This window comes from Thermobia domestica, chromosome 10 (genome assembly GCF_964235325.1).
Source record: "Thermobia domestica chromosome 10, izTheDome1.hap1.1, whole genome shotgun sequence".
Classification (NCBI taxonomy): Eukaryota; Metazoa; Arthropoda; class Insecta; order Zygentoma; family Lepismatidae; genus Thermobia; species Thermobia domestica.
In genome coordinates, this window is record NC_137463.1 from 38312233 (window position 1) to 38384321 (window position 72089).

Consider the following 72089-nt stretch of genomic DNA (forward strand, 5'->3'; position numbering starts at 1 on the left):
TTTCAAACCAGTTCCGGAGACTTTGTTCGGAAACTTGAGCTCTTCCGGTAGTTACGGACTCTGCAGTTCGCAGGCTGAGAATCGGATGTTGTTGTAGGATAAGCTGTAAAAGAAACTGGGTTTATTAGTTAACTACTTAAATGACAAACGATATGAATCAAAACTTATCTTTGCACGTGTAACAAAACTTATTACTACACGATAATTTGGCCCACTTCCTGGTTGTAACTATACAACTAAAGTCCTAGCTAGTGGGACGAAATACCTATAGTAAAATTTTTTACTTGTGGAAGGATGCGTTTTAATTCATACTGTTTTTAATAACATGAGCAGAGTTAATTTTCAAAATTTTATCAGATATTAACTCAATCACACGCAGAGAGGGCTTGTAAAGTATTTTATAATGTTACGGTCAAGCTAACAATGAATTGAAACAAACTTTCGTCCCTCAAAAATTGAAAAAATGGCGAGGTAATAGGAACATTTTTGAAATGGAAATTAAGACAGTTGTCCAGACGCAAATTGTGCACCTAAGAAAGTTACATCAAGTGGTACGAAATATACTGTAATATTTTGTTTACACATGAAACTGTTAGTTTTAATCCATACTGTTTACTAATAAAGTGAGCAGCATTAAGTTTGGAAATTTCATCAGATTTGCAATTAGTTAATCAAGAATAGAAATAAAACCTGGCATTACTTACTTTGTACCATTTTTCACCAGGTCTCCCCTCTGCAAAAGGTGACTTCCGGCCATCTGATTTAATTATTTTCTGCACGGTATCCAGGTGATCGTGCTTTTTCCTTGGAAATCCTTTCTTTGCAAGATCTACCAACCATTTAACAACAATGTCCTCTTCTTGTGGTGAGAGTACAGTTTTTGGTCCCATTTTTCTTTGTTCAGGCACTTTTCCACTAACTTTATCTGATAACGTCATTCGAGGAACACCAAAAATTGCAGCAGCCTTCTTGATACTCATAGACTTTGACCGTACTTCAAAAATGGCTTTGTGCATCGCATCTTCAGAATATTGTAAAATCTTCCGTCTTTTGGTATTTTCGTTCATAGTTACAACACCTGAAAATATAGAAAAAAGAATATTAATATCGTAGGTAAGAAAAAGTCAGGTTCTAAAACATTTCACCACCTGCCAATAGCTCATAGTGTAAATAAGCGAGGTAAGATCTTTAAATAAAACGGGAGTTAAATTCAAAATTCTCGTACTAATGAAAACATGGCAAAATGAAAGTTAATTTGCTTTTCTTAAAATATTGTCTCGTTATAAGACAATTCTAAATTTATACATTTGAAAATCAGTTACAGATATGAAACTTCTATAGTTTAGTCACCCCGGAGAGGAAAGAAGGCAAAATTATCCAAAAGAAATAAATTAGTCCTAATTACTCTGTAGTCGTCACCCAGTCAACCAGTGTTCGTCACCCCTATGACGCCCTTTGGAAGGATACAAGATATTGGCCCCAAAATTTTGTAGCTGATACCTTTCACCCAAACAAAAAATTTAAAATGATTTTGAAGCTTCTACTAATATGTTCGTTAAAAAACCCAGTCTTCGGCATATCTGACGAGATAAGGAAGATCACAAATTTTCTTAAACCTAAAGTCGTCACCCCACTGTTCTTTGTTCAAATATGAATTTCAAAGACAAATGCATGGTAAACATTTAAAAGAGACTTAGGTTGATAAAAATAAATAATTATCTTACCTTTTAGAGCTTCAACTGCGCCGTCCTCTGCTGTTTTTCAACCGGCAGCAACAAGTTTTTAATTTTCCAAAAGCTGCAATTAGCACGCAAAACAACAGCCTTTGCACTTCAACTGAAAACAGAAAACAAAAGACGCCCGACTCGGTGTTAACGCAAAGCGGGCTAAAAACTAAAGCCATAGACGTTAGAGATTAGCCAGCTTGTATTCGTATAACAATGACTTACGCCATCTTATGAACGAATTAATTTGGCCATGACGACCATTGGGGGTATGACGAGAATAGGCGCATTCACCCTAGGTGAATATCACATTTCAAATCGGATTATTGGGGGGACAGTCCCGAATTCCAAGATTCGTGTGGACATGTCCCCCTCATCCCTCGGAATTTGCGCCAGTGGTAATACATACAAGTAATTAAGTTTTCCAGATACACATGATACCATATATGTTTTTGTATTCCTTATAAATATCTCTAAAATCGCTTGTGCTTTCTTTGGTACAAAATTATTGGTATAGATTTATGCATACTGATGCTTGTGAAAATTGAAATACTCAGAAACAATGAGGATAATGTTTTCAAATCCCCAGATGTTGTATCATGATATCACGTACAAGCGATTGCAATGTCAAAAAAGCAAATTCGTGGGTCAGCGGCGCTTTAAGTTCAGTACTTCGAGTAATAGAGGCAGCTTATGAGACCAGAAGAGGATGAAAAGGTTGTCAATAATTTCCCTATTCAAATTAAATTTAAGTTATACTCTACTATCAGTAGGCTTGATTGAGAGTCTTTACCGGAGCATCACTAAGCTATGTCGATGTTATTGGAAAACCGACGATTGATTTCATACGATACCGTACGCTGCTTGCCTAGCCGGTACAGATGCTTAACATTTAACCTATCGAACACAACGGAATATAATCTGTTGACAAATGATTTTTTATGGTCTCCTAGCAGACAGGATCAATATTAAGTAGATTCAATGGAAGTACCCTGATAGATGGTTCCTCTTGTACAGCCTTGTTCAAAAATCTTGACCACTTACCTCTCTTTGAGTAACCCTGAACTTTAGTCCACATTTGCAATTAAATCAAACAAATTTCGATTTTCTTTGATCAATTAGGATCTGAATTGAGAGATAAACTATTGCCTAAATATAACATTTTAAAACAAGTCGGTGGGCAGAATTTTTTCCACAATACTTCCATATTCATCATCTATTTGATTCGATGCTAGACTTTTGATGGCCTGTTTGCAGATTTGCAAGTCATGCTGAATCTGACGAATAAATGTGTTGCGCCGTTCAGTAAATGTGACACTTTCTAAATATTCATGTAAGGAATAAGTGGTAGAAATTTCATCCCATTCATTTTTCTGTTTCTCACTATTCAAATATTTACAAATAGCAACGTATTTTAAAGCAACTGTCTGTCTAGTCACACAGCTTTATAGATATTCATGTACTCATTTGCTTGATGAGATTGAAAAATCCTGAGAATGTTTCTTGCTATTTACTCTATGATTGATCCTTTTAATTGATTACATTTACTTTCGCTATGAACACATGGATTGTATGTTGAAGAATGCTACCTGAAAAGTTTTGGTGACTTTGACGAATATGCGGATTTTTACAATCATTTTTCTTTTAACACTAAAAGTACCGGCGATTGTATATACCGAGAAGTACCAAACAGTCAAAATGACTGATTCTGTTTTTCGGGGGGAAGGGATTTTTTCTCATAAATTTTATTTTTTGCTGTTGCATAATATGTTTGATCGTTCACACACATAAACACACACACACACACACACACACACAAATACACACACACACACACACACACACACACATATATATATATATATATATATATATATATATATATATACATAGTATGGTATGGGGCCTCCTTTTGCGTCCAAAACCAGCTTGGATCCGACGTGGAATGGACTTATGAAGCTCCTGAATCGTGGTGTTTCGAATTTTGTACCATTCTTCCTCCAAAACATGCTCCAGTTCCTTAAGGGATGCTGTTGGAGGGTAATGAGACCAAACACGCCTTTCTAACTCAGAGCACAACGGCTCAATGTTCAGATCTGGTGATTGTGGGACCCAAGGGAAGTACGATAGCTCCTGCTCATGCTCCTCAAACCATGATTTCACCGTTTTTGCAGCGTGACAGGATGCCAAATGATCTTGGTAGATGCCATCACCATCAGGCAACAATATTTGGGACATGGGTGGAACTTGCTCCCCCAAAATGGCCTCATACGCCTTAGCATTCATCATTCCATGCAGGGCTATGATGGGACCTGCAGAAAACCTCGATATCACTGCCCACACTGTAACAGAACCACCCTCATGCTTTACAGTTGGGAGCAGACAGTCTGTATCATATGCCTGAGACGGTGTTCTCCATACGTAAACACGACCGTTTGTAGGAAACAAGGTCAAGATCCATTCATCACGTGTTTCCACCGCTCATGAGTCAAACCCTTGTGGTCCTTGCACCAATGGATACGCCTCTTCGCATTTACTGCTGTGACCAGGGGTTTGGCGATAGCAGCCCTGTCATAAATTTTCATTTTATGAAGTTTCCGTCGCACTGTTTTCGATGAAACCGGGTTCTGTAGGCCAGAATTGAGTTCAGACGTAATTTTCATTGCAGTGGCCTTCTTTTTAGCTGCTACAATCCGTTTAATACCCTCCGGTCCCTACCATCCCGACCATCCGATTTCATTACCACTTGCACTACGTCTACATCGTATTTGCAGTTCCTATAAAATGTAATTGTTTCAGGCTCCTTTTTGGAGGAGATGTTATAGACACGGACTTACGCATACTACTAAGAATACTCTTATACTGTTTGCATCTTTAAGCAGTCAAGGTGCTTCCAGACTCATCACGATATATATGAGTATGGTATAAGTCTTTTCTTTCTAGTTGAGATTCTCCTTGGGAAGCTCCTTCCTATTTTGCTTGAGAGTACCGACTAAATTCACACCATTGATTTTCAGGGTTTCTTCTAGATTTCTTGTCGTGAAAAAAGAATCACGAGTGATATTTAGGCCTTTGTTCTTGGAAGGATCAACATAGGTTTTACAACATGCTCATCTAACTGCGTTCCTACAGGACGCTCCAAGTGTTTACCTAAATAGAGAAATCCGTTGAGTACGTATTCAGACTTTACATCAACCAGCATCCAGAAATTTTTCCAAATTTGTCTAGTTTGTTTGGGCATATATTGAATAAATTTACAACTCACTTTCGTAGAGTATAATTGTTCATCTGCTAGAACATTCTTAATGGCATTATTCCACCTCTTGGAGTTTTCAATAAATGGGTTCCATATATCTGAGACCAAAGCAAATTGGTCACTTTGAAGTCGCGTTGACTTCGTTGACCTCAACAAATCGTAAATATCTTGTTTTCATAAAATCTCTTTCTAGACATAGTTATTCTGTAGAATGCTGGTCATTGATTCTTTTCCATACCTCCTTGATGGGAATTTCAGAAGCTGTAGTGCAGCCATGGAAAATAAGACCTAAGAAGGCTTCAAGTTCAAAAAGAGTTACTTGTTAAATAGACATCTTTATTTGCCTATGAGCTTCGGAAATTGTACATTTTAATATGTGTCGAAGCATTTTCTCATCAGAGACGAAAAGCACTAATATATTCATCTTCAACAATGCGAAGCTTGGCATATGTTGTTGGATCCGGTACATCTCAAATAACATTCTGCTTGAATGCACGACCTATGTTCCTCAGTCCTGCTTCAACTCTTGTCCAGTTAGGTCCTTCTAGAGATACAAAAACATCTAATTCTTATAGGCATTATCCACGCTTATGTCTTCTTGACCCACGCTTTGAGAGAATTCGGAAACTTCATGCCCTGATACTATAATGTTTACACCAAGATTCCAATCTTATTTCGATGATTTGTTATCATCTTATGTACCAGACCCACCATCAGGCAAATCTTGCAAAATTTTAAAAAGGTCTTCTGGTTTCATTACAAATCAATGTAACACTACCAGTTCCTGAGAGAAAACAAGACTCATATGTCGTATATCTGCCTTTTTAATTTTCATGTTTTATAGAAGTAGATGAGACCATTTGCACTATTGAGCAAGGAATTCAAAGCATTGTAAATATTAGCAGTGGTGATGTTATAACCCTAAAATAAGATAGTACTATCCATGGGCCGTAATTGACATGAGACAAGCTTCAATGCGCGGTCATACTGGAAGCAGTCAAAATGACTGCCTGGTATTTCTAGGTATAACTGACACTAGCGCCACACATAAAATTAATTAAATTGCGAAAGAGTTAAATACAAAAACCTTATTTAAAAATATTAAAAGTGAAGAAAGAAGAAAATCATATTTGAAATAATCCGAACGTTATCGCAAAACATTTTAAGTAAGCAGTCAAAATGATTGCTTGCTACTTCTAGTATTACTAAAATTAATATTCAAACCTTCATATATTTAAAATATAAATTTCTTTCTTCCAGATGCCCAAGCCGTAGCTTCTGGAACTGCTGTTGCAGCAGGCAAGAAGTAAACGTTTTCAACCACAAACTCCACTTCATCCAGTCAGCTGTTACAAAATTATGTTCCTATTAGAATTATGAGAATAAAGCACTAATATTTTCTATTACTTTGGAGTGTAGATGTTATTTATATTTCACAATAGTCTTTGTTCATAGTATTAATTTGATATTCAAGTAAAGCAATGAAGTGTTTCAGATACAATGTGATATTCGTAGATCATCATTTAACATGCAGATGTTTTTATGTACCGTAAAACAGGGCTTCTTTGACAGGTTTTGTACTATTTTAGGTGTGTACAGGGGGGGACTAGCTGCAACCAGTCAATGCTACTATTCTCATTATAACAATAGGTATCTAGGTTATTACACCCACTACTGAACTGAAGTTTCTGCAAGTAAGTTTCGGCGGAAAAATAAAATAATTACCTGTCTATGTAGCCCCCGGGGTGAGGCTACTTTGACACCTTATGTATTTGCTGCGTCAGGATAAAGTTACCAGATGTATGGGGTTACTTTAACATGGAATTAACTTAAATCCAGTGTAAAACTGTGTTGGTCATACGTAATATAGTTGTGCTATATCCTTTTTGACCAGAAAATATTGATTTTTATGACGTCATTACACCAACATACAAGTTTTTGTTAAAGCTTTACTTTTAACATAACTTTACATGTAACAACGGAATAAAAACCTTAATCGTGAACATCACAATCATAACAAGCATATTGTGGATTTGTGGATCCAGTATTGCAAAACCCACACATCTATTTATCGCACCTGACACACTGAATCCACTCATATCCACTTTTGTTGTTTCGAAAGTCACACATACAGATTACACAGGTGTTTTCGTCATACCCTTTTATTTTCTTCTCTTTCTTTCCTTGGTGGGCTTTCTTTTCGAGCTATGATAACTGTCCGGTTTCTAGTTCCTCTATCAGGAGTTTCTCGACTACCACTTTTTCCGTCACCAAAGGCTGTCCGAGATCTCCCACTTCCAGCCTCATATCTGGTCCCAGTTTCCGGTTCTTCTTCCCGTGGGAGCAACCGCTTTCCAGGAGAAACCAAGATCTTCTTTCTTCTCTTCCCTCTACTTGTCCTCGCTGTGGTGCTTGGCCCCGCTCTGGAAACGTGAAGAAACTGCGGGAGACTTGCGTGTATATTTTACCTGACTTGTATGCTATCGGGCTCTTTATGTCAATTTAAGAAGGGAGCTTCAACGTTGAGGGGAACCAGACCTCAGCGCGGAATCCTTACTTCAGGTACTCGTCTAGGGTGGGAAACAGGAAATCCATAAGTCGGGACAGTAGACCAGGGAACTGTTCCATGCGAACCGATCCGCTTCGTCGAGTCCCCTTCTCAGTACAGCTCTCCACTTCTTTAGTGGCCCATACACGCTCACTCCAGCGGTTGAAGTAGGGGTGTCGAGATGCAACGACGCTCACAGAAAAGAAGAATCACTCATACGTGAAAGTAGCCCCACTCTATGTCAAAGTAACCCCCTGTATCAAAGTACCGCTATACGGTACCCTTGTTGAAGCAAACCTGACCACTCCTCACTTCGATAAATAGAGTATTCATTCACATTTAAAGAAGAATTTGCACCATTCAAATGTCTACTTTTTTGTTTAGATCATTGGTTCAATTTTTTAACAAATAAATGCAGTAACTATAAGTAGGTAAGGTTTATGAAGAAAATGTGAATCAGAAGGACCCCTTGAACATCTCTTACGTTTTGTTCAGTAGTTTAGAGTCTTTTAAATTATGAATACAGTGGTTCACTTCTAAACAACACTCTTCTATACGCTAGGATCGCCACTTAGACATTCTTGAAACTTTTTAATTAATTTGTTTGTGTGTGACAAAAATATGTTATTGCTTTCTCGCAAATCAGATTACCATCCTTCGATGGTAGGCATATTTAAACTGCATAGAAACATCTCCCTGAAACTTCATAATGCGGTTCCTTATACTAAGAAACATCAATAATTTCCAATAGATGTCCATCAAAAATGCCTTCTGGCGTAAATGCCTTCTATAGGCTGGCGAGAAAGAAAAGAAAATAATGATGTTCATTTCTGCTTTGATTCTGTGTGACTAGCTCAAGAAGTTCTATCCATGAATCAGAACTCTTAGGTATATCGTCTTCGAATAAATATGAGTATAAAGAAAATTGTGGTATTGAAACGTTTTTTCTAGTTTAAAACCTATTCAAACTTTCTCTTGCCTATGTACGATTTATTTTTAACTTAGTTCCCTGCAGTTTGACATACATCTCTATAAATTATTCAGTTTTTACATCCCATTTTCTACATTCTGGTGTATCCTTTTTCAATATCAGATAGTGCGCACCAGTCGAGACGGATTTATTTGCTCTGGGAACAGCAGCCCAATAAATCAATGGCTCTCTGCAATCTGCTATAAATTCCTTCGTTAGCTGGTGCAATACATGGCGGTTAAAGATCAATCCTGACGATTCACAAACACTGTTCATTCTTACGTCTGGCAACATACCCCCCCCCCCCGACCTTAGAAAATTAAAACAATGACTAGGTCATTCGTTTAGACTACGTTTGTACCATTTTACTTATAAGGTTACTTAAGAGGTCAACTGAGGGACTATCTTGGCGCCAAGATAACCCCCCTGTATCATAGCACAAAAAATTGAAATACACCATTTGAAAGCAAATCGTTTGTACCGTGAGAAAAAAGGAAGGACATTTGGGGTGGGGCTATCTTGGTGCCAAAGTAGCCCCCCGTGTCACAGCATAAAAAATTGAAATACACCATTTGAAAGCAAATCGTTTGTATCAAAGAACGTTTTGTTTGTACCCTGATAGTTTTCGAAAAGAGGGTATGACATTCGGGGGTCTATTTTATACGCAAGATAGGCCACGTAATGTGTACTTTTTCCATGCCCATAAATTTGGATATGCACAACTAGAATTCTAACTACACATAAATTCAAATAAATAAACTCATAATACTTATTGATGGGCATGGAAAAAGTACACATTACGTGGCCTCTCTTGCGTACACGACAGCCCCCCAAATGTCGTCCTCTCTTTCTCGAAAACTATCAGGGTACAAACTAAACTTTTTTCGAACAAACGATTTGCTTTCGAATGGTGTATTTCAATTTTTTATGCTGTGATACGGGGGATTATCTTTGTGCCAAGATAGGCCCCCCAATTGATCTCTGAAGTAACCCTCTAAGAAAAAGGTACAAACGAAAATATTTTCCGTACAAACGGTACAAACGTAGTACAAACGAATGACCTAGTCATTGTTTCAATTTTCTGAAGTCTTGCCATACGTTTCATTCTTCCGCCCAGGAAAAGGAGTAAAGTTCAAAAAAATCCAGATCACATCAACATAACAGCAAGGCTGGCCTTTGATACTGCGGGCCTCGATTGTGAACTTTTTGCGGGGTCCTAGGTTTACCACTAACTTGCACCAATGTTTGTAGAACCAATATATCTATATCTATATCTATATCTATATCTATATCTATCTATCTATCTATCTATATATATATATATATATATATATATATATATATATATATATATATATATATATACAGGGTGTTAATGAACTATACCAACAAACTGTAGGAAATGATTCCTCACATCATAATAAGAGAAAAATTCATATCGACCTATGGCGAAAAGTGCCTAGTTTCAGAGCTAGGGCTGTCCAAAATCGCGAAAAAGCCAAATTTAAAGAGGCTCTAGATCGAATTCCAGAAGCTGTGGATGGTGGTCCTTATTAGTATAGAGGAAGTCACACATACACACTTCAAAAGTGTATATTTCATCCGTTTTCAATAGGTGATCAGAGTATTCCACACAGATTGTAATTCTCAGACATGCTCTCAATAGAGTTTTCAGATAAACCCTGATTTGAAGGAGGGTCTAAAGTAGGCAGGAGATAATGCTTAACAATAATGGACACCTAAAGCTCCGAAAGCATGTCAGAAGTGTTATGAACCGGCAGCTCCATGTATTTTTGTGTTCGGAATAATGTGTGCTGCGATGGTTTTCGTCATGGTATATTTCGTTTTCTTCACTAATAAACGTGAAAGAAAACATGGCAGCATGTGTTTTCCCGAGTACGAGAGACCGTGCTGCTGACAATCTTTAACACTTGCAACATCCCGCCAAATGATTCTGTGTTTATTGCTGTCAAGGTTTATTGTTTGCCTATCTTGGACAAAATAAAATCGGTAAATGATAAAATCAGAGCATATCTCAAAATTCGGTTGATGGCATGTCTGAGAATTTCATTCTGCAGAGAATGCTCTGTACACTCTGTATAGCCATTGAATATGAAGGAAATATGCATTTTTGGATTGCATATGCTTGACTTCCTTTACTCTGATAAGGAACACCATCCACAGTTTCTGGAATTCGAAATAGGGCCTACTGAAATTTGAATTTTTCGCAATTTTGGACAGCCTTAACTCTGAAATTATACACTTTTATGAAGGATAGAAAAATTCTCAAAATGATTTTTAAAAAATGACTGAACTGACTCCTTCAATTTACGAGAAAATCTGGGGGGTTCTACTAAACAATCTAAGGCGGATGAAATAACTCTAGTATTCTCCATTATAGCTATTTTCTAATGTCACAATTCCTAGTCACACTAATAAATATTTTACACTACCGTATATATATATATATATATATATATATATATATATATATCCAACACTAGAATATAAATGGCACTTCTTATATACTAACAGAAAGAAAAACAAAATATGACAACTTGGCAAAATCTTCTCTTCTTACCCACAAATAAATCAATAAATATAAAACAATGAAACAAAAGTTACTGTAACTGAGCAAATGCACAAATGTAGCGAAGGTGGGCGGGTGGGCTAAATGTAACTCTACTCAATTTCTCTCAGAAAAAAAAACTATAAATTACACTTTACTCGTTATTCAAAATGCATCATCATTATATTCAACTCAATAGGAGTTATCTTTTAAAATGCCTGAATTATCTATCGAAACTATGAGCTCTGCTTTTCTTTATAACATGCCCACAAATTACCTACATTTGTATTTTAAAAGTAAAAGAGATTTGCTTGTTCGTTCGTTATTTAGTGATCTTCCTTATTAAAAGATTGGATACAGTTTTTAAAAAGAAATCGTATTTTTAAAAACCTGAGTCCAATATTTCATTGCAAGTATTTTCTATTGTAAAACTAGAATTAAAAATAAGCATAATGATTTACCACGGGGGAAAACCAGTGATAGAGCTTTCTTCTCTGTGAGAAGGAGATCAATAATCACAGAAAAAAATACTACGGTAATTTATATTTATGAATAATAATAATGCTATCTGTGAGTGTGCCGCTAGAATTCAAGTTAAACCCGTAGTGTGCCGCAAATTGCAAAAGGTTGGGAAACCCTGACTTACATATGTAAAGAATGTTTGTACTTATGTTCACTGGCGCAAATCCCGGGGGACGAGGGGGACATGTTTCCCCAATCTTGGACCTAGAGGGACTGTCCCCCCAATAATCTGACAAAAAGTGCTTTTTGGGATAAGTGTCATGATTTGTGTCCGACTGCCACAAACGAATGTAAGATGAAATTGATTTCTTTTGGCTTTTCCATTTTTAAAAAGGAATCGTATTCTGTAGTATTTCAAACTCAAGTTCGTGCTATAGTACGTTTAGTAGTCTCATCAATATGTATTAATTCCACTTCCACTACTTTGGCACAAATTGCAATAAATGCCAGAGGAGGATATGCCTCTCTCCTCATGCTGGAAAGTTGTCTCAGCTGTAGGTATGGGCACAAATTCCGGGGAAATGTGGAAACATGTCCCCCCAACATTGGAACAGGAGGCTCTCCTAATAATCCGATTTGAAAAGTGCTTTTTGAAGATAAGTGTGATGATTTGTGTCCGACTGCTACAAAGGAAAATGAGATGAAATCTGTTTCTCTTGGTTTTTCCATTTTTAATGAAAATGAACTGCGATTGTGCGTGCGACTTTGCGTGACGTAACCTGATACGAAATATTATCTCCTCCTCTCCCCTGGGCCCTAGCACACGAAGAATATATAGACTATCCAATGTCAGTAGAACCCATCTTTTCAGTAAATGCGCATTTAATCTAATCGGAATGAAATAACTACACAAAATTTCGCAGATATCAGACGGGAAAGTTCCAAAACTTTTAGAACAAAGAAACGCGACTTTTTGAAAGCTAAAATTAAGGAACTTGAAGATAATAGTAAAAATAAAAACATCCGGGACATGTATAAGGGGATCAGCGAATTTAAGAACGGCTATCAACTTCGCGCTTATATATTAAAGAAATCTGATGGTACAGTTCACACTGATACGGATAGTGTCTTAAATAGATGGAAAGATTTCTTTGACGATTTGCTTAACACGCAACCAAAAACTAGTGTGCGTGGAGAAAAGGAGATACACACCGCAGAACCGTATATTCCAGAACCCAACCGAATAGAAGTAGACACCGCTATAAAGAAATTAAAGAAACACAAATCTCCGGGTGTAGATGAAATTCCGGCTGAGTTAATTTTAGCTGGAGGCAAAAAATTGTGGAACAAGATACACAAACTCATTCTCCTTATCTAGAACAAGGGAGAATTGCCACAAGAGTGGAAAGAATCAATCATTGTTCCAATTCACAAGAATAGCGACAAAACTGACTGTAATAATTATCGAGGCATTTCTCTTCTGTCAACAACCTATAACAAGGAGATGCGTTGTCGCCATTATTATTTAACTTTGATCTGGAATACGCTATAAGAAAAATCAAAGATAGCAACCAGGGCCTAGAGTTGAACGGTATTCACTAGGTTATGGCATATGCTGATGATGTAAATTTAATAGGAAATGATAGGAGAACAATAGAAAGAAATGCAGAGATCTTATTAAACCCTTGCAGCGACATAGGTTTAGAAGTAAGTGCAGAGAAAACTAAATACATGGAAGTGCGTCGGGAACGTAATACGGCAAATTATGGATGCGTCAAAATAATAAATAATACTTTTGATAAAGTGGATACTTTCAAATACCTAGGATCAATATTAACAGAGGAAAATCATATTCACGAAGAAATTAAATGTCGACTAAAAGCAGGGAAGTCGTGTTACTATTTGGTTCAAAATCTCTGTCTATCGAAAAATCTGAAGCTTAAAATATATAAAACGATAATTATGCCTATTGTTCTGTATGATTACGAAACGTGGTTGCTTACTCTGAGGGAAGAACTTAGACTGAAAGTATTTGAGAACAAGATCCTGAGACGAATATTCGGACCCAAGAAGGAAGGGAATGGAGAACGGCGGAAACTTCATAACGAGGAACTACATAATTTATACGGTTTTCCCAATATCGTTAGGGTCGTCAAGTCTAGGAACCTTAGGTGAGCAGGTCATGTAGCTAGAATGGAAGAAAGTAGAAACGCTTGCAAAGTCTTGACTGGAAGACCAATCGGAAACCGACAATTAGAAAGACCTAGCCGGAGATGGGAGGACAATATTAAGATGGATCTCGCAGAGAATGGAATACAAAGTAGAAACCGGATGCAATTAGCTAAGGATAGAATCAGTGGAGAGCTTTTGTGAACGCGGCATTGAACCTCCGGGTTCCATAGGCCATAGAATTAGTTGGTTAGTTAGAATTAGTATTATCAGCCTAGGTATCTACTCATACTTCGTAAGCTAACTAACTTTATGGCCTATGGAACCCGGAGGTTCACTGCCGCGTTCACACAAGCTCTCCAATGACTTCTGTCTTTAGCCCAATTGGATCCAGTTTCTACTTTGTATTCTAATTTTGCGAGAGGCATCTTAATATTGTCTTCCCATCTGCGCCTAGGTCTAACTAATTGTCGTTTTCCGATTGGTCTTTCCGCTAACACTGTGAAAGCGTTCCTACTTTCTTCCATTCTGGCTAAATAACCTGCCCACCTAAGCCTCCTAGACTTGACGCCCCTAACAATGTTTGGTAACCCGTATAATTTATGTAGTTCCTCGTAATGAAGTTTCCGCCATTCCCCATTCCCGTTCCTCTTGGGTTCGAATATTCGTTTGAGCATCTTCTTCTGAAATACTTTCAGTCTATGTTCTTCCCTCAGAGTAAGCTACCATGTTTCAAAACCATACAGAACAACAGGTATGATTATCGTTTTATATATTTTAATCTTCTTCGACAGAATTAGCGACGACAAGAGATTTTGAACTGAATAATAACACGAATTCCTTGCTTTTAGTCGACATTTAATTTCTTCGTGAATATGATTTTCGTCTGTTAATATTGATCCTAGATATTTGAAAGTATCCATTTTGTCAAAAGTATTATTTAATATTTTAACGCATTCATAATTTGCCGTATTACGGTCCCGACGCACTTCCATGTGTTTAGTTTTCTCTGCACTTACTTCTAAAACCATTATCCCGGCAAAAGTTTAATAAGACCTGTGCATTTCTTTTTATAGTTCTCATATCATCCCCTATTAAATTTACATCATCAGCGTACGCATAACCTGGTGAACACCGTTCAGCTCTAGGCCCTGGTTGCTATCTTTGATTTTCCTTATAGCGCATTCCAGGACAAAGTTGAATAATAAAGGCGACAATGCATCTCCTTGTTTGAGACCATTCTCGACGTGAAAGCTCTTGGCCAAAAATTTTCCTACCCGGACATAGTTTCGGATTCATTTAAACATGCCTTAATTGATCTAATTAGCATTTTCGGCATTCCAAATTCTGTAAGAACGTTGTATAATGTTTCTCTCCTAACCGAGTCGTAAGACTTTCTAAAATAAATAGTTCATGTACCGTGCTACGTTATTCCCACTTGTTTTCGAGTACTTGCCGAATGGTAAATAGTTGGTCGCTAGTTGACAGACTTCGTCTAATTCCACACTGATAATCTCCAATAATTTCATCTGCGTATGGGGTCAAACTTGCTAATACAATGTTTGAAAATATTTTATAGGATGTTGACAAAAGAGAGATGCCTCAATTATTACTACAGACAGTTTTGTCGCCTTTCTTTTGGATTGGAACAATGATTGATTCTTTCCACTCTTGTTGCAATTCTTCCTTGTTGTAGATAAGGAGAATGAGTTTATGTTTTTTGTTCCACAATTATTCGCCTCCAGCTAAAATTAACTCATCCGGAATTTCGTTTATACCCGGAGAGATTTCTACTTCTATTCGGTTGGGTTCTGGAATATACGGTTCTGCGGTGTGTATCTCCTTTTCTCCACGCACACTAGTTTTTGGTTGCGGGTTAAGCAAATCGTCAAAGAAATCTTTCCATCTATTTAAGATGCTATCCGTATCAGTGTGAACTGTACCATCAGATTTCTTTAATATATAAGCGCGAAGTTGATAGCCTTTCTTAAATTCGTTGATCCTTTTATACATGTCCCGAATGTGTTTATTTTTACTATTATCTTCAAGTTCCTTAATTTTAGCTTTCAAAAACTTGCGTTTCTTTGTTCTAAAAGTTTTGGAAGTTTCCCGCCTGTTGTCTACGTAATTTTGTGTAGATATTTCATTCGGAGTTTGTAGGCAACGTAATTTTGCCTGTTTCGTCTTCTCTGCTAGTTCGAACCATGGTTTGTTCCTACGTATTTCCGCGTGTCCTAATTTTTCTTTTGAGAGGGGATGCTTGGTAAGCAAAGAAAATAATTCAATTGCTGGAAAATTTTTCTCCATAATCTTAGGGTTACATCTATTAACTAAAGCGTATATGACATGCGTCAGATTTCTGTAAAGATTCCTGTAATATTATTGAGATTATCATCATTTTGCTCAAAGAGTATTGTTGCGCCATACATAATTGATATTCTTTCTTCATAGTTTTGGGGAAGTCATTATTTATATTATTACAAAACAATTTTAACGTGGATGTTTTTGGATGCCTAATTAAAAACATACCAATTATAAGTATGCATGTATTCAGATTTCAGGATGTGTTCACGGCAGTGATTTGTAATACTGATATGCACTACTACTTCATCTACATCGCCTAATATATAATATACTCTACAACAGTTGATCAGATTCATCTACCGTAATATGAGTTTCATCTCCCTTCTCTAGAATAAGCCTCCAATCTGCCCACCTCCCAATGTTAAAGACAACCAATGGCGTATTTAGGATTTTGTTTCGAGGGGCTATGCTCAACACAAAGAAGGAAGTGGGCAATTGCTCACCTGAGTTTGACAATTAAATATATTTTAATTTATGTATAAATAGAAGTTACAATGCCAAGAATTGCAGACCGATAAATCCTATATGACATAATACAAAAATTTAGGAATGAATCTAACCCTTTATTCTATTCATATAAGAAAAAGGAAACATCCTCTTGGCCTTCCTAATTTACCGGGCTAATTATTCTCCCGTTTTGGTTTTCTTTAATTCAAACATTCCCTTCTTTTAAAAATAATTCCCCTCGTTTACCTTTATTTTGAATATTCTCGCGCAAATAGCAGCTTCAATGTGTCTCTTCACTCTTCTCACTTTCATACCTTCATTCTCACTGTCGCACAGTGGGGCCAAACCATGCAATTCTTAGCAAAAACTCGAAGAATGAAGTCCAAGACTGACTCGATATAGTTTGTTATAATGAAACCTTAATAGTGTACACACAAAATAGTGTGCAGGAAAAGAAGTGACAGCAGTTTACAATGAACTCATGGAATGTGTAAATTTGGTTATCCGCCGAAGTGTTTAGTGACAGAAGATAGGAAATTGACTTTGAATGCGACTATTCCTACATTGCTTGTAGATATTCAGTGGCTGATAAACATAGTGACACGACCGACTTGTATGTATCGTATTGTATATTTAAAATGTTCATGTGATGTGTAGTCAATAATCATATGTGAAATGATGCTAATATCATTATCATATCCGTATGATAATCCCCTACTTAATATTTGGAAAATGCTGTGGTGCTGAAAGTTTATAAACTGTGGTCAAACGATATAATGGCATTTTAGTTGAAAATATGGCATAATATGTCTGTGATTTTTTAATATGTCGTAACAGAAACATTGTTTTTACTGTATGCAAAGAGACAACCTGCACATATTTGTACTTTTGGGAAATACAGCGCATGAAAATGTTTGAGGAAAACCGCATTCTGGTTGCAATGCTGCTTTTGAATTGAGCTGGGATAAATATGGAAGCAAGTGTTAGGTTATTAGGCGCATGATCCCATGCACGCAGTGACAAAGTTGAATATAGGTCGATTCTGGGAGTTTTGCCCCCAAGACCAATCTTGTTTCCTACATGTAGTCATACTTCTCTGGCATTCACCAATAGAACTGAACTCTAGTGAAACATATTTGATTAATGGTGGCGACATTTTGTAACGTCAATGCTAAACAATCTATGGACTATAAGGTAGAACCATGTTAAAAATGGTGTTGATCAATTCAGTATTGTTTTTTGTGATGCCTGCTCGGAAGTGACTTTGGAATTAATTGTAATGAGCCTCCGCTCGCTCCAGCTCACAGTGTTGCAATCAAGCTTTGAAATGAGCTCACGTAATGCACGATGCAATATATGAAACAACCTGAACAGGTTACTGGTGCTTGTACATCATAATATGTTTAATATATCTGATAATATTTTCATATCGAGAATTTCATATGAAATAATTTTTACGTATTGAGGCGTCCTTGCATCTTCATTGTCATAACGAATCCTCCAGAACTTTGAAATAATTTTGAGAAGCAAGAACTTTCTTCAATTTTATTACTATTCAGTTGTAAAATGAATAAGTACACTTTTTTCCTTTCATACATAAGAATGTAAGCCAATCTTAAATTGCCAAATCAAAACATATTGCCCACGTGTTTGTTTATGCCAATCATATAATCTGGTACAGGTGCGAAAATAAACAATACTTCCTTTTTGATGTAAAACTCTATGTTTTCGATGAAACAATGTCGAAATAACATTATTGTAGCCACTGCATACACCGAACTAATTAATTGTCTTTCAATTTTCTGGTTCATATTACGAATTCTTATTTTTGCCAAGAATTCAGTGCTTTGGCCCCACTGTGCTTCGTGATTAACCCGATTGGTTAGAAAAGCGTTTTGAACTAACGAGGAAGGTCCATAAACCGTGAGAGTTGAATTTTGACGAAAATTAGTGACAAGATTCAGTTCGAGTTGCTAAGTACCGTAGTAATAGTCACTCGATGCGCAAATGCTTCGTTGAGCTGCTACACCGACGCCATCTTGAAATCCAATAGGCAATTTCCAAAAATACCCTTTTGACACAAAATGAAAAAGCTTTTGATAGATCTGACTTCAGTATTGTAAACCAAGGTAAAGCATCTATATGTGGGAGTACTTCCAGTGATCGTCATGATCGCCATCTTGTAAGGCGCCATATTGAATCGCCGTCAAATATGATAAATGGCAAGGGGATCATGTGGGGTATCAAATAGCACTGCAATTTACTCCTAAATCCATTTCCGCAACCAAGGTTTACATATCTGTTTTCACTTCAGAGTTAAGAGCTCTCTCGCTCACAGGAACATATAAAAACTGTGCAAGTAAAATTTGTGTTATGAAACGCAGTCGTGAGAGCACTTGCAGGATTGTAACCAATACAGTAGTAGACACTTGATCTACAATAGCCACTATACCAATCATATCTTGAGACTAGTAAGAGAAATCGTTAATTAAATTGAAATTCCTGTAGTGAAAAATGGAATAGCACTTTAACAAATTATACCTATTTCAAAGTGTGCTATATATATACATGAATCTATGTGTGTTGCGATTATGCATATTATACGCTGTAAGATAAGTTAGGTGCAACGGCACATATGACTTTACAAGAATATGTCTTGGTTATTAGAAAATTAATAGAAAAAATATTAGAAAAATAATATAAACTGATTCACATAAGCAAATATTAACCTACTAAACTTTTGCTCTTCAGTTGCTCAATAGTATGGGGCCTAAGCTATAGCTTGTTTAGCTTATACGTAAATCCGGTACTGCTGCCGAACATTTGTAAATGAACCAACTGTTGCTCCTGTGACGTACCCACATTTCTGCCATGCATATGCAAGCATGTCCTTTAGGACTGGTGCACAAAATTGATGATACACAACAGAATGCATTTTCATTATGAAACTTCTGCCATATAACTTGTACACTGAACAAGTGAACACTTGCTACAATTAGTTATTTATCACAGTTTTGATATGAAAACTAGTCTTGCCCTTCTTATAAGCAACTGTTTTATCCTTAAAGGTGGAAAGTTGCAGATATTTAATTATTTAATACTGAACGAAAAAGCAAGAAGGAGGCTTGTTTTATGGATTGCAACTTGGTAATGAATCTTGTAATAATCTTTATACCCATCTATTCTTAGCAGGTGTGTATGCATTCTCTTATCATTAATAACAGAACAGACACAAAAGAAGTGAATTCTAAGTTTCCAGGTGTATCTTCTAAGAATAGGTTGTGAACTGATAATTTAAATCCCCTTAATTGTTCAATGGGTCAGCAATAAATCGATTGTATTTAGATAAACTGGCAATAACTTCGTAATATGCACGGTAAATTATAGGTTGTCAAGTATGAGTATTGGAAAAGAACGTAATATTCTGCAACAATGATGATCTTTGCTTAGGGTTTCAAGATTGGAGAAGAAAACTTAACACATTAAAGCGGATCACGTAAAATTGCCTCAAATATATTTTTGGTTTGATTCAGTCCAACGTCCCACACTTATGCCTGCTATGCTAAAGGAGATGTGAACCTACTGATTATAGTGGAATCCGAAACATTTTGGTCGTTCAACTAATACTCACCAGTTTATATCATTTTTCTAATATATATCCGAACAATCCCTTTGGTATTCTCTGCTCGTCAGTTCTATTAGGAACGTGTTTCATCGACCAGCAGTCTATTCCATCGCACTTTGAAATAGGTATAACTTGTAGCATGATGCTATTCCATTTTTCACTACAAGAATTTCAATTTAATTAACGATTTCTCTTACTAGTCTCAAGCTATGATTGGTATAGTGGCTATTGTAATGCATTAACTACTACATTAATTAAAACCCTGCAAGTGCTCTAACGACCGTGTTTCATAACACAAGTCTAACTTACATAGTTTTTAAATGTTCCTGTAGGTAAGAGAGCTCTTAACTCTGAAGTGAAAACAGATATGTAAACGTTGGTTGTGGAAATGAGTTTATGAGTAAATTCCAGTGCTGTTTGATATACCCCACACGACCCCCTTACCATTTATCATGTTTGGCGGCGATTCAATATGGCGCCTTTCAAAATGGCGATCATGCTCTGGAAGTACTCCCACATATAGTTGCTTTACCTTAGTTTACAATACTAAAGTCAGATCTATCAAAAGCTTTTTTCATTTTTGTGCCAAAAGGGTATTTTTGGACATTGCCTATTGGATTTCAAGATGGCGTCGGTGTAGCAGCTCAACGAAGCATTTGCGCATCGAGTGACTATTACTACATTACTTAGCAACTCGAACTGAATCTTGTCACTAATTTTCGTCAAAATTCAACTCGCGCGGGTTATGGACCTTTCTCGTTAGTTCAAAACGCTTTTCTACCCAATCGGGTTAATCACGACGCACAGTGGGGCCAAAGCACTGAATTCTTGGCAAAAATAAGAATTCGTAATATGAACCAGAAAATTGAAAGAAAATCAATTAGTTCTGTGTATGTAGTGCTACAATAATGTTATTTCGACATTGTTTCATCGAAAACATAGAGTTTCACATCAAAAAGAAAGTATTCTTTTTATTCGCACGGTTTATGGACCTTCCTCGTAAGCAAACTCATCACTGTCAAAACGCCAAACACGACTTTGCTCGTTTGTGAGTTTGAAAATGCTTCGGCGTACACTGTAAGTCATTACTCGACACCTTGTATACCACATGTCATTAAGAAATCATCTATAATAACTCTTTAAGTAATAAGTAAAAACTTGTTGTGACACATTTAAACTCTTGAATTGCGAGCGAAGCGACCAAGAAAATATTTAAGAAATCTACGTATTTCATTGATAACCGACAGCAATATTTATCTAATAGGGCGCCAATACTTTCTGGAAGCGACTAGTCTTTAACTCATGTTCAACAATACTTTTTCTTTCTCATTGCTCGTTCGGCACCCCCTTCCTATCAGCGACCGGGGCGCGCGCCCAGCTGGCCCCCTTTTAGCTACGGCTCTGGGTGTATACCAATCTACAGGAGACTAAATTAAAAATAAATAGTACATAAGAAAGAGAAAGTTTGAATAGGTTTTGAATTTTAAAAAATATTTCAATACCACAATTTTCTCTATACTCATATTTATTCTAATAGAGTTCTGTCTCATGGATAGAACTTCTTGAACTAGCACACAGAATCAAAGCAGAAGTGAATATAACTTTTTTTTTATCATTTTCGCCAGCCTATAGCTCTAAAAGAAGGCACTTTCGATGGACATCTATTGGAAATGATTGATGTTTCTTAGTATAAGGAACCGCATTATGAAGTATCAGGGAGATGTTTCTATGCAGTTTGCATATGCCTACCATTGAATGATGGTAATCTCATTTGCGAGAAAGCAATAACATATTTGTCACACACAAAGAAATTAATTGAAAAGTTCCAATAATGTCTAAGTGGCGATCCTGGTGTATAGAAGAGTGTTGTTTAGTACTGAACCACTGTATTCATAATTTAAAAGATTCTAAACTACTGAACAAAACGTAAGAGATGTTCAATGGGTCCTTCTGATTTACATTTTCTTCATAAACCTTACCTACTTATAGGTACTGTATTTATTTAAAAAAGAAACGAACCAATGATCTAAAATACTAACAGTAGACATTTGAATGGTGCAAGTTCTTCTTTGAATGTGATTGAATAATCTATTTTTAGAAGTGAGGAGTGGTCAGGTTTGCTTCAACAATGCTACCGTAGAGTGGGGCTATTTTAACATTGGGGGTTACTTTCACATAGAGTGGGGCTACTTTGACATATGAGTGATTCTTCGTTTCTGTGAGCGTCGTTGCATCTCGACACACCTGCTTCAACCACTGGACGTGAGCGTGTATGGGTCGCTAAAGAAGTGGAGAGCCGTACTGAGTTCATGGCAGAAAAAGACTCGACGAAGCTGGTCGGTTCGCATGGAACAGTTCCCTGGTCTACTGTCCCGATTCATAGATTTCCTGTTTCCCACCCTAGACGAGAACCTGAAGTAAGGATTCCGCGCTACAGGTCTGGTTCCCCTCAACGTTGAAGCTCACTTCTCAAAGTTACCTAAAGAGCCCGATAGCACACAAGTCAAGTAAAATATAGACGCAAGTCTCCTGAAGTTTCTTTACATTTCCAGAGCGGGGCCAAGTACCAGATCTAGGACGAGTAGAGGGAAGCGAGGAAAAAATATCTTGGTTTCTCCTGGAAAGCGGTTGCTCCCACGGGAAGAAGAACCGGAAACTGGGACCAGATATGAGGGTGAAGTGGGAGACCTCGGAGAGCCCTTGGTGATAGAGAAAGTGGTAGTCGAGAAACCCCTGATAGAAGAACTAGAAATCGGACTACTATCATAGCTCCAAAAGAAACCCTACCAAGGAAAGAAAGCGAAGAAAATAAAAGGGTATGTCAAAAACACGTGTGTCATTTGTATGTGTGACTTTCGAAACTACAAAGGCGGAAAAGAGTGGATTATGTGTGTCAGGTGCGATGAGTAGGTGTGTGGGTTTTGCAATACTGGATCCACAAATCCACAATATGCTTGTTATGATTATCATGTGGGGGACTAAGGTTTTTATTCCCTTGTTACATGTAAAGGTATGTTAAAAGTAAAGCTTTAAGAAAAACTTGTATAATGGTGTAATGATGTAAAAAATACTCAATATTTCCTGGTAAAAAATTATACAGCATAGCTATATTACGCATGACCAACACGGTTTTACACTGGGTTTATGTTAATTCCGTGTTAAAGTAACCCCATACGTCGGGTAACTTTGACCTGAGGCAGCAAATGCATAAAGTGTCAAAGTAGCCCCACCCCAGGGGTTACTTAGACAGGTAATTCTTTAATTTTTCCCTCCGAAACTTACTTACAGAAACTTAAGTTCAGTAGTGGATGTGATAACTTAGACACCTATTGTTATGATGAGAATAGTAGCATTGACTGGTTGCAGCCAGTGCCCCTGTACACAACTACACACATAGTACAAAACCTGTCAAAGAAGCTCTTTTCTAAAACATCTACACGTTAAATGATGATTTACGAATATCACGTTGTATCTGAAACACTTCATTGCTTTACTAGAATATTAAACTAATAGGGTTGTAAAATATAAATAAAATCTACACTCCAATATAATAGAAAATATTAGTGCTTTATTTCCATAATTCTAATAGAAACATAATTTTGTATCAGCTGACTGGATGAAGTGCAGTTTGTGGTTGGAAACGTTTACTTCTTGCCTGCAACAGCAGTTCCAGAAGCTACGGCGGCTTGGGCATCTGGAAGAAAGAAATTTATATTTTAAATATATGAAGGTTTGAATATTACTTTTAGTAATACTAGAAGTAGCAAGCAATCATTTTGACTGCTTACTTAAAATGTTTTGCGATAACGTTCGGATTATTTCAAATACGATTTTCCTCTTTCATGACTTTTAAAATTTTTAAATAAGGTTTTCGAATGTAACTGTTTCGCAATTTAATTAATTTTGTGTGTGGCGCTACTGTCAGTTTTACCTAGAAGTACCAGGTAGTAATTAGGCTGCTTCCAGTTTTAGCGCGTATTGAAGCTTGTCTCATGTCAATTACGGCTCATGTATAGTACTATTTTATTTTAGGGTTATTAAATCGCCACTGCTAATATTTACAATGCTTTGAATTTCATACTCAATAGTGCAAATAGTCTCATGTACTTCTATAACACATGAAAATTAGAAACGCATATATACGCTATATGAGTATCAGATTTTTTTTTAGGAACTGGTAGTGTTGCATTGATTTGTAATGAAACCAGAAGACCTTCTTAGAATTTTGCAAGATTTCGCTAATGGTGAGTATGGTACATAAGGTGATAACGAATCATCGAAATAAGATTGGAATCCTGGTGTAAACACCATAGTATCAGGGCAAGAAGTTTCCGAATTCTCGCAAAGCATGGGTCAAGAAAGCATAAGTGTGGAAAATGTCTATAAGAGTTAGATGTTTTTGTATCTCTAGAAAGAACTAACTGGACAAGAGTTGAAACAGGACAGAGGGACATAGGTCTTGCATTCAAGCAGTGTGTTATTCGATAAATACCGGTTCCAAGAATATATGACGAGACCCGCGTTGTTGAAGATGAATATATTAGTGCTTCTCTTCTCTGATGAGAAAATGCTTCGATACATACAAAAATATACAATTTCCGAAGCTCATAGGCAAATGAAGATGTTTATTTAACAAGTAACTCTTTCTGAACTTGAAGATTTCTTAAGTCTTATTTACCGTGCGCCTTACTAGAGCTTCTGAAATCTCAATCAATTAGCTATGCAGCAAAAATCAAGGACCAGCATTCTACAGAAAAACAATGTCTAGGAAGAGTTTTTAAGAAAACAAAAGATATTTACGATTTGATGAGAAGTCAACGAGGTTAATGCGACTTCAAAGTGATAAATTTTCTTTGGCCTCAGATATATGGAACCCATTTATTAAAAACTCCAAGAGGTACTATAATGCCAATAAGAATGTTCTAGTAAATGAACAATTATACCCCATGAAAGCGAGATTAAATTTATTCAATATATCCCAATAAGCCAGACAAATTAGGAATTAAATTCTGGATGTTGGCTGATGTAAAATCTGAATACGTACTCAATGGATTTCCCTATTTAGGTAGAGACTTGGAGCGTCCTGTAGGAATGCAGTTAGATGAGCATGTTGTAAAAACGTCTGTTGATCCGTCCAACAACAAAGGCCTAAATATCACTTGAGATTTTTTTCCACGAAAAGAAATTTAGAAGAAACCCTGAAAATCAATTGTGTGAATTTAGTCGATACTCCCAAGCAAAATAGGAAGGAGCTTCCCAAGGAGAATCTCAACTAGAATAAAAGGAGTTATATCGTACTCATATATATCGTGATGAGTCTGGAAACGCCTTGACTGTATACAAATGCAAACGGTATAAGAGTATTCTTAATAGTATGCGTAAGTTCGTGACTATAACATCTACTCCAAAAAGGAGCCTGAAACAATTACATTTTATAAGAACTCCAAATATGAAGTACATGTAGAGCAAATGGTAATGAAACATACTGTCAGATGCAGTTGCAGAAGATGACCAATGTATGTCTTCTACAGGTATACGGACAAAATCTCGCGGCCGAAACATCGCCACCCAAAATCTCGCCGGCCAAAACCTCGCGGGACAAAATCTCGCCGGGCCAAAACCTCGCGTGGCCAAAACCTCGCCGCCCAAAACCTCGCGGGACAAAATCTCGCCGGGCTAAAACCTCGCGTGGCCAAAACCTCGCCGCCCAAAATCTCGCGGGACAAAATCTCGCCGGGCCAAAACCTCGCGTGGCCAAAACCTCGCCGCCCAAAACCTCGCGGGACAAAATCTCGCCGGGCCAAAACCTCGCCGCCCAAAATCTCGCCGTGCCAAAACCTCGCCGCGAATGAAACTTTTCTTTAAAATTTACCCAATGTGTTTCCTAATATGCAATTCCACATTACAAATAATAATAATAATAATAATAATAATAATAATAATAATAATAAGATACAAAACATCGTGTGCGTGGGCTTTCTCGGGTTATTCCCGTTTCCTCCCACTTTCTTTATTCGATCATTTCCTTCATCCTGGTCATCTACGTCTCCTTTAACCTATAGGACATAATCAAGGGACGTCGTAAAAACTCATATTATTTCATATTTTCATAAATATTATTAGATTTTTGTTAAAATTTTAAATTTTTGGATGTTCCAAAATTCACTAAACTAACCTCGTTAGTTGTCATTACTTTCCTTATGCAGACTTTCTTTCCCTATAACCAGTTTAAAAACATCCTGTCGCCCTACCTTCACATTGAAATCCTCTAATACAGAAATAGAATTTTCATATGGTATCACGGGACTTGGTCAAATACCCGTGATACTTCTTCTGAAACAGCGTCTTTTATACCGTCATCCTTATCATCTATTGGAACATTTACATTTTGGTCAGGCGAGATTTTGGGTATGGCGATATTTTGGGGCGCGAGGTTTTGGCCCGGCGAGATTTTGTCCCGCGAGGTTTTGGGCGGCGAGGTTTTGGCCACGCGAGGTTTCGGCCTGGCGAGATTTTGGGCCGCGAGGTTTTGGGAGGCGAGGTTTTGGCCAGGCGAGGTTTTGGTCCGCGAGGTTGTCGCCGCGAGGTTCTGGCCGCGAGGTTTTGTACCCAAACCTCTTCTACAATGTATATTGTAATTAGAGAAATAAACATAGCGTTTACATTATTTTAAAAATAATTATATAAAAATAGGTAATTGCACACTTCACACACACACACACACACAAGATATATATATATATGTATGTGTGTTTGTATGTGTCTGTTTATGTGAGCGAACGATTAAATATGTTTTGCAACAGCAAAAAATAAAATTTATAAGACCCCTCCCCCCCAAAAAAACAGAATCAGTCATTTTGACTGTTTGGTACTTCTCGGTATACACATTAGCCGGTACTTCTAGTGTTAAAATAGAAATGATTGTAAATATCCACATATTCGTCGAAGTCACCGGAATTTTTCAGGTAGCACTTCTTCAACATACAATATATTACACCCATGTGTTCATGGTGAAAGTAAATGTAATCAATGAAAAGAGTCAGTAATATAGTAAATACCATGAAATGTTCCCAGAAATTTCAATCTCATCAAGTAAATGAGTACATGAATATCAATAAAGCTGTGTGACTAGACGAACAGTTGCTTTAAAATACGTTGCTATTTGTAAATATTTGAATAGAAAGAAACAGCAATATGAATGGAATGAAATTTCTACCACTTATTTCTTGCATGAATATTTAGAAAGTGTTACATTTACTGAACGGCGCAACATATTTATCCGTCAAATTTAGTATGACTTGCAAATCTGCAAATAGGCCATCTAAAGTCGTACCATCAAATCAAACAGATGATGAATATGAGAGTATTGTTGGAAAAAATCCTGCCCACCCACTTGTTTTAAAAGGCCCATTTTGGCAATAATTTCTTTCAATAAAGATCCTAATTGGTCAAAGAAAATCGAAATTTGTTTGATTTAATTGCAAATGTGGATTAGAGTTCAGGATTACTTAAAGTGAGGTGAGTGGCCAAGATTTTTGAACAAGGTTGTACAAAAGGAACCATCTATCACGGTACTTCCATTGAATCCACTTAATATTGATCCTGTCTGTTAGGAGACCATGATAAATCATTTGTCAACAAAAACAGAATTCCATTGTGTTTGATAGGTTAAATGTTAAACATCTGTACGGACCAGGCAAGCAGCACTACAAGTCGTTCCTAAAAAAAGGTTTGCGTAATCCTATCAATCGTATCATCACTGTGTTGGAACTGAGAGAGATTTAGATCGGATGAATATGGAGTGACGTGTGGAAGTGACTGTTGATGTAATGAAGCCATACTTACATTATAATAATCTTAGAATCCTATTTATTAACTATTCCTTTATTCTCGCTTTTAATTTTAAGGTGCCATTGAAGTTTGCAACTTACAGAGGAAACTGGCCACCTTAGCCCTACTCAACTGGCTTAGTGGAACTACGTAGTTACGCCAGAGTAAATGGGCTAGAAGCTGCCTTTGGATACAACATTTAAGACATAAATTGGAGAGCAGCAATTCTTAATGATAGTTGTGTGAATATTTATAGCGAAACAAACACGAAACTGTTTTCAAACAATAAATTCCTCGTCAGTATTCTCATTTAACATTATAATTTAAAATAAATTACATAGATGTTTCTTTGCATTTGCTCTTAGTTTATAACATGGTTATATTCTCGTTTAAAAATCATAGATGAAAAGAGTTATTATAGCAAACAAATAAATGACTTCCAAATTACAGTTTATACCTACATATCCAAAATTGCTAAATGTAACCCAAAATTGCTAAATGTAACTAATTATTTGACACCAGTTACGAACAACTAATATTGATTTTAATAAATAAAATTAGAATCTTGTGGAATACTTACTAGCTACAGCGCTGATCTGAAAAAAAAATTACAAATAAATCATTAAATTATTTTTCATTCAGAAGTAAGTAGACAAACTAATATAAATACAAATACAAATATATTTCATATATATATTTTTAAAATCAAAAAATAGCAATAACTTTCTAAGAAAGTGCATTAAAATGGGAACTATTGGTAGCATTTATTGAGCATCGTTTAAACCTCTATTGTGTGATCTGCTTGTGACAAAAGAAAAATATATATATTGAAAATTGTCAATTGGAATAATCTGAAGGTCAAACTTGGGATTTCTGGATTACCATTCAATGCACGGAATTATTTCCTAATGACTTGAATAGTAGATATTCCAACATCCGTTCAAAAGGTTTTAATTTTAAGGTAAGAAGACAAAGGTCAAAATGAAATTTCATAAAATTAGAAACTTCAAAAGGAGTTAAAAAGGTAGTATTGAAACTAGATTGGATATGAGTAGTTTAAATCTTTTCATGTACTTTCTACTAATTGGGATAGATTTTCATCCATAATTAACATAAGCCATTAGATTGGAATATCAAAGGGGTACTTAAGAAATACATTTTCTTACCTCAATATATTTGGAAAATTAATACTCTCTTTTTTATAATATAAAATAAATTTTCGTGTTCTACGGGTAGGATAGAAATTGATAAAATTCTACCTTAAAGTTTTTTTCTTTTAAATTTAGAAAACCTCAAATCGTACATTGATAGAGAAAGCAATTCTAAAATTATTAAATTTTTAAGATTCAATATTTGAAATTAGATTAGTTGTGTTCATCTATTTAGACTATTCCTCATAAAATAATTTGAAATTACGCTTATGTGTACTGAAAATAAAATGTAATAATTTTTTGGACTTCTTTCTTTTTCAATACTAGTAGACCATTATCAATGTTCTTTCAATGTTGATTCCTATTTTCACTATGATCAGAAATTTTCGTCTGATCTAGTCGTCAGTTTTGAAAACCAGGTTCCACAATAATGCAAATTAAGTTTGATATAAGCTATATACTGCACGTTTCTGCCTTAAATTATAGTTTATGGTGTAATTTAAATATTTAAATAGAATTACATTTAATTTAATCTATTTCAGGTTTAAAATAATTTGGAAACTTCGAGCTGTATGAAAAATTTATTATCATTACTTTTTAATCCAAGCAAGTACATGAAAATCAGATTTACTGAGAGATATAAATTGGAAGTATCTAAAAAAAAGTGTTAGTTTCGACTTGTATATCAAATTGTCATGGCAACCTGGACTTTTGGAACTATGGTCTAGAGTTTTACCTAATCCAGAACCAAAAGTAGGAGAGCTTAAGTTTATGTATTTGATTTTGGTGAGCTCTTTAAAAGAAACTTCAATTTGAGGACTGGAGTTTCCTACAGCTGGTGAAAGGTACTGCGTATAATATATGGTGACATAATTACTACAGCGTATTAACCCTGGTCTGAGGTTTTACCTAACCCCTAAAATAATTTTGTCTAACTTAATCTTTTAACCCATTAACGCCGAAATTATTTTTTGTTTTTATTTTCGGTGAAATTTGTAATTTTGAGTTATTTAGGTGTAAAGACCATTTACGAGAAATTTTGAGTTCGTGACGTAAGCGGTGTTGTTGGGTGCCCCGTGATCATATGAACACGCTAGGCGTTTAAGTACTTTCGTATATCATGATTAAGTGGATGCCGTGTTAAATTATTAACACATATGGAAAAGAAAAGAGACATTTATTGTCTTAGAAATTGTTACACTTTAGAAGACAAAAATAAACACAGTATTTGGACTATGGAATTGTCAGGTTATGGAGCCCAATATCTATGGGACTTTATGGAAATTGAAAAAAATGGTAGGCGCACAAACCCATGCTACATTTGAAACATTTTGTAGGTACTGTGTTCGAACACAGTGTACTTGCACAACGTTTACGCTTAGACCGAACAACTAAGTGGTTTCTCCCATAAAGACAAACGCCATCCCTTACATGGTGTTGTTGACTGCTGGACTCAGAAATATCTGGAAGCCCTGCATCTAATAGAATGGCATTATAATTTTGCAAATAAGTTTCTACATTATGACTTGCAAATTCTAAGTGTGAGATGCCTATTCTGGCTTTCCTCAACATTAACCATGCGATTCCTGCGATACATCAATCATCCAAGAGAGAGGACTTGATTCTAATTCTATAATATGAGATACCCTGGTCCATTTGATCAGTAAGTTTCATGTGCTTGCTAATATTCTCCGAATTCATACGAACGAGTACTTTCTATTTTCATTTTGGAAATTTTGCTCATTAAAAACAGGTTGAACTCCGTTACACGTAATGCAGTTGTAACGACAGAGTTGTTACATCATCTTCACCAAGTCGAGTATTATCTGTAAAAACAACTTCAGCATGACTGGTAAGTTGGCGCCCTGTAATTTTGTCCATTTCCATCCCCCTTTACCGAATCTTCATCCGAAAAGACGTTAGGTCTCGGAGGTTCAGCATGTCTTGCATGTCATGCACGTCATCCGATTTTAAAATATCAAGAATTTGTTCAAGTGAAAGACCTGTGCATCTAACGGGAAAACCATACAATTACCAGTAACAGGAGTTGCAAAATAATAATAATAATAATAATAATAATAATAATAATAATAATAATAATAATAATAATAAAGTAAAAAGAATAGAGTAAGTCAACTGAAAGCATGTACAAACTGTTCTAAACTGATATACCTGCAAAATTGTACTGTATTATTGACACCTATACGTACGTACGTAAGAGAGAAGAAGCTACTTAAACGCCTTGCGTGTTCATATGATCACACAGATGGAAAACGTCAATGGCCATGACCCAAATATTTTCAGATGAGTGAAATGTAATCTGTAACAACTTTTGACATCTCTAAAACATAAGCCAGCCGAAAATAACTTGAAAGAATAAGATATAAGATTGTTTTATAATACTTACTGCGAGGACGATACCATTTTTCTTGTATTTCTGGCGCGTTGCGGGTATCTGTACCTCTATGTTACATTCACGCCACAATGTGGAATTTGTTTTGCTTGTATATCGTTAACAGAACCTTCTCCTAGTAGTCAACACACAAAGCGTAAAGAAATCACGGAAAGTATGTTATACAAGGCTTATTTTCATAAATACTAACTGCTGTGATCATATGATTACGCACGGCGTTAATGGGTTAATTACCGCAGTAGTAATAATAGGTAATAGCAACTGAATGCTCTTTGACTGTCATATTCCCTGCGAATTTTCCTTATTCTTTTGTACTTTGAAGTATATCATTTCTTTCCTGCACTGCTGATACATGAGACGTCGGCCCACAGTTTAAGATATAATCCGTACTACCATAATATACTCAACTTTATTGCTCTTGTACTCAGAATCGAACTCGAGACACCAAACTACATACACTGGAAGTAGCTTCTGACGATATGTTTTACCTGCTGAGGTAATGACATACTTTAAAATAGGTCACGATGGACATGTGGAATGACTATCACGTAGCTTAAGATCCTAATTTTATCCTATGGGATCACTTAAAGATAGAATTTTATGAAGAAATATTAGGATTTTGGGAAATATGCGAAGTAACTAGGTAAACTCCCTACACCTATGTACTTTATAGGTAATGCAAGATGACACAAACTGTTTGGAAAAAATAATAAAATCTTCACATTGTATTTTTGTAATGAAAAGGTTAACAAAATACTTTGATTAACGAACCTCATGTTGTCACTCAAAGAAATCGACTAAAAGTCAGTTGCAAGAGAAGTCCAAAAGACAGAGAATCCAGGTTTATTGGGATTGTTTTTATAATGCTTTCATATTTTATTGGAAACTCTCATTTGCCAGAAAGGTGTAAGTGTAAGTAATTACAAAGTGGATTACCAAAGCCTTGGAGAGATTTTGGGATAGATAGAGCTAATTGTAGAAACATTGTCGATGTCTAAAATAAATAGAATATAAAGTTATGTATTCATACTAAACATTCTACTGATTCATATCTTATTCGAAGTACAGTTCTCTATTTAAAGCCCAAATAGTAAGGTTTCCTACATACAATTACTAGAATATAATCATTTGAAGAGAGTGGTTAGCTAGGATTTCTGAAGAACCTTGGACTTCGTACAGCAACAAATTTGCACCTATTTAGGCATTTATACGTTCAAATACTGTCTTCAACAATCTACTTAAACTATCTAATGTGGTACGCACTTTAAAATAAACAGTTTTAACATATTCTATGTTTAAACACCAGAAAAACAACAAATACGTACGGAGCAAACGACCATCATGACGGCAAGTAGGAAGTACTTCATGTTGGTGATTTTAGGTGTTAGCGGTAGCTGTAAGTAGTCAGAACAGAAGTGCAAGAGTGACGAACTCTCGTAGAGTGTGGCTTATATACTAATTGACTAAAACCATTAAGAAGTTGCGATTTTTCTTATTCATTCGCTCATAACTCGGTGTGTAAAAGATACGAAAGAAACAGTTTGCTATTCTACTTCTTTTAATGGGTAATAACTCTTAAAGTTTACGGTATACTTAAAAAAATACTGCACTGTTTTTATTAGTCATAGTAGCAATATGAGTTAATGTATATTGTTTGCTTCTAATTAAACATCTGTCTTGAAAGAAAATGGTTTTCCTCTAAGATTAATCATGATATATGGAGATCATTTTAATCTTTATTGTAAAGGAATTATAGCCTTGAAATCCAATACCTTTTAACTTAAAAACGCAAACCATTCATTGTGTATAGAATTCTCCGTAGTTGAAGGAATGAAAAAAATATTTAAATGAACAATGCTTAAAACTTGTATATGTATGATATTAGATCCGTGAACTTTCCAACATTCAAAAACCTTATCGTGATGGATATAAAATTCCCACATCGCCACAGCCAGCATACTTGCATTTCATCAGATGAAAAAAAAATCAAATTGATAATGTTTTAATAGATAGAAGAAGACAGTCTAGCCTAATATATGTTCGGTCGTTCGGGAAAGCTGACTGTGACACGGATCACTAACTGGCAGCAGCAATAGTAAGAGAGCGATTATCATTGAATAAAGTAAATCTTTAATATCTGAAAACGGAGATGTGTTTAATTTAGGGAAATTAGAGTAGAACCAGAGGACAGGAGAACAATGAATTGAAGTTTTGAATCGTTTCTCGGTTATAAAAGGTTTGGAATTCACCAGGGTTGAGGAACTTAGGTTAAAATTGGAGATAACATTAACATTTTAGAAAAGAGATATTGAGGCACGTGGTAATACAACCTTCAATTAGGAATTAGCTAAACTATGATAGGAGAGGAAACAGGTAAAAGTGCGTTGATTACAAAATTCGAATGATATAACTACTGAAACTTTTGCAGGCATCGGGCAGAGAACTTCCAAAATTTTAAGAATATACAAGAGTAATTTTCGGAAAACGAACATTAATGAACTTGAAGATAATAGTAAAAGTAAACACATTTGGTACATGTATGAAAGCATCAATGACTTTATGAAAGGGTTTCCACCTCGCGCTGCTATATTAAAGAATGCCGACAGAACAATTCTCACTGATAAAAATAGCATCTTGAATAGATCGAAACATTTCTTTCACGATTTGCTTAGCACGAAGCCAAAAGTTAATGTTCGTAAGAATTGGAAATACACGCAGCAGAACCTTATACTCGAGAGTCTAACCAAACAGAAATAGAAATTGCTTTAAAGAAATATTAAAAACTCAAATCCCTGGGCATAGATGAAATTCTAAGTGAATTTCCTTTAGCTGAAATGGAAAAGTTGTGGAACTAGATACACAAACTCGTTCTCTTGATCTTGAACAAGGGGGAATTGCCACAATACTAGAAGGAATCAGTCATTGTTCCGGTTCACAAAAGACGACAACACTGAGTGTAATAGTTATCGAGGCATCTCCCTTCTGTCAATATCCTATGAAAACCTCCCAAATATTATAGTAGTAAGATTGACTCCATAGTCACTCAGATGAAGTTATTGGAAATTATCAGTGCGTATTTAGGCGAAATCGATCAAGTATCGGCAAGATATGCGTCACGACAAATGCTTGAAAAGAAATAGAAAGACAATGCCCTAGTACCTCAATTTTTTTTATTGATTTTAGAAAGGGCCTCAACTCGATTAAAAGGAACGTATAATGTGACATTCATACAGAATTTAGAATACCGAAAACGTTAGTTAGATTAATTAAAACAGTTTAAATGAAATTAAAAGTAAAATGTGAGTAATAAAATACTTGCTCACGAGCTTTTACTTCGAGAATGTCCAGAAACAAGGAGACTCGTTTTCATCGTTATTGTACAATTTTCTTCCGGAGTACGCTGTAGTGAAGAAAGCTTAGAGCTGAATGAGTTTATGAGGTTATAGTTTATGCTGATGCTTGAGATATAGCATGAAACGACTTCTGGCTCTCCCCGAAATTAAAACTGTGCATAAAGGAAAACGTTTGGACAGCATTCCGGACACTGAGAGGGTCACTACAGAGCAGCTGAACGCTCTTTCAAAAGATGCTTTCCAGAAATGCTTCCATTCGGGGATTCAACTACGAGGTGTGCCCAGAAAGTATGTTTCCCTCGAAGGGTAAACAATTAATTTTTTTTGTCAGACTCTGCAAATGTTTACTATGAGGCGTGCCCAGAAAGTATGTTTCCCTTGGAGGGTAAACAATTATTTTTTTTGTAAGACTCTGCAAATGTTTACTACAAGGTGTGCCCAGAAAGTATGCTTCCCTTGGAGGGTAAACAATAGAGACACACTGACCTAGTTGCTACAGATACAGCACAGGTGACACTACTTTTCAACGTATTCAGCACTGACATTCAGGTATTTTATACATCATGTGATGAATGTTTGTATTCCGACATCTTAAAAATCAGCCACCTGTAAGTGGAACCAATGAATAAATCCGTCTGCAATTGTTCATTATTATCAAAATTCTTACCGGATAGGAATTTCTTGTGATTTCAAGTTAGTATGACTTAGATGCTATACAATAAGTGAATTAGTGACGGGTGAACTTGTTTCAATGTATTAAATAAAAGTTAAGAGATTTTTCTAAATTAAAATTTAGATCAATATTTTAACTTGTACGAGTATTTACTATATCAAGGGAAGTTTCAAAATGAATATTTTTTCCTTAAACAAACAGACCAGTATTAATGTTCAACAACATGCAGCTAATATAGAAAGTATTATAATAGGAAACAAGAACAACTCATTAATTTGAACAAACTTCATTTTCATGTTTTTCACCTGTTTTCTCAGTTATCGCGGGTGATTGGTGAATATTTGATAGAGGACGAACACTGAACAATTTCCTTTGTCAGCAGTGCTTGTGCACTATACCACGCTACTTTCTATGAGAGTCTAGTGATTTGTTTATTTTTGTGGAAAATCCGAGTATACAGGGTGTTTGAACAATGAAATTAATGAATTAACAGGCTTCAGGACACTCTCTCCTCTTTCGCTTTTCACGTATATGAGTGTGAAATAGTATGACATTTATTGCTTATATCTAGCGTTTATTAATTTTTGCTATAAATGGACTCCGAGGAATCACCAGAAAAAGCTATAAAATTATCTTAGGATCTAGAAACACAACTAAATTACAAAATGATAATCACAATGTGTTCAGAAATTCTACACTTTTGAATGGCTACATCATCTGGTATATTCCCATTTGATCCGCAACAAGTTCGGAAACATGAATTTCTTTTTACGAATGAACATAGTCCGCCAGCAGCTGGAAACAATTTCTCTCCTGTGTCATTAGACTCATCCCCAAACACGTCTCAATCACCTTCAGAGTCCTCAATTAACAGTTCCTATCTTTTCCTGTGGTTACTTCTCCCAAATCCACATCCCAAAGGTTCCGCGTTGCTAAAAGATTAAGTAACACGAATTACAGTTTGTTTCAGACTGTCTCCTCAAACACTATCGAAGGTATGGATGAAAACAACTGTGGATTTTGTGGGAAGAATTATTATGCACCATCATCAAACAAATACGGTTCCTGGGTGTCCTTACTGTGTGTAAGACCTGGTTTCACGAACGATGTGTGGAAGATAATAAGGAACTATATTTTATCTGTGGATAATGCACCTGAATTACGACTAGTGTTTACGGTCAGTGTAACTGGCAGACGTTATTAACGCAAAAATAATAATAATTAATTGACTCAATAAATAAATGCTAGTCTCAGTACACACATATTATACATTTTACTCATATCTAATTGTTACTAGCAAAAAATAGTAGTACAATGTAGTTCTAATGAAAACAAATGTGATTACTATTGTGAACACATGTGTATTTGGATACATGGCAAAGTATCTTATTTTGAACAATGGGACATTTTATTTTAAAAGAAGATTACAGTGAAAAGAATAACTATTCATTTTAAGTTAAATCACCTTTCGACTTTTTTTTCCAAGTTCATTTGCCTTTGCTGTCTGTCATTTACTTCTTACGTTTGTAATTTCTCAATTAATAAAATAACAGATTGCTTCTCCGTCCGCATTCCTATCATCACCTTACCTTGGTTAATCTACAAGCACGCACTTTTTCATCGAAACGCAAATCAGAGTGAATAATCCAGGACATGAACCCGGAAGGAACGCCATACAAAATCGATTGAGAGACTTTTGGAAGGGACAGTCGACATGAAGCTAAAGACGAGTTAGAATGTAGACCGCGAGCTTCATTTAGAAATTTACGGTTAATAGCCTTGCTCTGTCTTATAGAGCACCTTTGTTTCGGCTAACGCCTTTTTTTTAGAAGAAGTTTCGACTCTAACTAAAATTCCGGTCTTCGTAAAGTTGGTTTCTCAGTCCGGGTTTCGCCGACCCTTAACCTTGGTTACTTGGATGACCAGCCAGCCAAACAGAGACATGAACAGACGTCGGCCCGCTGGAGGAATCGTCGAGAAGGCAACCATCAAACCCGCAAGTAAGTGCAAGTAGGTTAACCCATCTTGAAAGTTACTCCCTTCTTACCCCCTTTCATCCCCTTTAACATCACAGTCTGTTTCTTTTGTACATGTTAGATTGTATTTAAATGCAACCCAGGTTGGATCCCGTACCTCGTATTTTGTTAGGTTCAACGTATACAAAATCCTGGGCGCAACTAGTCGGTTCTGACATCCCCAAATACGTTATTTACAAATGTATTATCTGAGCTCTCAGACCGACAAGGGGCGACTGCACACTATGTTCAAGAATTAACCGCTATAGTGGTAGTTACAGCACTGTGCATTTAGCTTTCAATTTTAACAGTAATCATTATAGAAATTGTTAAGTTAGTGAATTGTATGTATTTATCATGTATTTATATTCTGTACTTATCATGTTAGAATGTTACTGTAGCAAGATAGTAAGCTAAAATATACCTATCATTATACAGGGTGGTCGTGCATCAATGACGGAAAATTCGGGAGATGAAGTTAGAGGTAAAAACAAGCAAAAAATGTCATATGAACATTGGGTGAATGCGCTAGAGGAGGCTAGAGGCGTTTGAAATGTCACCTTCCGAGCCGGCAATTTGCAATATCACAAGAACGGAGAGAAATACGAATGTCGGGTCAAAAGATATCAAAGGAAACCCCATCCGAAGAATCCAATTATGCATAACTGATGGCGAAGCAGTGGCGGCGCTAGAGGGGGCACAAAGAAAGTGAATGAAACATGGAGAAGAGTGAACAATTTACACTGAAAAATTGTAGGAGGGGATGTTACATGGAACATGCAGCAACAAATGTTAATGAACAAAGTCAACAATGGCTACGCTGTAAGGACACTATGAGAGGCGTAATGTAGGAATACAGTATCTATGTAACGGAGAGAAATAGAAATGTCGTGTAAGAAGATATCAAAGGAAACATTATCCGAAGAATTCAATTATGCGCACATACTGCGGAACATTGGCGGCGCATGGGAGCTACAAAAAGACTGTTAAACACTCTTAGTGATGATACGTGCAGATCGTATAAAACACGAACGGAAGTTGAGGCCCAGTGTACTGTAAAAACAAGAGGTATTGTACTTACCGTGGTCAACATATTACTGTCTTAAAGCAGGTGTTCAATATGTCATCCTTGTTCTTCCAGACAGACAGTTACACGATGGCGGAAGAATTCTCTGAGTTTCGGCAATAACGCTGGCGCTTGCCGTAGTGTGGCAAATGCAGCTCATACACGCTAGCGAAGATCTTCAATGCAATGCATGAGCCGTGTATACACGAGACTCTTCACGTAACCCCACAAAAAAGTCTAGGGTATTCAGATCGGGTGAACGTGGGGGCCATGCTCCTTTGCTTCCACGATCTATCTACCTGCGTGGAAATGTTTCGTTCAGATATGCACGAATAGTGTGACATGAATGGGAAGGGACCCCATCATGCATAAACTACATACACTGTCACTGCATAAACTACATGCAGTGGCACGTCTTTAAATAGAATAGGTAGGCCCTAGGTCAGAAACTTGAGATACGATATTGCTTGCGTTCAATCGCTGTGGTAAGAAGTGTTGTTTCACAACCTTGTCATCCATAATACAAGCCAATGCATGCAATTGGGAAAGCTGATGATATTTCGTCTGTACAATTGCATGTGGGTTGTTGGGTGTCCATCGATGGTCATGGTGGACATTTGTGATGCCATTCCGTATGAATGCCTCATCCGAGATCAACATCTGTGCTAGAAATTTTCTCCTAATGTCATTCACTTTCTTTGTGCCCCTTGAGCCGCCACTGCTTCGCCATAACTTATGCATAATTGGATTCTTCGGATGGATATTCCTTTGAAATCTTCTTACCCGACATTCCTATTTCTTTCTGTTATACAGATACTGTATTCCTACATTCCGCCTCCCATAGTGTGCCCACAGTGTAGCGATTGTTGCCTTTGTTCATTAACATTTGTTGCTGCATGTTCCATGTAACATCCCCTCCTATAATTTTTCAGTGTAAAATGTTAACTTTTCTCCATCTTTCATTCACTTTCTTTGTTCCCTCCTCTAGCGCCGCCACTGTTTCGCCATCACTTATGTATAAGTGGATTCTTCGGATGGAGTTTCCTTTGATATCTTTTGACCCGACATTCGTATTTCTCTCCGTTCTTGCTATATTGCAAATTACCGCATCGGAAGGTGACAATTTCAAACGACCCTAGCGTCCAAACGAAGTCGCATTCACCCAATGTTCATATGACATTTTTTGCTTGTTTTTACCTTTAGATTCATCTCACGAATTTTCCGTCATTGATACACCACCACCCTGTATATCTTCGTTCAAAGTTTAGTGTCCGGTATCGCGAACCTCGTGTCCGGATTCACCACTCCAAATTTGAAAATAAAAAGTTTCGTCAACTTTCAGAAAATTATTTTTTATTTTTTAACACGTCATTTCAGGAAAACTATTTCAGTTGTACATGCATACCAACATATCATTAAATAATATGACAAAGTATTGGATATTTTCGTTTAGCAGGTAGTAGTAAAACAAAGAAACATCAGAACTGTCCGGATTCACCCAAACTTACCCTATATATTATATGCTACTTGTTTTTTTTTCTTTATTTCAATATTTTGTTAATTCAAGTTTTATATTTTCTTATATTGGTTTGTTGTTATTATTAATTTGGGATTGGTGGCCATGGTAAGAATCTGTCTCGTACCACATTGGCTTCGGTGAAGAAATTAGAAGGGAGTGGCAGTGTCTTGGATGTGAAACATGGAGCCCCAAGAACAGTGCGAACTCTTGGAACATGGAGAGACCAACATTAAAGTTTGGTCTAAAAGTGTTGTACTTCTGGCAAAGATTTAGTTTCGTAATACTACAAACTGAGGTAACACGATGCGATGTGCGGCCAATGCTTCATTGCGACTGACTATATAACATGGCGTTCTTTACTCGTTCGGTTCCCACCTTACCGACTAATGTAAATTCTTATGACTGCACGAAATTCAAGTTTGAAATGTTCCAACTGGCTTGGCGTCACCCTGTATATTTATATATATTAATTTTAAAAAAGCTTTTAAGTTCAGATTCGCATAGATTTGTTACAGATTCGTTTATTATTTATAACATTAGTTAACATTCAAATACAACTTTTGTAATTTAAGATTTTGAGCATCTCATTTGGGTATTTCAGACAACATTATTCCCGAAGTCTCCACAAAATTTAACTATATCATTATTTTAGTTGTTGTTAAACATATTTTGCATCGTTAACCCATTTTTTGTTGACGTTGCATATATGCAACACTTAATTTGGATTGCCTTTTTTTTTTTTACTCAATTTTAATATATCTTTTAAAAATGATGTATTGTTGCTTCAAGTTCATCCTTGTATACCGATGATTTTTTTTTTCGTTTCTCTAATATATGAATCTATAGTAAAATTCAGCCATTTTCCCAAGTGGATAAAATTACGGCGAAGAATGGGTTAATAATGGACGTTACGTATAGAAATCTCAGAAATAAAATCTTTCATATTACATGAATAGTTATACAGTGTTTAGTACCGGGTGTGAGATTGACAACGCATTTGTAAATAAACTATTTATATTTCTCTTTACACTTAATAAAAGCGAGATTTAGCTAGTACCACTCTTCCGTTTACACTTTATTAATAATATGTGTGGGTATATTGGGATTCAACCTACATCCAATGCCCATGACAAACCTACAGGTGGTATTTAACGTCGCTGATAGTTGCTCACAGGTTTTCTTCAAAGTATATATGCAGTGTTACCAGGTTACAAACGGTATAAGTGTTGCATTACTCTTGAACGTAAATCTCAACCCAATATTATGTATAATTGGGTGTTTGAAATACTGTCCTCGAACAGTTTTATGTCTGGAAAAGAAGAAAAAATATAAGATATTAGATTGAGAATGGTAACATTGAATTTATTGCTACATATACTGTATATATAAATATAAAGTATGAATAGAGACTCTTCCAAGTTAAACCATCCTGGACAATTGTGACTGAATGAGAACCCTAATGGCGATCATATCCCTTTTATAAAGAATTAACATAATATAATGAATAATAGTAGTCTATTTGAAATTTGTCGCCTATCCTGTGGTTTTCAGAGGAAGGAGGAGGCTATTCTTGAATCATGTCAAGTCGTGATGATGCTTTCAACCCAAAGCAAACTATTGTAGAGCATACAGAGGACACGGGCTACAGCCGCAACACAGGTTTTGTTGATAAACAAATAAAATACAAACTTCAAGCTGCGAGTGAGCCGTCGTGTTCTAATGCTTCATAAATAAGATGTATTACAAGTATATCTTGCAACTTAGATTTCTTAACTACATCTAACTTTAAATACTTCAATTTCTTATAGCAAACTAAGTTTTCTTAATATTGTAACTAATGGAAGTTGGTTGATAGTTTTGTTCATATATATAGAATAGGAAAATTTTGACCAGTTAACTTCGAGACCATTTCCAGAGCACAATTAATTATGTACTAATTTTATACTTGTTTCTAGTTTGCTTTCCTTGTTAATTATCTGTAATTTTAAAAAACAAGCAAAATCAACATATATATTAGATCTATTTTGTAGGGAGTTGAGTATTCTTTTTTGTTACAGAGGCTAGCCCGCCCCAAACGGTTACACCCTTTATATGGGAAGTTGTGTAAGAGGAACATGGAACAATGGGTATAAGCTCTAGGTCTATGAGTAGTAACCTTTATTATTATTCATATTAAAGAAACGAACAAAAATCCTAAAAAAAATAGATAAAGAAATCCATGGTTATGTTTATATACAAAACAGACATTATAGCATTATGCTATAATCATAAGTTTGGGTAGGGAGGGATAGTAGGCCATGTATGATAATTTACAAGATGCATTTAAGACATAGCCTTGAACGTATAGCCATTGGACAGTTATAGGAGAAGGGACAAATATATTAACAGTAAGTGATTAACGAAGGACATTATAGAGTTAATGCTGTAATCATAAAATGACGGGAAACAGAAAAGGGGGTGAGGTGGAGTGGACATCACAACACATGGCGAGAGCAAATAATATTATCTTCCAGTCCTGGGGTAGCACAGGACCATAATGTAGACAGTGGGTACTCTCTAAAAACAAATGAACTACTATGCAGCATAAGATGGTAATATGAGCGGTGAAGAGGAATCTGATTTTTAATCAGCAACAGCATGAATGTCGGGATTATCAGGGGATAAAGAGTAATGATATAATGAAAATAGAAGAGAAAATGGAGTGTGATGAAGGGGATAAGAAAAGGTGCAGTCTCGATCAAAGTTCATGGTATCTAATAGAGAGGCGTGACGTTCATCGAACTGATTACTAATATACTTGCTTCTGAGTGATTCAAGATGGCATAAGATATGTGAAAAAGGCAGACTTTCATAAAGTTCGTGCGTAGCTTGGATTGTTTAATACGAAATGCAATACGTAATGCTAGTGTTCAAGGACTTTTAGCTTTCCGTAATAAAAGGGAGATGCATTGACATTGATCTAAGCCACAAACCCGTAAGTTAATAATGGTCACCAAAAAACTTTATAGGTACTAAGGATGATTGATGATTCGAGTCCCCAAATTGTGTCAGTTAGCCGCCGTAAAAGATTCTGCCTGTTATAGGTTTTGGTAGCAAAAATCTTCAAATGGGGCACCACGCGAGGTGTTTGACAATGGTAAGGTCAAGATATTTTACATAATTTGTTGGTTTGAGGAGTGTGTCATGAATTGTTAAGCATGACCACCTTTAAGCCAATTCGACCGAATGCTCCCAATCGGGCCCGGCGCCTAAGGGGACCCCGCGAATGTGCCGTTTACTCTACTCTCCAGTGACGTTTTAACATCATACTTGGTCCTAGAGCAAACAAGTGTGTTGTGGTCCCTATGACTAAATTTTGCTCCTGATACACGTAATTAGTACATTCCATTCTGCTCGCGAGGCCCCCAGCCAAGTGGCTATGGTACCCTTAAGATGGGTCTGCTACTGTCGGTTATCAAGTACACACAATAACATATTGCAACACAGGTACACCCATGGACTCCACAAGGGAGCACATGGCATCTTCCTAACAAGTAAGTCAATAGTTTGTATTAAGTTTCCGGGAATAAGTAAATATTTTCTGAATATAATACCGCAGTAGTTTATTTATTTTTATTTACGTTTACAAGTTCTGTTGTAAAAATAGATATTATGTCCAGGGAGTACACTGCACACACCCAAATCCCCTAACACTCCCTAAAATTTCCTTACACGTACACTTCTGTTCGTAAAAATATAGTTTTTTTTTTGTTTGTTTGTGTGAAAGCGAATATCATTATTCTAAGTGGATCCCTCTTTTATTTTAAACATCCCACTAAATAAAATTTCCTGGCACTCTTGCTGATTATGTCGAATGTCGATATGTCCTCCGTGGTTTTGCTTGGTTGCAAAATGATGAGTCTGGCGTTCAGTGAACTTGGATATGTCAAGCTAGGTGGAAAGGAACGCGGAAAGCCAAGAAGGAAACTAGTCGTGTTTATTAACAATTTCAAAAGCAAGAATTATCAAATACATGATTAAACAAGCCATCTGGAAACGTACAACATTAATAAAAAGTTTAGTTTCGCTGAATTTCAAAGAGTTCATAGTTGTGTAGAATATAATTTAATTTGGCAAAGTAGGCTAAGATAAAAGTTTAGTTATGTCACTATAACTACACAGATACTTGACGCACCCTCCTCGAAATGCACCAAAATTTCAAATTTCCGTAGTAGAATAAAAGAAAAAAATTGAAGAAATTCCCAAAGAAATGTTTGTAGAAGGTAAAGAATTCTTTATATACTATATTGTTTGTTTTGAATCAAGCTACCATTTCAAACTGGTGAGTGTGTATTTCAAAGGCAGTCCATGTCACTGGGTAATATTGAGCGTGTGACGAGGGCGTCTCTGGGAAGATGGAAAATAAGAAAAAGTAAAATAAAAATTAGTACTTGCATAATAGTACTTGCATTAGTGAGTGACATGTGTTTTAAAGTGTTAGTGTGGAGTTCCGTTAGTGCTCAGGGATGGGAAATGAAAGGTAGGAATAATAAGAAATTCAATTATCACTAATACAAATTATTATAATCTTAGATATGGCCTATAATAAAATAAAGAAATCATAATCCTCATAAATGTAGTAAAATCTAATGTAGACATATATATATATATATATATATATATATATATATATATATATATATATATATATATATATATGTGTGTGTGTGTGTGTGTGTGTTCCTCTAAGGCAGAAAATAACTTCAATATCAAACGTGACTAATACGCGAGAAGAGAAAACGTAATACTATCTAGCTAACCAAAGATAGTAAAGTTAGACAGCACAAGTAGGATACTGATTTCAGTTTGAGAAAAGTGAGCTTTAACTTATTTATTTTTAAAACATCCGTTGACTGGAAAAGAATTCTAAAATATGATTATAGCCCCATATACTGGCTGTAATCAAACTATATGAAATCAGCGCGATTGAACTATTCACCACATGTAACATACAACTCGAACTAAAATATAAACTCTTCTTATCTTCATCTTCTTTCTTAAGTTTTTTCCTCTTCGGGGCATCGAATCCTAGACATTAATCATGACATCAAATCCTGGAAATCTAAAATGATGGAGCATGCTTCTTGCAGTCTTGACACCAATTTTTTTTTTTTTTTGCATCTTTTTGACGTAACCATGGAAACATCTATTCATATACATGAAGTTAATTTTCTTTATTCTTCACATACGAGCATTTCAAAAGAATAAAAGTAAGAAACTTTTGTAGTCATACGTTGTCCAAGCAAAAGGAATATTACAAGTCTCGAAGATACCAACGTGTTCCAAATTTGTTAACACGGCTAGCTGATCGTAAATAACCTGATAATTCGAAATTTTCTTTTCAACTGTTTGAAGTACTTCAAGTTTCAAGGTATTCCAAGTTTTCGAAGTGTTCCACCGGTGGATTTGGATGCACAATTCAAGACCAAGATAAACTAACTTCTAATCGTGTCCAGTGCTAAAAGAAAGTTGATCATCCATCTACAAGGTGTTCCTATCCACAATCCAATCTTCAACAAAAGTAATCCACATAGATATTACGTGCGGACAGACGGACTAAAAGGTTCGTCATCAATAGAAAAGTATATTGGGAGTAATTGCTGATAAATGTCCGATTTTCTCAAATCATAAACACAAAATTAGACATGGTCTGCGATATCTACTTCGGAAATTTAAACGCTCCAGTCGAAATATTAGGTAGTACAATTGTATTAAGATCATTTTCGAAAATTATCTTAAAACAATTTTTATACGTTTCTCGTAAAATCTTTTTGTTCGAATCCCGTGGTCCACATGCCATAATTGCAAAATGAGCTGGTAAACGATGACCATTGGCAATTTTCGCTTCTCCTCGCTTCAATGATGATATACTCAAACATTCTTCTAAAAATTCAGTTTCAGCTGCGTCTTGAATAGCTTTATCTGCGCCACCTAACGGATGAACGTTTCATTCGTCGGATTTACCAAGGCATCTGCTTTTATATCCACTATATTACCTATATAAATACTAATGTTCTAATTGATGGCTTATTACAAGCAAATTTCGGTTTTTCTGTTCTGAAATACTTCCCTATAGTTGCCCACGTAGGTAAATTTTCGGCAATTACAACATCTTTAATATGAAGAAAAGAGATGGAATCTTCTTCTATACATTGTTTCCTGGGGTTGAAAATCTCTTCAGTTAGGGTCCTTGATGGACTTCGCGTCTTGTCTTCTTCTTTTTCATCGTATGGTCTTCCGTGCAGACGTTGATGGACATCTCTTCATCAGAATCTTCAAGGTGGTTTTAATTCTCATAAAACTTTTTCAATCTCTGAACTGCTATGCTGTCTATGTTATAGGATCCTCGGTCTTATACTTAACATAATAGGAATTTGGATTTTCCACTCGTTCAATTATGCCTGGACCAATGAACTTTCCGCCGAATGCTTTTGCGTGACCTTTCTTCCTTGTAGTATCCAATATCCAAACTTTTTCTTCTTTAAAAGTAGGTTCGTATGCCTCTTGTCAAAAAAATTTGTCGCCGTTTTATGACGTTTGTAAAGATTTTCTTCCGCTCTATCCCTAATCTCTTGTAATTGCTGTAAACGAATGATATTATTTTCGTATTGACACGAGATATTTAAAATTGCCTGATGAAGTAACCTAGGTTTAAAGCCAAAAAGACATTCGAATGGTGAAATTTGAGAAGATAAATTCTTGGTGATGTTAAGGGGATCTTATACCTTTTACCGCTGGTTTCTCAGTCCCCATAACATAACCTTTAAATTTTACTTCATGAATATCTAACGAAATATGGTACGTAACAACTTAAAATCTTTCATATGCATAGAGAAAATCACTAGAACTTAAATAGTTGTTTCAATTTCACGCTTAATGATGTAGATCGCGAGTAATGAACATTTTTGGTAACATTGTAGTGGACTATATATTACATAGTGGTTGAATTTATCTGCTCCAGTTTGGTCTTCAGGAACAGATGTGCTGCTAACAGGCAGGGATTTCCCTCCTCCTCTCAAGTCCTTTTCCAATGGGTGGGGTAGAACGCCCCGGGGTGCCATCCTCATCGTATTTGTTTCCTTCGTTTCTGCAGAAAAGATAGATTTTCTTGTAAACGCCAGAAAGAAAGAACATGACAATTTTGAACTCTTTGTTTCTTACGATTTCTTGCTTCTGCATTAGTTAGTTCCAACTTTATAATAACACTGCCTCAACTGTAAAAAATATACTGTAGGTAGTAGGATCAACAGTTCGATAAGATCATGGCTAAAATGTAGCGTTCTTTGCAGCACTAAGTTTGTATGAGACATTTACATGAATACAAAATACATAATTCCCTCTAGTGACTATGGTTTGAAATTCGTAGCGGGTAGTTATTTCCACTTCCTGGCAACATTATTCAAATTTTCAAGAAGTGATGCAAAAATCAACTTTACTTCAAGATCCATTCAACAGAAACGATGGACTGAAATTCATGAACCAAATTGCCTGTGAATAAACATACGTAAGTAACATTTAAAAAATACAGCAGCTCTTCCCGTTGGTATAGTACCTAGCTCGATCATTTTGGAGCACGGATCTCGGGTTCGCTACCTGGTGGAAGAGCCTTGAAATTTCAATACGTTACTAAGGATACGGATCTCACTGAATGCTCTCTTATAACACTGGTGCAGAAAGGGAAGCTGAACTCTAAACCCACGAAGCCAACCAAGCTAATAAAGGACGGACGCAGTAATGTCACCATAATTTATAATGTTTCAGACTATGGTCATAAATAAAAGTAGAACTAGGGCTTCGAACATTTCTAGTTCTTGTTACTCGAAAGTAAGTGTAATATATACACATGGAAATAACTTTGGGAAGTGAGTTCTCACACGTAAACGTGAAAAAGCCTATAGACCAATCTTGGTGCACAAATTCGTTATTTCGGAGATATAATCTGCAGAAAGGTAGTCGTAATGGTGCAAAAAAAGCAGTAGCTCAAGAGCGAAAAGATTTATAAGTGATTATATTCTAGTGGATATAGAAATTGTGTCAGTTTCCAGGATCCTCCAGGAAAGGGGTCGCATTTTCTTGGACCTCTAAATATAAGAGTAGTTTCCTGAAGGGTTAAAATTAGGGGGGGGAGATTTTTTTCAGAAACGTCTCCAACAGATTTTGTTTATGTTTCGTACGTCAATATTTTATTTACAACCCTATACTGTGTTATATTTTTAGGGGAAAAAAACAATTAGTATTTCAGTATTGGGCTGAGTCCTTTTCTGACGATTAAAAAAGACCCAGGCCATTCTGTTTGTGACCTGACAGTATAGTGTAACTCATTTGTAATACAAACAATCCAGGAGGTGGTTTACTGTTGGAAATAATTTTCGACTTTCTAAAAATCATGACCCAGACAACTTTGTTGAATAAATATTTTATTAATAACCGCAAACCGGTCCAACTCGAGGGCAAAGATCAACTAGCTCTTTGCGCAAGACTTTCATTACAAAAATGTGTAAGCGCTTACAGAATTTTATTTAAGTTTGTGTACCCTAATTGGTTGTCATACAATAGCATAATGGAAGGTTTTATACTTCCAGCTTTATCCTTACTTAGCTCTATTCTCATCTATCTTAGGCTTTTATCTATTTCTTAACTGTAACTTAATGAACCAAATAATCTCTCAGATGTTTACAATTTCTTATCGATTATTACAAATCCAAAGTATATTTAACTTCATGCAAATAATTTTATATATTAGTTTCCATAACTCACAATCTCTTGTTCAGGACGAGCTACTCGGTTTTGCTTAGTCATTCCTGAACAGTACTCAATGGGCAGACTAGTAAGTAATTTGTGTTCTACTTTCAACTAGTTTACGTATGACACCAAGTCTGACTTATTTTATGGTTTAAAAAATACCCAGAACAAGATTACCCAGAAAGTAAAGAAAATGGCTTAAAAACAAGTAGCAGTGCCACGTGTACACCACGCAAAGGAGTTTGGTTTCTGTGGTACGATATTTTCACAATTAATATTGAAACTGGAAATTGTAGTAAATTTTTACCATTTCCGGTTTTAGTAAAGAGACTAGACTAGAGACGAAATAGATTCTTCTGACGTCTAATTGATTGCAGAAAACCACAATCTATTACAGTTTTTATTCTGTAGCTTTCACCGTTAAAACCGGAAGAGTTTGATTTCCATCTCTTTTGGTTTGAATAGAAGCTTAAGACTGGAGATAGTAGTTATTTATAGAACGCTGAATAGAAAGTAAAACGCTCCTCGCTTTTAACCTTTCCTATTTTATGAAGATCACTACTGAAACCGGAAGTGGTTAATTTCTACGACTTCACGTTTCAATTGAAGATCAAAAGAGGAGATGAAACGTAGACTTGAGACGCTTGAGAGCTACTCGATTGGAGGAAACCACTTTCATCTATTTTTTACCGCTTTTGCTCTACGTAGATAAATATTTATTGAAACCAGAAATTATACTTAATTTGAATCATTTTTGGTTTTAGTAGAGAGTTATTAATAGAGATCAAATGTGTTCTTACGAAGCACTAAAAAGGATCTAGCTACATATTACCGTTTTCTATTTATGGTGATCAATATTCAAGCTGAAAATGGTTTATTTATACCACTTCCGGTTTGAGTACATGGTTTTAATAACAAACTCAATTTCTAACTCGACTCTACATTTTGACTAAATTTGGTGATGATCCAGGAAGTGGTTCTTTATTTTCTTTTTGTCACACACACGGACAGACATGCATACACTGTATGGTAAATATATAAAGGAGTTTCGGTAAACCAAATTGGTAGGAAAACTTGTTTTTTGCCTTCCTGCATACAATTAATTCGTTCTAACCGCAAAAACATTATACTGTACTTTTCTGTGTTGAATAATATAAAACAAAAAGAAACCTATCCATCTAGACAACAAAACAAATAGGTAAATAAGAAACATTTAGACTTTCTTTTGTTATATAGTACTATAGTTGCAGAGGTGAAAGCCGTTTGGAAAATCCGTAAACTTGAAGCAACTAACGATGTAGAAAAGCAATCGGAAACATATGTTCGATACTGAGGTTTCAAAGATCATTACCTTTGTTCTATAGTTGCCGTCGTAAAGTTGTAGGAACTCAGTACGGAAGTAAGGGTGGGGGTGGGAAGGGAGACTGCTTAAGGCATAAATGATTATGAAAATGGAGGTGGTGGACAATGAGTTTCGCTTATTAAATTGCCACAATGCATCCCTTCCCAGCATGTGCTCTTTAAAGAATGCCACCCGTAGTAGTTTATAAGGTTTGAAATTGATTCCGTCACTACGGAAGCAATTATTACAATTAATCTAAGTAATTAAGTTTACAATTGAGATAAACATCTCCTTTGTATTGCTCTTTGGCATTCGTATAGAAAATTGCAAGTTTTTAGGTGCAGTATTTTGTAAGATATTTATGAATTAAATTTTACATGTTACCTTATGGAGATTCTGAAGCTTGTGATGATGGATCGACGTCCCCTTAAGCGAAAAGACTATGGTTTGAATAAATCAATCCATTCTCCTAAATCTTTGTCACATAAAGCTGATTTTAATTGTTATTCCATGTTCCTAATACTAATTTCAAAAAACACCATTAATATAATGCCCACGTACATTCACAAAACGCATTTTAGCCCCAATCATAGCACATAATTCTTTAAATAGTCCACTAGTGAATGCACTGCCTTTGTCTAAAACAATTCCATAGAAAATACCAAGCTTTAAAATGAATTTATGATAAAGAAATGAAGCCAAAGTACTCGCTGTAACGTCAGGAAGGAAATCTGCAATTATGTATCTAGTACAACTGTCTACTAAAACCACTAGATTCTTTTGATTTAACATATTATTGAGAGAATAATTCCCCTAAATCAATGTGTAAGCGGTAGAAGGGCGGAACTGAGGGATAAGTAAGCAATGTACCATACGGAGGACCAATTTTCAACTTTGAAATTTGACAGGTTGTGCACTCGCGACATTTCTGATAGATACACTTCTTCATTTTGGGAAAATACATTGTTTTTACTAACATATCATATGTTTTAGAATAACTAGAATGAACTGATCTTAATACAGATGTGTGACAGGCATTAAAAACTTTATAACGCAAAGAAGTAGGAACTGCAACTAAAAATTTTGTATCTTGAGATGTTTCCTATATAAAATACCATCCTTAATAGTAACATATAATGCTTGGCGTTCTATTTTAGGATTCGTATCTTCTTTCTGTTCCAACCAAGAAAAATATCTTTAAAAAACGGATCTTTACGCTTCTCTGTTGCCAGACTTGCTTCATCTAAAATTGAAAACGAATTTACTATGTCCTGAGTAAACAAGATTTTTGGACCTTCTTGATTCTTTTTCTTATCTTCCACATCTCTACGGGGTTAGAAAAATGTGAAATAGCATCTGCCTCTATGTTGGCTGGCGCCACTAATATGTGAAATAGTAAAATTATACGATTCAATTTCACTCAACCATCTGAAAATTTTTCTTACATTCTTTGTTTGCTTCAAATACAATAGACTGACAATTCATCTTCAAATAAAAATGACGTCCCAAGAGAAAATATCTAAATGAACATAAAGTATACAGCAATGCTAGTAATTCAAGCTGATATAGGTGTAATTTTCTCTCACTAGGAAACGTCGCACAACTACAATAACTAATGGGTACTAGATTTGTGTCGTCAGGTGAATTTTGGGGTTGCTTAATTACTCCAAAAAGCAAGACCTTTGAAGCATCAAAATAGAGGTAAAAAGGATAATCAGGCTTATATCCCATTAAACAATGAGCTGAAATGATGGCTTGCTTAATATTATTGAATGTTTTTTTCTTGTGGTTCTTTCCAGCAAAAAGGAGCATCCTTTTCAACAAACAAAGTAACGCTTTTGCCAATTGACTGAAATTAGGCAAATACGAAAGGACAAAAGAAGCCAATCCTAAAACGTTTTACTTGTTTCTTTGTTTTGGAAGGTTGATAGTTGGAAATTGAGTTAATTATTAGTTTTGAAATAGACAAACCATCTTTGCTAACAGTGTCAGCAAAAACATCTAATGAAAAATATCCCAATTTTGTTTTTCCTGGGGAAAACTTTAAACCAATTTCTTTTATTCTTTAAAGCAACATGCGAGTTAACCGCACAATTTCATCAAAACTATCACTAGACCAAAAATAATCGGCAACATAGGCAAATATTTTATCTTGCAGAAGACCTTCTAAAGTGAGTTTCACTAATCTATTCATACCACTAGTAGATGTCTTAACACCCTGGGGCAGAAAATTAAAATGGTATGAGCTAACGCCAGGAAACGAAACAATTGTAATAGGTTTTGACTCCTCAGTGAGGGGAATATTTAAAAAATGCTCTGAAAACATCACTAGAATGTAAACATTTGCGTCCTGCTAAATTAGTTAAAATTTCCTGGATAGGAGAGACCTAAAAGGAGTCAGGAACCATTTTTATTGATGTATGTAAAACTATATTGTCTATTCTTCTTTCTAACAAGCATTACCGGAGAATTATATGGACTGATACTAGGCTCAATAATCTTACTTTTCAATAAAATATCTACTTGTTTTCTAATCTAATCCCTTAGATGATATGGGATGGCAAATTGCGGGCGACTGACTGAAATATTATCTAGTAACTCAATTTTATGCTTATATCCTTTAGCACTACCATAATCAAATTCATTCCAAGAAAAACTAGAATAAAAGTCCTCTACTAAATCATATAATTGCTATTGTTGATGTGGCAACAATTCAGGGTTAACATTTGAACGATATTTATCATAACCTTCAGGAAAAGATCTTGTATCTACTGCATTGACTTGATGGACCTTATTGTTAGCGCAATTTTGTTTCTTCAAGATGGTATAATGTGCACACTGATAAAATGTTCGGCAGAACCCAAAACAACATCTTTTTTCAAATAGAGTTTACTTTTAGTAGGATTAACTAGAGAAATTACTATACGAATTTCATCTACAACTGATTTACGCACAAAAATTTCTGCCTGCGTATCTATTAACTCTTTGGGTACAAGTAAATTGCTGGTACCTGCAAGATCATTTACTTTTTTAATGTAACTTGAGTACTTGAATTCGGAGGCAAAACACACAGAACGAGCCACTAAAAATTGAGGTTTATATAATTTTGCTATATGATCAGAAATTTCATCAAAAGATACGTATGGTGGAAATTCAACTCTTGGAGGGATATCAAATTTAACAAAACTGAAAGAATTCGTATTGCGATCAACCATAGCAAGATGATTTTTCAAGAAATCTTGGCCAATTATACTATTATACGGAAAATCTTTACACTCGGAAAGGATGCGTAAAATACTGTCCTCCTAATTTGAATTTTACTAAAGCGATTTGATCACTTTCTTGAGAATTTCCAGCGACAGCACGAATAAAAGTCCTTCTTTGAATATTTTATGCTTGTAACTTAAAATATTGCCGGAGATTATGCTGATAGTGCTGCCTGAATCCAATAGAAATAAACCGGTTTATTATCAATATATGCTTTAACATGAGGCAAATTAGCTTCATATTGAATATTCACATAACATCGTTTACTATTTCTAATATTATCACACGCATTACTGTCTGCTTTATTCCTATTATTTGACTTAACACTCTGATTTACATTGACTTTATTAACAGAAGCAAGAGGCTGATACAAAAGATGTATTTCTACGCTTGAAATGCGAACGTTCATAACATTGTATACACACAGATTTTCCTTTGTATGCGTGAGAAACTTTTGCAAGCGCAGTTCCTTGCACCAGGTTTTCAAGTATATTAGTATCCTCTAACTGAGCTATCAAGCTATTTTTCCTTCAGGCCGAATGACAACTTCATTCACGTTCTGAGTATTAAAATCTAAAGTACTTTCTTTTTGATGTATAGTATTATTACCAACAGGATGTATATTATGTTCGTCTGTTATTGACAAAGACTTCCACTGCTGACTACGCATGCTTACAAGAAAATTAATTCTTACCTCTAAACCTAAGAATTTTGCTAACCCAGTAACAGTCATAAATGATTTTCTTGCCACTACAGAATAGAACGAAGGCAGTAGCCCGTCAATTATCGAGTTCATTTGCTCGGTCAACGGCATCTTCGGATCGTAATGCAGTACTCAAATCTCGAAATCATCCTCGATATTAGAATGTCCTCTGAACATGCATTGTGGGCACTTTTGTTAATGTATAAAAAGGTTGGCATGCTGGTTGAAGACTCAGATCAAATTTTAGTGAAGCAATCATCTCCAGAACAGTGTGGCTATAACAATTATTTCGAGTTATGATGTTCAATTTTAATTGACTCATGTCCAAACAATATTCAAGCAAGAAATGTGACATTAAAATTGAATGTTGTGACCTCATTAAAATTAAAAAAGGCCTTAGTGGTTTCAGTTCTCTATCAAAATAATATTTGTATAAATATTCTCTATCTTATTGAATACCTGATCATTCCTCTTATCTGATACTGTATGAATACTATAGACAGTTGGTTTGAATTCATAAAGTTAGATTTTAAAGATTTGGTTTTACTTAAATTATCGGCTGTATCATCAACGAGAAAAGGAAACGGGTGATAAGGCCAATCTAGTCTGATACAGGAATCTTGATGGCGGTATTTATTAATATCTATACAAAAGTTTCACACACACTTCTCTTAATTTGATAGCACATTGTTACTCAGTGAAAAATATAATTACCTTGACATGTTATTATGTCTGATGACACAACTTCAATTTTGCAACAACAAAAAACTGAGGAGAGTTTCCCTGTTTAACTTTCACCATTCGTGCAATGTTCCATATGTATCAGTGAGTATATCAGTTGCACCAAATCCTGCTTTAATATTAACTTGGCTTCGTCAAATATCTACAGTTCTACTAGTATGGAATCATATTATGCCCTTGCACGTCTATACAGATGTATACTGCCAAGTACTTCGCCCGAAGACTTAAAACGTTTATAATTTTTTTCTGCGAGTTTAAATAATCTTTACATTTTCATTTCCACTCCTTTCACATTTCATTTTATCAATTCTTTCATAGTCATTCACGTTCTGTCTCTTTTAGCTTTACCGGAGAATTATCGGGTATCTGCTAACTGCATTACCAACGAAGGGAAGTAAATTTGCCGGCACTGTTCTCAAGTGGCTGTTATATTTCTTGAATTTGACTTGTCATCTTAAAATAAACTAATAACAGAAATCTTTGAAGTAGTTTTATTTTACATTTATTGTAAAGAGTTACATTTATGACATTATTAAGCAATGTGTTATCTTACAATTTGAATTTCGGTGGCGCTGTCTTGGTGATATATATGCAGGAGAAGTAAAACTAATTTCCCATTCTCTCCAAATTCCCAAAATGAACTTACAGAAACTTATGAATAATTGCAGAAGTAACATGGGGACAATTATTACGTTATATAATGAAATGTTTTCTTTCCCTGTTGTCTGGAGGGTATTTAAGATGCTAAATGAAGTCCAAATAACAGTGTGACGTTTGCGGAATGTCAGGACCTAAAGTGTAACACTCCATTCCACCAGGAGTTATACATAAAATTTAGAATATATATATATATATATATATATATATATATATATATATATATATATATATATATATATATATATAAGCATCGATTACCTGCTTTGCAAGGTTGAAATATAAATTCTATTTTATCTACGAAAACTATGGTTTTGACACTAATATTGGTCATTTTCGATAATTGTTTTGTATCTTCCCATCCTTCTCCCCAAGATGCTGGACTCAATTTGGATATAAACAGAATCGGAAATGTCACCGTTCATCTCAGCAAACACCAAACTCTATAGATTCGACACTAATATCGGTCATTTTCGATCACTTTATTTATCTCCCCTCCCCTCCTCTAAGTTGCACCATCAAAGTGAAAATATTAGAACCATTCCAGGCCCGAACCTCATCTATGTTGATAATTTGCTTGAGATCAGGCAGGTGGTTCAAGAGTTATCAAATCACAAAAATAGTCAGTTTAATTTTTATTTTTTTTATCTCCCTTCTACCCCAACTCTACGTTGTACTATCAAAGTGAAATGATAAAAACTATCCCAGGCCCGAACCTCATCTATGTTGAAAATTTGGTCGAGATCAGTATACATAGTTAAAGGTAGAGGAAAAACAACAAAAATTGTGATTGTAATCCTATGCTCAACATTTCCGTACCCTTAGCCCAAAACTCTTGAATTTGAAGCTTAAAACATATAAAACAATAATTTTGTCTGTTCTCTATCGTTGCGAAGCATGGTCGCTTACTCTGAAAGAAGAACGTAGACTGAAAGTATTTGAGAACAAGATCCTGAGACGAATATTTAGACTCAAGACGAACGGGAATGCGGAATTTCGAAAATTTTATATCAAGGAACTACATAATTTATATCGTTTAGCAAACATTGTTTGGGTCATCAAATCCAGGAGGCTCAGGTGGGAAGGTCATGTAACCAGCATAGGAGAAAGTAAGAACGCTTTTAAAATTTTAACTGCAGGTGCAATCGGCAAACGATCATTAGAAAGACTTTGACGTATGTGGTAGGACAACATTAAGATGGATCTCGCAGTAATAGGAATAGAAAGTAGAAACTGGATCCAGTTTGCTAAGGATAGAAATCGATAGAGAGCTTTGTGGACGCGACATTGCGTTCCATAGGCCACAGAGTTAGTTAGTTGAAAACCCGTTAAAGACTTAACTTTGGTAAGCTGATTTTACCCCAGTTCGAAGTTCAAATGGGCAGGAATTCTTATTGATAAAGTGATACCGCACGTAAAATAATGAAATATTACACATACTTTTCGAGGATTTTTGATGTGACCCTATAAATGCAGGTAAACATCCTGAATAATTATTACAACAGTTTTGGAATTGCTACATGATGGAGAGATATAGTAAGGAAGAAAATTACGAGGTGAACGTTGAATGCACACTTTGTCAAATTTTAAGTAATTATTGCATTTTCAGTTTAAATTCACAGTGAATTTACAATGGATCTATCTTCTAGACTTATATGTAGTCTAATTACAGTCATTCCTATGACATTTTAGAATTTGTAAGGTAAAGTGATGTGGAGTCCTGAGCGACGGTAATCATTTATGATAGGGAATTTAATCATTTCTCACTTTATCTATCATAAGGGCTAGCTATTGTTTTTATTATTTCATCATTGTTTATTTTATTGACCATATGCTGCTAACTTGTGTATTTTATTGTTCGATGTTTATTACTTATATGTAAGTTTAAAGATGAATACTGATTTGGAATATTGTATTTCGTGTAGCTATATTTTCTTTGTGTTAGCTAATTTCAATGACAGAATAATAGTTCATGTTTATTTAATAATGGTAAGAAATGAAAATGTATGATGTACAAAATGTTGAAGTGTTAACACATACTTGTAGATAGGGCTCCCAGATTTCCAGATCGATACGCCGGGACACAATATGAAAATTTACAATATACCAGTTATAGCCTTCTTGCTTTTTTGCACCAAATGGTCCAATATATTTCAATCAAAAATTTTCTTGTAGGCCTTATATCTGGAGGAATTACATATAGTGTAGCCAAACCAAAACTATCACTTAACTCAGTATCATGTGCTTATTCCGCAGAAAGTACGAAAACTCGATTTAGAGGCCGTTCAAAAATTTGTGGCCTCTTATCCAAAAACTAATTATTGGTCGAGATCGCAATGTTTTGATCTTTTTTCGGTTTTAATAAGACTCTTGTGCTTAAACACATCACAATTAATTAAATGGTATGTAAATACACATCAAAGATGAATAACAGAAAATATATTCCTATTAGAGTATCTATGACTAATGAAGTCTGTATTTTCTAATAAAAAAAGGGGAACAATTGGAGATTTGAACAATTTTTGGACGACAGACGGTATATACCCGGAACTATTCCTGCTAAACTGGGTTGTTGGGGAACTTATACATCTACTAAATTCATTATTGCTTGTATTAGGTGTATTAAGCATCATGTATATCTCACAATCAGTAATAAAATAATGTTGTGGTATTTGGCAATCCGGTTGTAACATAAGGAAATCCAACAGCAAAATTAGGATTAGTCGTGGTTTGAAATTTAAGTCAAAATTATTAAATTTTTAAAAGCTACAAAACAGTATCATTAGGACCTTCGCTTTCTTGGTGTGAAATACTTTCGTCATCTTCCACAATATTAGTCATATAATCAATATCGGTTTCAATGGGAACATTACGCACGTCTCCACTACTGCGATATTATATTGCTCCACGCCATAAATAGTTAAGATATTCTATGCAGGTAAGCAAATACACAGACACTCAATGCATAAGATGCTAACAAAAACAAATGGTCAAAACTGTAGTCAGATTCAATTTCAAACTAGTGAAACTTTTTAGTAAAAATATTACTCAAGAAAGGAGTAAACAAATATTGTTACTACCAATTGAAAATGCTCTTGTAGGTTTAGTGTTTAAAGAAGAGACTGGACTAACTAAAGTAACCAGGCTAAAAGGAAACTTTTGGTGAAAGCAAAGATGTTTACAACTATTACTAAAGTGAGCATCAAATCAGACCACAACTTATGAATTATTTTTTACAAAAATAAAATATAAGGTAACCAAAAAATTCTTGCCGTGTTTGACGTCCTATTAATAATAATGCTGACAGAGAGGAAACAAAATTATGCATGTACCCGCCAAGCGATCGGCAGTTAGTCTGAACCTTGATCTTTAGTAATATAGGCACTTTGCATACATACAGTAATCATAGCTCGTCCAATGTCGAAGAGAAATGGAAGTACTGAAGCAGCTTGTTCGTGTGCGTTTGCTGTAAGACTTTAAACTGGGCCTGTCACCTGCTGCATCAAGCTGCTGCATAGGCTAACATTTGTGGAGAATGTTATTAAAATCGCTCCATCAGACATTATTTCCAGAAATTCCGCTCAGGAATGTGAATTTTTCGGATGAACCTGGCCGGGGATGATAGCCTGTGTTGGATGGCAAGGTCCTAAAAGCAGCCATCAAAGAGAGCAATGGTCTAACGTGTGATGAACTTTCAGAAAGGTTCTATGTTTCCACTGAAACAGTCAGACAACACTTGCATAGGATAGGGAAGTCATACAAGTTAAGTACTTGAGTACCCCACACATTATCGGCAGCCAACGAGGAACAACGAGTGACAACTTGTAAATATGGAGCAAGTGTAAGGAGCTCACTCGGCACCTGAACATACCCATCTTTGATCGTTTGCTTAATAGTAACGAAAAGTGGGTACTCTATTACACTCCCAAGCGTACCAAACATTGATTCTCGGCAAGTGATATTGTTCCTCACGCCTCAAGGCCACCTCTGCATCTACAAAAGGTTATGCTCTCTGTATGGTGGAAGTGCTACTTATATTTGGTCCTCTACCGACAAGTGGTGCATTACGAGCTCCTTACACTTGGTCAAACCATCCCTGCTGATCTCTACTCTCGGCAGTTGTAAAGGACACCGTGCATTGTGGCAGAAGTTGACATTGGAGAATCGCAAAATTGTGCTAGTCTTGCACGACAATGCCAAGTCACTTACAGCAAATAGAACCCTGGAGACCCTTCAGTAACTTGGCTGGGCACTGTGCTACACACTACATTCAGTGGACACTGCACCAACAGATTACCATCTGTTTCATTCCCCCAATAACCACCTCAAAGACATGCAGATCGCACTCACGTACTTCTTTGCATCCACGACCGCCGAGTTTTACAACCACAGTATTGTGCAGCTGCAGGAATGTTGGCAAAAAGTGTTGGGTGCTGATGCTCTTTCTCTATCACTGCCCTAGAATGGCAAGAACTTTCTTGCTTACCTTGTAAATGATATTGTAATAGAGATATAACAGAAGTGAGCATTACATTCAGATGAACAATGTAAAACACTAAGAACTCGAAGTGAACATTTTATTCTGTAAATAAGTTGAAAATTTCAACACGTAGGTAAAATTGACACTCCTTGTGCGTGCGATGATTTTAGAGTTAATACACGAAATTGGGGAATGCTACATTAAGATTTCATTTTAACTCGTTGCAAGTGTTTCAGGAGAAGTTAACTATATTGGATCCTGATATGTGGTTTCCTCACCTTTATACCTATTATTAATGCACCAATATACAACAAATAACCAATTATATTTAACAAAGGAAAATTGCTCATATTTCCCATTGTACAATTTCGAGATATCCCAAAATAATACTCAATCTTCCGTCTAATATTTATTACCATTTATGAACAAAACTACAGCCCACCTGGCAAGTCTAACGGCAAGTACATGTGCATTTGTTGCACGTGGTTCCAGATCTGATTCCCAGTGAGTGAGGATTAAAACGTTTTAAGCTCAGATTCCACTTTAAACTCAATGTTTGTGTCTTGCAAGTAGAAAACATACTTTAGTAAATTAACTTCGGGAATATCTTTCGCGGGGTAGTAGTACACATTTAAAATGTTAATATTACAGGAAGAGCGCAATAGCCACAAATAATCGATAAAAACCGTATTAAAGTTTCTGACTAGCTGCATATATGTTATAACACGTAAGCTATCAAGTTACGGCGTGGCAGAATGAGGAGCATCTATGACTCAACTGCAAAGGGTCCCACGTTCGATGTCAGTACGAGTCAACTTTTTGCTTTAACAAATAAATAGATATTTATAATGCATAAAACAATAGAAATGTTCAAATCAATTGTAAAACCTTTCAATTTTCCATGTTAACTAGCAACAAGATATAACCTATTCTGTAAATATTGATATCACGAGGTATATTATGGCAACCAAAGTCGTTGTGTAAAAAATTTTCTTGACGCTTCGTGTCTATATCTGTAGGCAGTGTGGGTGTTAGAATGGGGATGAGGGGGAAATCCTCTTTCGTTAGCATACATCCAGTATTACCAAAGAGGATTTCCCTCTCATTCCTCTCATCCTCGTCACTTGATAACTTTTCGCGTTATAACGCATATGCGGTGAGTCGGAAAATTTAAGACGCTTTATCTCCACTATTTCGGGCTGTGGCGCTCTCCCAGTTTGTAATATTAACACTTTAAATGTGCACTACTATCTCGCGAAAGAAGATAGCCCCAAGTTCATTTACTAAAATCTGCTTTCTGTTTGTTAGATAACTTCAATCTCAGAACGGGTCACAAAACCTCCGCAAACGAAGAGGATTTCTAGTGTAGAATGGGAAAACTTTTGTTGGCAATTTCACGAAGAATGAATTTATTCCAGAGACTATGGTAAGCTGATTATAGCATTACCTGTATCACAACTTTTCTCCCAAGGACCATGGTTTTATTTTTCATTAATCGAACTCACCTCATATTTAACATTATTTTTCTTTGTATACTAATAGAACAAACATTGTAGAACTTTACCATTCCTTATTGTAAACTTTTACATTCTTTCAATTATTTTTCTAGTAGGTGAATGTACAATGAATTGTTTGCCTTCTTCTGTCGAAAGATTACGGATTGTGAGGTAATAGATGATTCACTAGATGCTTTTTCTAATGATTTCCATAAGTCATAATTACTGACACAGGACAATTGTTTTATTTTAGACAGAAGTATAATCACCAGCGCCAATTGTACATATGACCTTATAGGTTTTTTGAATCATAAAGATATGTAATATCTTAATTAGTAATGCACATTTTGTTGAATACAAATCGTTGTGCAATAAAATGTTTTTTATTACTGTATTTTGCATACAATGTTAAGCTCAAAAGAATAAGAAAAAATCATTGCTGCTTTTTATTACGATTTGGTTCAGTCTAGTATTGAAGCTAGACACTGTGACTGTTGCTTACTATGCACTTCTGTACTGACTGTTCACATTATCGCTAACATCTAAATTTCAAATATGAAGTATTTCCTTCTCGCCGTCATGATGGTCGTTTGCTCCGTAAGTATTTCTTCTGTCACCGATTACACTTCAGATAATATGCAAAAAAAAATATTTCACCACATAAGATTGTTCGGGTAAATTGTGAAATATACAGTAATAACTGAGTGTATAAATACTGTACCTATGGCAGCGAACTATAATTGAATTAAGCACAGACCACTCATTTATAATGACTACCTTTCAACAACTGTAGGTGGGAACCATTAATATTTGGACTTCAAAAAAGATCTTAATTGGCTGAACTCTTTTTCAGTTTGAAGTTAATTATAACTATTGATAAGAATACAATGGTTTGCAGAGAGAAGTAAGCAAGATTTGTTTAATAAAGTTGCAATACTTCAGGCTTTACGCGTTGTTACTATGTCTTCAATAAGTACTATGTAAGGAAAGACCAGGCCATCACTTATACTTTTAAAAAAGACCAACTTAGATTTTCACCTTCCTGTAAGTGGGAATTTTAAATAAAATATGACATTCCACAAATCCCTTCTATATTTTGTTCTCTTTAAGGTGGATCACTAGGTTGTTCTCGGTGCTATGCTAAACGCTCCTTGAATAGTGTGGCATTGCCAGATAGTGTCGAATGTTTACTGATGCAAGATAATAAAGGGAGTAATCATGGAATTCTGCTTAGATACTTACTGGAGAAATTATTTTTCGAACCTTATCGCGATTCCTCTTCTGCAACTGCAACTCTAGAATCCAGGAATTTTCTTATTGTGACTACTACTGTAAAAGTACAAATTTGGCAACAACACATTATGGCGTTCTGCGCAAGTTTCGTCTCAAAATATATTTCCTTAAATGTAAATTAATATTTAAATAAAATATGAAACATAACACAAAAACGGTCAAACAAGATATCTATTTCGTGATTAGATTGTTACGTTAAAATACTTTACACACACAAATAAACATTAGATGAAACGGAGCACTTCTAGTAAGATCGAACAGCAAGTACCATCTCGTGTGCTCATTGTAAAACTAATCAAATATTTTCTTTTATTTGTTACATTTTTCGATATCAGGAGACACAACCAAATGAGTCAGTGTCTTGTGCCGTAGCTGAAACATTACTCTATCTTATAATACAATATTTATAATATGTAACGTTTCATTGCGCAGTAGTTAAGGGAGTGAGCTAAAATATGTACTGACTTCTGGGTACTGATTCACCTTTAAGTATCAAAGGAAACATTTTAGATAAATGTTTTATATTAAAAACCTAAAGAAACTATGGTTATTATTCCAAATTTTCATAGTCAGTTGCCATTATCTATCATATATAAGCATTGTCAGTTACCAAGTATCGAGTTAGTTCAAACAGTTTCCAAGATAATAGAAATTACAGTATGATTTCTTTAGGGTTTTACCTCCAAATGAGAAAGAGCATTATTTCTTTAAAAAAAAAGTGTACCTTAAATGGGTAGTGTATTTCAAAGTCAGAAACTGATACCACAATGAAATCTTCCACAGCTCCGATAGATAATTTGACTTCAGTAGACAGAGTGTTTGTAATGGTACAGAAAATCTAACAGTATCGTGGAAACTGGTAGTCAGCAATTGATTCTGTTACAAGGTAGATGCACCACCACTAGTACTAGTCCAATAGCACCATGTACTTGGGTGGCTCCAGGGTCGTATCACTAAGTTATTTTCACCCCCTCTGAAATAGAATAATATTACAAGTCATTTATGCGTGGTAATACAGCTAAACTTGCATCAGAAAGAGGAAGTTTGTGGTATAATCTACCACTTGCTTAAAAGCAAGAATGTATTAAATCAACTTCGATTAGTACCATTAATAAATACATCTAATTATGAAATACAAATTAACGCTGGTAGATGGGATATTTAATCAAGAATGAACCATATTAAAATTATGGTAACAGCTGATAAAGGTTGTTTTGGTTAAACAGGAAATTGCAAGCATATGTGTATGGTCTCATATCATCACAGGTCCATGATAATTTAATGTCCACAAACTAAGTTATAAATTAAGTAAAGATATTTACATCCGTTGACGAATACTTGGTGATATCCCATGTACAAAATCATCTCGAAAGAGAAACTTCAATAATTTTCTTACCGACTTGAGCGTGACTTGAGATAGGAAATCAAGGGGCACGTTGCAAATATCTACTATTACGACTGCTGTAATTTAGATGAATAAGTTAGGTATAGCTGTGTTATGTATTAGGTAAAACCTCAGACCAGGTTTCATGCTTTGTAATTACGTTAGCATCTATTACACACAGCTTCCCAGCTGTTGGAAGCTTCAGTTATCAACATAAAATCAATCTTAGAGACCTGAACAAAATTAAATACATAGACTTAAGCTCTACTACTTTTAGCTCTGGATTAGGTAAAGACTTAACCAAGGTTCAGAAAATCCAGGTTGCTATGATGATTGGGTATATGAGTGAAGTCTTCACACACACACACACACACACACACACACACACACACATATATATATATATATATATATATATATATATATATATATATATATATATATATATAAATTTATATCTGTCAGTAAATCTGACTTGTGTTAAAACGAAATGATGATGATAAATACTTCATAAAGTTCAAAGTTTGCAAATTATCTTAAGCTTCCAAAAGTGTATGCGTAATACCATCAATACATTTATTTAAAGTAAATTACACCAGTAACTATAATCTAAAGCCAGAAATATGTAGTCTACATATCAAATTAAATTTTGTATCATAGTGAGGCTTCGTTCCGGAATTGACGCCTAGATCAGAAGAAAATTTCTCGAGCACTACTTTAGACAATTTTTAGACTAAGCTCAAGTACCTCCATTTGATGACAAAGATAGTGAAAATGGCACCTTCATGGAATCAGCATTGATAATGATCTACTAGTATTAAAAAGAAAATGATCCAAAAATGAATACATTTTATTTTTATTATAAAGTATAATTGTTTATATATAAGAGTAATTCCAAATTATTTTTACGAGGAATAGTCTATCTAGATGAAAACAAATAATCTAGTTTTGGATCAAAGGAGTATAATAATTTGGAATTGCTTTCTCTATCTGTGTGCGATTTGAGTTTCAATTTAAAACAAAACACCCTAGGTTAGAATTTTACCCATTTCTACCGTACCCAGAGGACAGGAAAGTTTATTTTCTTTTATGCTAAAAATTTTCCGAAATATAGTGAAGTAAGAAAATTTACTTGTAAATTACACGTGTTACTATTCCAATATAATGGCTAATATTAATTAGGGTGAAAATCGATCCGAATTCATCATTAGAAAGTGCATAAGCATGATTTAAACTACTCATATGCACTGTGGTTTCAGTGTTACTCTTTGAAAGTTCTAATTTTAGGAAACTTCATTTTCTCGTTTGCTTTTCCTCTTACATTAAACTAAAACCATTTGACTAGGAAGATCGAATATCTATTATTTGTCATTGTTCAACAATTCCACATAATGACTTCTTATCCAAAAATACCAAGTTTGATTTTCAGATTATACCAATTGAAAATTTTCAATACTTTTCTTTTGTCAAAAGCAGATCACACAGAACAGAGGTTTTATAACGACGTTTACACTCGATAAATGATATCAATATTGTCATTTTAGTATGTTTTCTTAGATAGCAAGTTATTTCTATTTTCTAAAATTAAAAAATAAATATGAAATATATTTACGTTTGCATATACATTAGTTTATCTAGGTACTTCTCAATAAAATATAATAATGATTTATTTGTAATTCTTTTCAGATTAGCGCTGTAGCTAGTAAGTATTCCCTAAATTTTTACTTTCATTTACAAAAATCACTTTTAATTATTCGTAACTGGTGTCTAATTGTTAGTTACATTTAGTAATTTTAGATGTGTAGGCATACGAGAGTTAGTGCAAAGAAACGTTTATGTATTTTTTCCTAAATTATAATGTGACATAAGGATGGTATAAGAAATACAATACACAGAGGACGTATTGAGGGGGAAATTATTGTTTGAAAACAGTTTCGAGGTTATTTCACTATAAATAATTACTCTATTGTCATCCAAAATTGCCGCTTAAAATTTATTTCTTTAATGTTCTACCCAAAGGCAGCTTCTAGCTCATTTACTCTGACGTAACTACGTAGTTCCATTAAGCCAGTAGGGCAGATCTAAGGTGGTCAGTCTCCTCTGTAGGTTGTCAACGTAAATGATAAACTTGATATTAAGAGCGAGAAAAGAGAACTAGTTTATAGACTTTTAAGGTTATTATGATGTAAATATGGCTTCATCTCACCGACAGTCGCTTGCACATGTCATGATGACACAACTCACAGATCAGTGGGTGATCTCACTCATTTGAGTCGCAGTTTTTATTCTGGTCACTCGCCTATGAACATTATTTCACAGACCAGGCCTGAAGCGGTGACGCGGACAGATCTGATGACTTAAAGAAAACCGTGGATTTATCAGCTCTACATCATTATTGTACAACTTTAGAGATGATTGATTAATGGACTTAGTTGAAGTATTATTGTATTTGATTTCTGGTATGACATATTTTAGTCAATGTACCGTGTATTGACTATTTTAAATATAGTTTTATGTTTAATCGCCATCCAGCATTGGAAAACACTGTTATGGCTTTGAACATAGAGTATACAAGAAACATTTTAGTAAAATATCATTTGCATTTAGCGGCATAACATATATTATATACGCATCGGTTTGACACACAAAAATGGAATCAATATGACAGCAAGGAAATTATAGGTTTAGTGAGAGGAGAGAGAGATAAAAAGAGAGAACAATCGTGCTTCTTACATTTACATTACCACGCCCATACATACTCTTCAAATGTATGGCGTTGTTTCGCCACCTCCGCTCTGTCCTGCCCCACCGAGTCACTTCAGGTCAAGTGTCTCACCAAGTTACCTACTCTCGTGGGTAACAGATTTGCCTGCTTCAGGCTTACGAGTCACGAAGTTTTGTGACCACTACCAGTTCTTCTCCAATAGCACTACGGAGTTGGGATTAACTGAGAACTCAGTCTGCAATAAACCCGAATTAATGCAATGAAAAATGCAGTAAACAGAGGTAACATCACAGACAATTATGAACTACTCTTGATTTTTTTGGTGAAACAATTCCACTCGTTTTACTCTAAATCTTTTCATATATTTTATTGTAATCGTTTACCGAATTTGAAAGATCGTAGAATTTTAAAATTCAGCACCTTTAAGATGAATTTGTAGCTGTTCTTTAATTATGTTTTAAATCAATGTCACAAGAATACGTACAGTCAGTGACAAAATTTCTTTCTGTTTGATTACATTAGTTTTCTAAATAACTTCTGAATGGAAGGACAATATGTAATTTAATTTTATGTAATTTTATGTAATTTTATGTACGTAATATAATTTTATGTACGTTCCAAATGTGAAAGTCGTTGAAACAATGCACGTTCCACTGTTATTACCAAAAAAATGTTACCAAAAGCAAAGAATCTTTTGTCGCTGAGTGTATGATCTGTCAGGAAAGTAAATGAACACCTGTTTTTCGAGTCTGGCATTCCTGCTCTCCATCCGTGGAGAGTATGAGAATTAAATCAATCAAATGTTTACTGAGGGGCAAAAAGAAAAGTTTAATCTGAATAAGACATTGCAGAAGGACACAAGCTGTGAATACGAATAGTGCATAGTGTAAATAAAGGACGACACCGAAAGAGAAAGCCAGAAACAGCTGTTAAACTTAGAAAAAAGAGTAACAATTGTTGAAGTGGGAACATAAAACACAAATACAACAAATACGCCGAAAACTAAACGTTCACCATGCTACGGTGTTGGTGTAGTGGCTAGGGTGCTGGCTTACAAATGCAAAGGACGCCAGTTCGAATCTTCGGTAAAGGACATTTTTAAAAACTTTTGTTTATAATACATGCAGCTCATGAGAGATGGTAAAAGAGATCGTATTTAGTCTTCCGTAGCAATTATTATTGGTAAGGTTTAGTACTGATAATACTTTTTGTCTTTGCGTATTGCTTTTATTCTTTTCTTCATTTCAAAAGAGAAAAATATCCGAACAAATGCCACCAAAATTCCTCATATATTTTGAATGTAAACGCTATTTGCAATTAGTAAAGAATAAAAATTGAACGTTCCGATGTAGCTGCAAAAAGTAAAAAGAAAAACATGGAAGTAAACCATACTCATGGTTATTAAAAATACAATTTCTACATGCCTTACACCTCCCGACCACGTTTCTACGTTAGCAAGTAAGAGGTTTGCGTTTAGGTTAGGCTGGTCAATACGTTGTGTAAAGGGGCTCGATTTAGCTCTGACGCACCACAGGTGCGAGGAGGGAGCAAAACACTTTTTCTCTCCCTCTGTGTGTCTATTTATCTATCTATCTGTATATATATATATATATATATATATATATATATATATATATATATATATATATATATATATATATATATATATATATATATATATATATATATATATATATATAACGCTATTTGTGAATGCCGTAAGCACCCTAATTTTCAGCGGATTGAGATGAAACTTGGCACAAACATTAATTGTTGAAATATCTTCAGTTCGTTAACCAGAATAATCAGACGAAAATGTTCAAAATGGCGGCCCTTTAAACTCTTAAAAACTTCGAAGGGAACCAAATTTCCCCCATAAATGGGTATTCAGAAAGTTTGAATAACTTTTCCTCTTTTACTGAAATATTTGTGTGCAGAGACTTATTGAAATATTGGACCCGATTAATCGCATAAAGAATGTTCACGCCCTTTCGCTACGGTCAGGCTGTTTTTTTTTTTTTTTTTTTTTTTTTTTTTTTTTTTTTTTTTTTTTTTTGCAGGAGGGGGTTATTTTCGTATCGGAACAAGATGATTGCTAGTGATGATGTGAAATTACACATTGAAAGTGAAGTAACTTGTGAAACGTGTTATTTTAAAGAATAATATAATAAATGTGCTTTCCTCTAACACAGAGAGAGCGTGAATGGCGAGGAGTGTTATTTGGTTTGCTTTTTAGTAACACATTGCATTGCAAATAAAGGTAGGCAACATTAGTAGTAAGTAAAACAATAATAATAATAATAATAATAATAATAATAATAATAATAATAATAATAATAATAATAATAATAATAATAATAATAATAATAATAATAATAATAATAATAATAGGTGTTGTTTGTGGCAAGGCAATATCTTCCTCAATTCTTCTTCAAACGTAATGATTGTAACGCCATATCTCCCTTACAAACAAAATATTAGCAATTTATATCGAGAGAACGGGAAACTGTTGAGTGATGGGAGCAACGTTGGACAGTATGCACTCATAGTACTCAGAAAAATAAGCGACTTCAACGAAAAATGAACGAAGAGTCATTGCAGTGGGTAGTCATGGAGCCAAGCAGATCCCTCATTAGGCAAAATGTCGATAACTTATATCGAGAGAACAGGAGGTGATAGTGAGATGGGACCAACGTTGGACACCGTGGACCCATAAGGTGCATCGAAAAAATTAGGGGGGCGGGCGCCAGCTAGCCTTACTTATTTCCACATAATAATATAAAATTATATTGTCGAAATACACACACGAGTTAGCTAGTAATATTTCATATTATTATTATTATTATTATCGACAGCGTCTTTTCATTACGTGTGCATGTCTGACATAAAGCCAAAGAGAAGATCCATCATTCGTAAAAAGAATAAGAATAGCCAGTTACTTTAATTGTGAACGACGGCGAAAAATACGAAAAGAGACAACCTTAGCGAAAAGAAACAATACTTTCTCTCAAATGGATAAACAAATCAAACCGAGATAGATTCGAACTTGCATGGACGGCGCGAACAGCCAGTTCATTGTCCACTTTTTTTTTTTTTTTTTTAACTGACTCACCGAATGTGTTTTAGTAACTTACTTATTGCTAATTTTACTTGCTTCACTCGTTTAACTTGCTTTTTCTAAGAACTTATAACGACAGGGACACGAACACAGAAACATCGAGGACAGTTAAAAATCATAAATGCTCTCCCGCCGGGAATCGAACCCGGGACACCATGCACCAAAGGCGCACGTGCTAGCCACTAGACCAGCGGGCAGGGCAATGCTCACTCTCTGTGTCGTTAGGGATTACGACCACTGTATTGCCAGCTATCACTTCTGTGGGTTGTATACTATGATCACATGTTTCTTCTTTGCTGGAAGAGTTAAACCTACATTCTATGTAATACATGAGGTATTTAGACCTACATGCTCTTCATATAATGTAATAAAAGTGTCATGCTGGGAATAAGAAAAAGAACATTCCTTGGACAAAACGGAAACTATTGGCATCAGAAATATTTATCTACGAGGCATGCGCAGTAGTATATTTCAGATTAGTTACTGTTTAGTTCAGTAAACGAAGAAAGGGGTATAAAAAAGCAAATATGTCGAGTCAACGAGATCGACCAGAGTTGACAGAGGCGAAGTAGTAATACAACAACTTCGTTAAATTGATAATTGGTTCTTTATTCTGTAGTAGATCGTATCACAACTTTACGGGAGAGCAGAGAAAGACTTACTAACGCTGTCCTATAGTATGCATTAATAACACGATCATACAGACACAAATGGATGTAACTGTGAGTACTACAACTTGGATTTAACGAAAGCCGTTTAGATATTCAGTGGTTTGCAGGGTTGTATAAGACACAAAAAGTTAAGACACAATACAATTCTTCATACCTCAGCTTCCAGTAACTAGATACATGCAATTTCAGGATAGATACTGAAACTGCTGTAGGATTTTAATAGATGACGTATTGCAGGATACAAAATGCTTTGCATTACTTGTTTGTTTGTAGACAGCTACTAGCTTAGTGTTCCGAAAGGTTGGGTATAAACTAGGGATAGTCAATTCCGGAATTATTACTTTCCGGACTCCCGAAAGTAAAACCGGACAAATTCCGGAATTCGGAAAATTCCGATTTTGGAATAATTCCGGAATTCGGAAAAATCCGGAATTTAGAAATTTCTGATTTCTTTAATATTCCGGAATTCGGAAACATCCGATTTTTTTCGAAATCCGGAGTCTTTCTCAATTCCGGAATTTTCTAAATTCCGGATTGTTTCCGAGTTCCGAAATTATTCTGAATTCCGATGTTTAACTGAATTTCATAATTTTCCGAAATCCGGAAAGTGAAAGTTCCGTTCCGAAAAATGAAATTATTTTGGTTAATATGAATCGTGGCGGAAATAAGTCTTTGACCAGGTAATGGCGACTTCTTTGAAAGAAATGGGGTGTATGAGAATTCAATCTGTCATATTTATAGTTTCGTGTAGAGAAAAAACAAACTTGTGAACCAGCGGTTTAAGAACAACTCAAGTTATTAATGTAAACTTTTCCGACTTCATAAAAGAAATACGAAAGAAATTTTGAACCGAAGGAATATAACATACAAGTTTGCAAGCGGAGACAAAGAAACCTTACGTAATCAAACTAAAAACGAATCTTTTACCGCATAGCGATCGCGGTTGAGTGGTCTAGGTGCTTGTGCGAATGCACATTGTAATGTTTTTTTTTACTTTAGGATTTTGATGGCGATTGATCAGCGATAACATATGTTTTATTATATTCAGATATTTGAATACTCGGATGCAATATTTGAACTATCAAATCTTCAGGAATAATAATAATAATAATAATAATAATAATAATAATAATAATAATAATAATAATAATAATAATAATAATAATAATAATAATAATATTTATAATAATAATAATAATTATAATAATAATAATAATAATAATAATAATAATAATAATTATTATTATTATTATTATTATTATTATTATTATTATTAT

The 72089-nt window shown here is 35.2% G+C and overlaps 3 long non-coding RNA genes across 3 annotated transcripts in view; 2 read left to right on the plus strand and 1 right to left on the minus strand.

Annotated features, from left to right (window-relative positions):
• The window catches only part of LOC145661970 (uncharacterized), an 11137-nt gene extending 4750 nt beyond the window's left edge, over positions 1–6387 (plus strand). The window contains exon 3 of the long non-coding RNA XR_014126921.1: positions 6241–6387. This is a non-coding gene — a long non-coding RNA (uncharacterized LOC145661970). The remainder of the gene's footprint in view (positions 1–6240) is intronic.
• A 17295-nt stretch (positions 6388–23682) lies between these two features.
• LOC145661971 (uncharacterized) lies at positions 23683–33029 on the minus strand. The gene is made up of 3 exons (XR_014126922.1): positions 32854–33029; positions 28545–28560; positions 23683–23828 (listed from the first exon to the last, which is right to left on the minus strand). It is a non-coding gene; the product is annotated as an uncharacterized LOC145661971 (long non-coding RNA).
• A 29049-nt stretch (positions 33030–62078) lies between these two features.
• The window catches only part of LOC145661972 (uncharacterized), a 16455-nt gene continuing 6444 nt past the window's right edge, over positions 62079–72089 (plus strand). Inside the window, exons 1-2 of the long non-coding RNA XR_014126923.1 lie at positions 62079–62218; positions 65985–66000. This is a non-coding gene — a long non-coding RNA (uncharacterized LOC145661972). The remainder of the gene's footprint in view (positions 62219–65984; positions 66001–72089) is intronic.